Source organism: Marmota flaviventris, chromosome 11 (assembly GCF_047511675.1).
Source record: "Marmota flaviventris isolate mMarFla1 chromosome 11, mMarFla1.hap1, whole genome shotgun sequence".
Taxonomy (NCBI): Eukaryota; Metazoa; Chordata; class Mammalia; order Rodentia; family Sciuridae; genus Marmota; species Marmota flaviventris.
Window position 1 is genome coordinate 79,742,834 of NC_092508.1, and position 72,089 is coordinate 79,814,922.

General features: G+C 37.2%; 1 protein-coding gene across 1 annotated transcript; it reads left to right on the forward strand.

Moving 5' to 3' along the window:
- The first annotated feature begins 27,771 nt into the window (after positions 1-27,771).
- Rnd3 (Rho family GTPase 3) lies at positions 27,772-46,454 on the forward strand. Its single transcript, XM_027937986.2, has 5 exons — positions 27,772-28,185; positions 28,657-28,744; positions 40,389-40,498; positions 43,671-43,805; positions 45,265-46,454. The coding sequence occupies exons 1-5, from the start codon at positions 28,036-28,038 to the stop codon at positions 45,514-45,516; spliced, it is 735 nt and encodes a 244-aa protein (XP_027793787.1). The 5' UTR covers positions 27,772-28,035; the 3' UTR covers positions 45,517-46,454.
- Positions 46,455-72,089: the final 25,635 nt, after the last annotated feature.

The following is a 72,089-nucleotide window of genomic DNA, read 5'->3' on the forward strand; positions in this document are numbered from 1 at the left end:
GGATAGTTAATGTGAGGCTCGACAAATACCAAAGTCAAAAGAGGGGAGAGGGCAATCAAAGGACATTCTCAAAGATTAAGAGAAACACTCTAACATGTTTTCCTCAAGGGGTGTTGGGAGGAAGTGTTACTTCTCATAATCACAAGTATTTATAAATTGTTCACATAAATCTGAGTAAAATGGTTCCCAGTTGTTAGATGGTTCACATTTCTGTAAATAAAAAGTTTCAAGTTATTAAAAATGAGGATAGAATATTAGAAGGAGTAATCTAAAAAAAATAGAAACAAAAGAGAATATACTTCTCATATTCCTAAGACTCACTCTTCATTCTTTTTAAAACTATCAAGATTTAATAGCAATAAGATACCTAGATTTTGAGGTTTTATATTAAAATTTTTGAAATTCGATTTTTTTAAAGTCAAGTCTACTTCAGAATTGCAAATTATTCTTGATTCTTACAATATTAATGTATCCTAAAAATTCAACAGCCTAGTTAAATTAAAATGTTACAAAAAAAAGTTAACAACATAGAAACAACAAACTAATTCTTCCTCCTCTGGGTTCTTCACTGATAATCCATAGGTCGTTTTAGATGTTCCTTCTCATTTGTCCCCACTGTATTTTTATGTTAAAAACTTGTCTTACTGGTTTCTTTATAGGTGTTTCTGCTCAATGTACTGTAGGCTATTTTCAAACAGGGATTGTTTTCATCTTAGAATTTTCTCTGATTAATGAACAGTGAGCATTCAGTAAAAATTTGCTCAATAGCTTGGTACTATCTTGATTGATTGATTTTTGGGCCAGGGATTGAACTCAGAAACACTCGACCTCTGAGCCACATCCCCAGTCCCATTTTGTATTTTATTTTGAGACAGGGTGTCACTGAGTTGCTTGGCACCTTGCTTTTGCTGAGGCTGGATTTGAACTTGCTATCCTCTTGCCTCAGCCTCTAGAGTAGTTGGGATCACAGATGTGCAATACCATGCCTGGCTTGATTTTTTTTTTTTTTTTAAATATTTATTTTTTAGCTTTTCGGCCGACACAACATCTTTGTATGTGGTGCTGAGGATTGAACCCAGGCCACACGTATGCCAGGCGAGCGCGCTACCGCTTGAGCCACATCCCAGCCCCTGGCTTGATTTATTTTTAAATGCACATAAAGAGAAAGGTCAAATAAATAAAAATCTTAGCCAATTCTTAAAAATCCTTGATGATAATACTGGGATACTTATAAATAAAAAACTTAGAATAACTATATGGAAGAAAATATTTGCATCATATTTGATAAAAGGATTATTTCTAAAAGACAAAGAATAACACTATAACAAGAAAAATACAAATAGTCAAATGGGAAAATAATAATCATTAAAAGATTTGAATAAAAGTACAAAGGACTAATGAACATATGAAAAGTTATCAGAGAACAAAATATTTTAAAGAATCAGAGAACTTCTAGGTTTGCACAGTTCATGGAGCCAAATTTTAAGTAGTTGATAAGGTCAGTGGTTGAAGGAAGTAGTCACTCTTATTTATTGTTAGTAGGTATGTAAAATGGTGCTGCTCACTTAAGGAAAGGACTTTTCAGTTTCTAACCTATTAAAACTTATAACACATGTGCTTTGAAACAGCAATTTTGTATCTTACAACTTATTTTAGAAAAATACTCACATAAGAAGTGTGTACCAGTTTATAACAACATTTCTATTGCTGTTATATTAGTGAAGAACTGGAGACAATCTAAATATTTATTAATAGGGCTCAGGTTAAATAAATTATGGCTGTCCATGTGTGGAAATCTGTGCAATCACAAAAAGAATTCCTTTATAAGGAATTCATTGGGGCTGAGGCTGTGGCTCAGTGGTAGAGCGCTCACCTAGCATGTGCAAGGTGCTAGGTTCAATCCTCAGCACCACATAAAAATAAGTAAATAAAATAAAAGTATATAAAAAATCACATCAATCTTTAAAAAAAAAAAATCATTGACAAGGAAATATATCCAGGAAATAATGTGTATGAAAAAGAAAGTTGTAGGAAAGTTTATATAGTATGCTCCCATGTTTTGGTAAATATATAATCACAACAAAAACTATGCATGATAGTATCTGAAAATATGCCCAATGTTAAGGTTGACAACCAGAGTGTTTCATGTTATTTTTATATACTTTTGCATTGACTTATATTGCTACTTGATAATTTTTGTTTTGAAACTGAAATTCAAGCCAGGCGCGGTGGTGCATGCCAGCAGCTCGGGGAGGCTGAGACAGGAGGATCACAAGTTCAAAGCCAGCCTCAGTAAAACCGAGGTGCTAAGAAAGTCAGTGAGACCCTGCCTCTAAATAAAATACAAAATAGGGCTGAGAATGTGGCTCAGTCGTCAAGTGTCACTGATTTCAATCCCTGATACCCCACCACCACCAAAATGCAAAAAGCAAAAAACAAAACCTGTGAAATGCAGAGTGAGAACTTTGTATGCTTGAAGTAAAATTTGTAATATTAATCATGTTGTTTAGTTGTAATAGTAAATATATTAAATATGGATTTTTTTTCTCAAAAATATCCGTTCCCCCACCTGGGACCCTTCCTTTGTCATTCATTTGGCCAGATTAGCATCACAGACAAAGGAAATGAGATTGTCCTTGGAATTTTAAGTAGGACTGCCCAGCCCCCAACTTCAGCTCCCTGCATACCAACAAAATCTGGGTTGTTTTTGGAAGGAGGAAGATGCTGGATAGTCAACCAACAATGGAAATTACTGGTTATCATAAGAAGAAATAATCTATTTTTGCCAATGCTGCAGTCTGGCTGGGCACAATTCAGGAACCACTTGTCAAAAGAAACGAACTTTATTTTTAGAACCACACACCACACAGCTCCTCAGGAAAAACCCTCAAAGCCCAACTGCCACCACAAGCCTCTCAACCTCCCCCACTCCTCCTGCTCTTGAGGCAGATTGGCTGGGTCGCGTGGGCGGAGCCAAAAAAAAGTCCCCCAGTGAGCAGCTCCATAGTCTGAAAGGGCGGGGAAACAGCCCAATGAGCAGCCAATCAGCTAGAAGTTGCTGGGGCGCTGTGAGCCAATCATCAGCTGGCAGCTGGAAGTTTGCTGGGGCCCCTTTGGCTGTGGCTCACAACAGCCCCCATCACTTCCTTTCTCAGTTGAGGTATTTATTACCCATCCCCATCACTTCCTACAGATTTTTTTCCCTCTACCAACCCCAAATTTCCATCATCTATCATTTTTATAATGACATGTTCATAGCATTTTATAATGATAGGTAAATTTACCTTCAATAAGCAAAGTTTTGACTATAGGTTACTACTGGAAGATGGAAAATCAGTAATAGGGTCTCTATTACAAAATGATGTCATTATTTGTCATTTTGTGGAAGTTTCTTTTGACATTTTCACTTTTTTGTTCTTGATCCATTTGTCTTCATCATATTCTCAATTGCTATCAGACTCCTTCTTATCATTTATTCTCTCTAGTTTCTTTTCTCCCCTGTCAGAGTGATTCTTCCACGAGCACTTTCCTCCCTCTGTCAGTCCAGTTGCCCTATGAACCTCCTGGGAGCTGACCTTCTGAGAACCCCTTCAACAATTCTCCTGGTTTGGAAATATTATTTACTAGAGTTCTTGTTTTTTTCTTTTCTTTTCTTAGTTTATTTCACCATTTTGTTGAAAATAAAAATATCTTCAAAAACTTCTGAGAATGATTTTTTGGAATGCTGAGTATGTTAAAAGAATTTTATTCTAAACCATGTGTCATGATTTGGATCTTAAATGTCCTCTAAAGGCCCATAGGAAAAAGGCTCAGTTACCAGTCTGTGGCCCTATTGGGGAAAGTGGCAGAACCTTCAAGAAAAAGGAGCCTAATGAAGGGCCATGATCTCACAGGGGATACTGGGACATGTGACACTCCCCCCATCTCTCTTTCTCTCTTTCTGTCTACCATGAAGTGAACAGCTTTAGTCCACCATGAGCTTCCCATCAGAATGTTCTATATCATCACAGAGGTTGCAAGGGAGTCAACTGACCTTGGAATGAAACCTCTGAAACTATGAGAATACACTTTTCCTTTTTAAGTTGTTAATCTCAAGTCTTTTGTCCCAGTAATGGAAAGCTGACTAACATACCATGCTGTATCATAGTTTGGCTGGGTTGGATACCCCATCCAAACTATGGGGTATACAAAATGGCTTTACGCATTCAAAGCGATATACACATGTTTTCTCTGAAAGATTTTAATCACTTCTCTTTATTTTCAATGTTCAGGAATCTGCAACAGATATTCCTTAGGTACATGTTTTCTTCCATTTTGTGTGGATGTTATTGAGTCCCTTCTATCTGAATGTTCATGTCCTTCTTTGTAAGAAATTGGTTTCTGTTTTTTTTTTTTTAAATAAAATATCTTCTCATCTGATTTTACTACTCTTTTGAAACTCGTCATTTGGACAATTCACTTGCTAGATTGATTTTTTAATTTTTTTTTCACTTATTTTTTTCTTTCACACTTAGTCTTTTGACTTTATTTTCTAAAAAATTTTAGCTCCTTTTCTTAGAAACTTTGTGTTGCTATTTGTTTTTTTCATTTCAGCAATGATTTTTAACTTCCAGGAACATTTCCCCCCGCTCTTTTTTTTAACTTCTTTTTCAAGGAAATAGTCTATCTTTTGAATCTATCTACAGATGCTGTTTAGTGATTTTGTTGTTGTTGTTCTCTTCTGTTTTCTGAATTCTCTTATTTTTCTCTGAAGTTAAGATTTTCCAGCTACTTCCTTCTCCTTCATGTTGCAAGTTTTCCACAAATGCTTTTGTTTCCTGGCTGCATTATCATCCTAATGAAAAGATTAACATAAAAGTTCACTCTGAGCTCTGGTGGTGGGGGTGGGGATGATCAACCAACAAGCAGAGGGCCAGCTATCTAAATGGCAGAGTTTGGAGGGTTTTCAGGTGGATTGTCAGCTCCCACACTACCTGCCCTAATTTCCCCTAGATAGTTACTTCAGTTTCTTTATAGTAGAACCTTTTGGTCCATGCGTTTGTGCCATTAATAGTAGTGGTGGTGAGTAGATACTCGATTCCAGGCATTTTGTTAAGAGGGATCAACTGGGTTGTGCCAAAATTTAATTGCTCTGCTGTGGATCTACTAATTTTCTTTATCTGCAAAAGTACTTTTTTTTTTTTTTTTTTTTTTTCTCTTTTGGCTTAATCCTTTTCAGGATTCTTTAGAGGAGATAAACTCTAGTCAGGGACACAGGTCTCTCTGCTTTTAACTCATGCTGTGTTTTCCTCCAGCCAGCTTCATCATCCACTGGTTCATTATCCATGCTTATCTTCCAAAAATCTGTTAGCATGCTTATCTGTTGGTGTCTATCTCCCAACTTCCTCACTCTTGTGGAATTTTATCTTCATTATTCTCTACTACTGTTTTTAGTGGCATTTCATGTGGGGGGGTGTGATGGAGGTAGAAAGGGAATAAACACAGGTTTTCCATTCACTGTGTCAAATCAAAAGTTGCAGAGAAGCTTCTAAAGAAAAATTTTCAACACCAGTTGAGCATATTTTACAGGAAGATTTATCATTTTCAAAGTATCTTGTCATGCAATGATTAAACTTTCCACCACAACTTCATAGACAAAATTATCTCTAATTTACAAATAGCAGAAATCAGATACAGTAAGATTGTCATGCTCCCAGTTAAGACACTAGTTAGAACTCAGCTCTAAGTGCTGCAATTCCCTGATCAGTGCAAGATCACCCAGCAACACATCTACATTAAGAGGTCATGGCCTTAGAGATGCATCTACTTCAGCCACTGGCATTGTTGAAGATGTACGATGGTATCAGGTAAAGAGCCCTTGGCTGAAAGAGTCAGGAGACTTAAAGTCTAATCTTATTTCTCCTATTAACCACACCTCCATAGGCTTTCATTTACTCATCTGTCAAGTGTTAGATGCAATGACATTTCCAAAGTTCTTTTTACCTTTCATGATTTATGTTCCTATAAGCCTAGAGCACATGTCTCTAAATGATATTTATTTGAGACTTAATGAACTTTATTGTGTGTTCTGAGCATGTCTGATTTGTATTTAAGTATACAATGCCCTGCCCTTTAGTGGGATGGGCTTCATCAAGAATTTTCCCAAGGCACCAAATTAAATCTAATGATATTTAATAGGGAGGACTCTTGCCTAATCGGGACAGTCACACTCATTTAATTGAGATGCCTCTAGGTAACTGTGTAGTATATCTACAACTTGGGGTGACAAGAGACTAGTGATGTTTTGGATTTCTTCAAATAAGATTTGCTGCTAGTGCCAATTCAACAGAGCAAGCACAGAGTAAGCAGTCCTTTCGTCAGAAACATAATCTCCTCTAGGTAAGAAGAATCAATTTTCTCAGGAAGAAGATTACTCTCCAGTTCCTTAGTAAAGATCAATTAGTAAATGGCACTCTTAATTCCAGAGGGATGGCTCTTCATTGAGGAGTTGGTCCAAGGTATTGCACATTCAGCCTAAAACAGCAGACATGGTTATATGCTGTCTGCCTAAGAAAATTGTTTAATCTATAGTAAGAGATAATGAGAAAAGAGGCAGGTGATGAATGTGAAGCTCAAAAAAAGACCTTAAACATGCATAAACAAACACACACACACACACACATTTATTACCTAAATAAGACAAAAACTCAGGTTCATAGATTCTTCTTAACAAAGTTCATATCCTCAACAGAAGATATATCATTTAACAACTGGATACTATTAATCCATTAATCTTTCCCCATTTTGATTGGATGAGGTCTCTTGTTTCTTTAATTTCTTAAACTGCCACTATATTGAGGTTTGTTGCCATTATATTATGAACATTTTGACTTTTGAATTTAGTTCACTCTGTCTCCTCTATTTTGCCCATATGACAATATTTTCCTTATCACAATCATACAGGAAATTTTTATATACAGAAATTCATTATTTTAAGAACTAAAAGCATATTTACATTTTTCTCATTTTTCAAAAACACATAGACCTACCAAATGCAGTGAATTGATTCCCCCTTCAGATTTTGGCTTTACCTGGTATATTTTGTAGCATATACAAGTAAACATGTCTTAGAAGAATCACAGTGTTTCCTGTAGGCATAGAGTTGAGCACTCCATACATGCAAATAGTTCTTAATCCAAATACTCCTAAGCTACAAGTTCCATATAATCAGTGCAGTTGCTAAGAGAAGGCTCACACTGCTTAATTTATTTTTTTTTTCCCAAAGGGTGGAGCTTCTTAGATAATTCATTTAACAAAGTCAAAGGTATATGTTTAATTATTGCTTTTCAGCAGTTTGCATGACATTTGGGCTCAGTGATACCAGGAGATTTCTTCCACCCAAAGAAGGAATGTTCCATGCCCTTGATTTAACCCCCTCCGAACCAGGTGAACACCTGCACTGTTATTAACAAAGGTATTTTACAACCCATCCTGAATGCAGAGAGTTATTTTTCTCTACTCATCTCACTTAGGCCCTCAAGCTGACTCCAGAGACCTGTGGAAGTTTAAAGAGTTAATATGCTGAAGTTGTGTGTGGGGGGATTTCAGCACCCCAAAGAGAGACTTCAAAGATTAGCATTTATTTAGGATCCTTTTCCCTTCCTTTTTTGTTCTTCCTCAAACTCTATGACCTGTACTGATGAGCGAAGTAGCAGCTTTCACTACAATGTGACTGTAATATTTTAGACATAATAAAATATTTACTATCTTTATAATACCTATGATTTTTATTTTCAAATTTTAAATACTGAATATTTTTCAGATTAGTTTAAGAGACTTTAAGTACCACTGGAAAGCTCCTGACAGTTTGAAAAACAGAATCATTGTGCCATTTTCTTATTCAGTACTGTCCTCCCAGTAGGTACTGAAAAATGGCAATTGCTGATTAGTAACTGCCATAAATGAATTTCATAAAACACCTTTATAATATTTTACCAATATTCTAGTCTACCTGATGATTGCTAAATATGCCAACAATATTCATTACATTATTTTTCTAAGTAAAGTCACTTTATGACCTATTGAATTCCTACAAATCTCTATTTACTTTGAAATTTTAATTTATTGGATCAATTTTTAAGGTCAAAGGTGAGCTACCACTTACAGTCACCAGATCTCAGCTACAGATTCAGGTTACATCTTGAATGCATTTTGCAGGAGAATTTTATTTTTTATTCTGAATTTTAAAATAATGTGGGTAGGAAGAAGAAAGATCTTTGAATGAAATAATGAGGAAAGCAAAATGAAGTGAGAATAGGAAGGCTCGTGGGTTTGCAGAAGCTCCTCAGCTGCTAATTACCCTGTGGCTTTCTTTGGATGTCCACTTTGTGATTTCACAGTGCAGGCCCTGAACTCAGTGTCTCTGACCTCATAATATGATGCTAATGCTGTCCCACCTCATATAGTTCCTCTGGAGGCATCTTAAAGCTATGGTGACTTTCTGACCTCAGCAGCTGTGAAGAAACAAAGGCTGTTTTCTAGTTTGTGAAATGTATAAATGTATTTTATGTAAAATGTAAAAGTCTAGAAAGTTGAATCAAGTATTTTGCCTAAAAAAAAAAAAAAATCTAGCAAAGCCCAGGCGCTCTGGTACACACCTGTAATCCCAATAGTTTGGGAGGACTAGGCAAGAGGAACCTGAGTTCAAAGCCAGACTCAGAAAAAGCAAGGCACTAAACAACTCAGTGAGACCTGTCTCTACATAAAATACAAAATAGGGCTGGGGATATGGCTCAGTGATTGAGTGCCCCTGAGTTCAATCCCTAGTACCCGCCACCAGAAAAATCTAGCAAAGATATAAAATCACATTTAGTTATACATTTAAACAGTTGTATTTTTCAGAAAAAAAAAAAGATTTAAGTAATTGAAACAATGGCATTAAGAATTCATATTTATTGTTTACTCTGGACTGACTGTGTCCTCTTCTCTAAATTCATATGTTGAAATCCTCAATAAGACTATATTTGGAGATGGTGTTTTCAGGAAGTAATTAAGATTAAATGAGCTTTAAAAAACAAAAACAATAAAACAAGAACAATAGCAAAAAAAGTAGGACCTTGTTCAGATAGGCCTGATGGCCTTATAAAGTGGGGGGAGGGAGAGATGTGTGTGCTCAGAGGAAAGATAGTATTTGGACACCATGACAATGTGGCCATCTACAATCCAGGAAAAAAATTCTCTCAGAAATTAAATCCTCTTACTTTGCAGTCTCCAGAACTGTAAGAAATTATTTTTTATTGTTTAAACCAGACAGTCTGAGGTATTTTGTTATGATCATCTGTGCTAAGATATTCTCCATATGCACTAAAAGTACCAGAAATGACAAAAAAAAAAAAAAAATATTATGAGTGGAAATCCATGGGAGTCCTCAGAATAGCTCTAGTGCAATGCTGTCTGAAATACTTTATAAATTGTGCAATCTAACTCTAAAAATAAAAATTCACTCTACTGTTTTGCAGGAGGGCAGGCCTGACTCTGGCACATTTCTATTATCATAAGCCTTTGTGGGATGACTGGTCAGGTAATGTATCCTCCATATGTAATTTTGAGCATAATAATGGCAAAGTCTATCTACATATAAGCACTGAAAAGGATCTCTTAAGATCTGTGGCAGGGTGTGGCAGCACACACCTGTAATGCCAGTGGCTCCAGAGGCTGAGGCAGGAGGATCTTCAGTTCAAAGCCAGCCTCAGCAACTTAGTGAGGCCCTTAGAAACTCAGTAAGACCCTGTCTCTAAATAAAATACAAAAAAGGGATAGTTAAGTGCCCCTGAGTTCAATCCTTGATACCAAAAAAAAACCAAAACACAAAAATTTGCTTTGTCCAAGATCAAGAGGGTCACGGATGCTCCCTTCTAAGGTGGAAGAATAACTGAGAGTATGGCACAGGGCTACAATATTATTACATCAAACTCCCCTGGACTTGCAGAGGTTGTTCTGCCCTCTGACAGTGAGTTAGTGCCAGGGCAAGCAAAAATATTAGCACAATCAGTCTTGAATGCTACCTACCAAGTTACTTAATCCACAGGATGCAATCAAGCCATCATCCACAAGCAAAAAGAAGCTAATGGTTAAGGGACTCTCCCATAGTGCTCATGCACAAGAAGCAAAGAGTCCAAATTCAAAACCGGGTCTCTCAAATTCCATTGTTCAAGCTTTTATCCAGACCAGGATGCATAGATCCTCTTTCTGTGCATGGAGAATACAGCTGAGCATAAGAAAACTGCCACAGAGCCCAAAGCTTTGGGAAATATTTTTTAACATCCTCTAACATGTACATACTATTCAGTAGGAAAACACCTAAAATATTAGATATTTTTAAAAACACTAAAGCTATTCTAAACAACCAGCTGTTACAGTGTTATTGGTTTTTCTTCCTTTATAAATTACGTGGGATGTGGACAAGTCACACGGTCCCGACATATGTTCGAAAGAAGTAAACAAACTTATTTACTTCCTTGGTTGGTTCTAATTTTGTTATCTCATACAGAGCTGCATTCTCAAAAGAAAAATAATGACTTGGTTGTGTGCACTTTGTCAGAATCATTTGTAAACACTCTTCTATAATGGAAAAGAATCAACCTTGAAATAAACTAAAACACAGTTATTTTTCTTGACTGAAAGTACTTGCCTAAAAAAAGAAATTCAATTCACTTTCAACTTTCAAAGATGCTAAATTAATTGTCTTGTTCATAACATAGAATATTTTGGAGAGAAGATAAATAACAACAAAAGGCAATCTCTGAATTTCTGAAGTCTTTAAGGTTTTCCCTGGTTTATGTTTTTGAAATTATGTAATTCAGATTGTATTGTTATTTACTCTGCCATATAAGCAAAATCTCCCATAGGTAATTATTTTAATTATAGTTTTTAATGTAGTTTCTAGTGTCCAGGATTTTATTTTCCCAATAAACTGGAGAAGGATTATTCTGTAGAGCAATTCACAGCTTGACAGTTTAAATTTTTGCTAGTGTTTATCAAGAATTCCATTTGCTATTGATGCACAGCTTAATACTCTCCAGTGTATCTTGTGAGCACACTTTGGTCAGCCAAGATGAGGGCATAAGTAAATTGTCCCACTAACATCACAAACCCTGTATTTCATAGTAAAAGATAGAAGCAGTGCTCCCACAGTGAGTGAGGAAATCAGCTCACTCCAAACATGGATTTGGATGGTGCTCAGACAGAGAATATTAAATGGGCTTCAAGTTTTGCCTCTTTCTTGGAGTACGTGGTAAGAAAAGAGGCGTGCATGCACACACACACACACACTCTCTCACAGAAGGCAAATAAAAATATCTAGTAGAGAATTTTAAGGATCTTTAACAAATACTTTACTTTCTTCTTCCAACTCGAAATATCACCATCATAGACAGGAGAAACTATAAAAGACCTAGTATATGAGGAGTGTTAACACTAGTATATTGAATTCAGGATGCTAAATAAATAGAATATGACTGCTCTTGACAAATACAAAAAAGGGGATAACTTATGCGAGATGATGAATATGCTAATTTGTTCCAATAGAGTAACCACTTTATATACATATCCTATAAAATCATGTTGTAACAGGGCACAGTGTCCCACACTGGTAGTCCCAGTGACTCCAGGAGTGGAGGCAGGAGAACAAGTTCAAAAATCAGCCTTAGCAACATAGTAAAGCTCTAAGCAATTTAGTGACCCCTTATGCAATTTAGCAAGACATTGTCTCAAAATAAAAAATAAAAAGGGCTGAGGTTGTGGTTTAGCACCCCCTGTCCCTGTATTTTTTAATTTATTTAAAAAATAAATAAAAACACAATGTATACCTTACATATACACCCTAATTTATTTCAAAAAGCCAAACCTCTGGAGAGCAGATATTATAAACCATGAAGCTAATATGTAATAATTGCTATTGGAATAGTACCTTTCTGGGTTTCCTAAATTCCGCCTGTTACATTTAAGTATGTACTTCGTCTTATGGGAATGAAGTCCTTTGTCAAAGAAGCTGGAGAGTATCTAGTGACCATCTTTTTAATTAAAGATTTGCATAGGCTTGATGATGGATATTGTATCTAACCTAGAGTTTGCTTCCTACAGTGAATAATCTCACTTTTCTGCCTCTTTCCTCATCTCCTTTAATTTCAAAATTCCTAGTCTACACTGAGAACTGGAAGCAGCAAAAGACAAGGATTAAAAGTCAAGGTTGTACCCACAATTCGGCCACAAATTAACTGTGTGTTTTTTAATAATTTCAACTTCTCTGAGTTTTATCATCAGTAAAATGTGGAGTTTGGACTGAATTATCTCTAATTATTCTTGAATCTTAAAGTCAAGCTCTGAGTCTACCATGATGTCCATCTAATTCACCCACATTAACCAGTACTCTAGAGCTAGGTGCAGTGCACTGGAGCTGTACAGAGAGGTCATATTGTCAACTGACCTGCATTGCTACTGGGTCTGAATCCTAGTCTCACAACAGTCTTTTAAAATTATTGGACTTCCAGGATGAAAGGATTACTTTATTATCTTTGTTGACCCCAAGATTTTTGGTTGTTTGTTTTTTGCTAATCTTGATCATCCTATTAGCTTTGAATTTTGTTCTGCAGCCTATCAGCTGAAGATATAATTAAATGACATACCTTTAGGTTGTGACTGATTACTCCTCCAACATATCATTTTATAATATGATCCAGACAACCCAAACTGGCCAATCTTTCCATTTAGTAATACATTATTTACTCCCTTAATTATTATTCTCACAAATCACCCAAGAAAATATTTATCATTGCCAGGGCTGGTGCTGGCCCCAAGTAGCACCAGTGTTGACACTGATCTTCTTTGATAAGTCCTGCCTACTGAATGACCTGGAGTTCTGTGATCCACCCTAGAACTTGTGTTCTCTGCTTGCTTATTTTCCACTTCCCTATGGGTTGATTATATTTAGTGCACTATGTCTTCTATTGAACTACTTCCCTTGAGAGACAGAAAGCAGCCCATGCAGAGAGAATGTCACCTAAGAACCAATTTAGATAAGATATGACAAAAGAAACCAGCATGGAAGGAAAAAAAGAAACAATTAAAAAATCAGAGCAAACTGAACTGTGTCAATTGCTATGTTAAATCCAAATGGGTTAAAAACTCCTGTTAAAAACAGATTATCAGAGCTGGGTGTGGTGATCCACACCTATGATACCAGCAGTTTGGAAGGCTGAGGCCAGAGGATCTGGAGGTCAAAGCCAGCCTCAGCAATTTAGTGAGGCCCTAGGCAGATCACTGAGACCCTGTCTCAAAATAAAAGATTAAAAAAAAGGGGGGGGGGGTGGCTAGGGTTGTGGCTCAGTGGTTAAGTGCCCCTGAGTTCAAGTCTTTGGAACCAAAAAAAAAAAAAAAAAAAGAGAGATTATCAAATGGACAACAATATAAGACCTAACTACATGCTATCAAAAAGAAACAAGCTTTAAATATTAGACAAAAATAATTTGAAAGTAAAAAAAAAATAGAAAAAAAAAGTATCATCTAAACACTAATTACAGAAAAGTTAGTATCACTGTATCTATATCAGAGACAGTAGACTTTTATTAGGAAGTATTAAAGACAGGAGAAATATTTTATAATAATAAAAGTCTGAATTCATCCCAAAATGACATTTTGGAATGAGCTATATCTAATAGCTGCTTCAAAGTACATGAAACAAAAATAGATAAAATGAAATAGAAAAATAGACAAATGAACAATCATCTTTAAACACAGTCTATTCTCAGTAATTGATATAAAAAGTAGATAAAAGCCTCAGTAGGAATACATTATATTTGAACAGCACTATCATGTCCTAATAGACTGTAATAGAGCACGAAAATCAAATGATGCAGAATATACATTCCTTTCAAAAACACATGGAATGTTAAGCAACACCAAAACAAAGACAAAAAAATATTAAAAATACTCAATAAACTTCAAAGGACTGAAACCACAGAGTATATAATCCAACCCTAGTAAAATTAGATTAGAAACTAATAACAAAAAAGTTAATAAATTCTTCACATACTTGGAAATTAAGCAACCTCCTTTTAAATGACTCACTGGTAAAGAGGAAGTTGCAAAAGAAATTAGAAAAAAATATTTTGACCTGAACTATAAGGAATTAAAACACTGAACTTTGTAAGATGGACCTAAATCCATGCCTAAAGGGAATTCTATAGTTTTTAAATTTATAGTAGAAAACCATAAAACCTAAAATCAATAATTTTCCCTTTCATCTTAAAAACCTAGAAAAAAGAAATGCAAATTAAGCTTTAAGGAAGTGGAAGGAAGAAAATTAAAAAACAGAATAATTAAATCAATTAAATAAATCTCAAATATTAAGAAATTAAAACAATTCAAAAGTTGGCTCCTTCAGAGATTAATAAAGTTAATAAAACTCCAGCAAGATTGATCATGAAAAAAGAAAGAAATCACAAAACACCAAAATCAAGAATTAAACAGGGGTTATCATCAAAGATCCTATGGACATTAGAAGACTAATAAAAAAAAAATATGCACAACTGTATTTCAACAATTTTGACAACAAAAATGAGAAAATATGCCTCAAAAACTTAATATCCCCAAATGATAATAATCTCTATATAAATGCATATATTTTAAAATTTGGAAAATTTCACACCAAAAAACTCTACACATTTCCATGAGAATAAATTCTGTCCAATATTTAAGAGAAAAAAGAAAGAAACAAACAAACAATTGTGCCCAGTCTTTTTTGGAAAATGTGGAGGGGAGGTAAGATCCCAATAACAACATATGACCCTACTACCAAAATCTGAAAAGAACAATGGAAGAAAATTTATAGGTCAACATCCTTCCTTAATATAGTTAGCATCTATAACAAAACATCACTAACTGTAACCCAACAATATAGAAAAGGATGCTGCATCATGATCAAATAGTATTTATTTTAAAAATGCAGTATTACTTTGAATGCAAATATCAGTTGATGCAGCCAGCACAGTGGCACTCATGCCTTAATTTCAGTAGTTCTTAAGGCTGAGGCAGGAGAATCACAAGTTAAAAACCAACCTCAGCAACTTAGCAAGGCCCTAAGCAACTTAGAAGACCCTGCCTCAAAATTAAAAAAAAAAAAAAAAAAAAATTAACAGGGCTGGGGATGTGGCTCAGTGGTAAAGTGCCCCTGGGTTCAATTTTTGGCAATCAATCAATCAAACAATCAATAAATGTGTGTGTGCCCATGTGTATATATAAACTGATAGAATGAACATTACCACAATTTGCTTATCTATGTTTCCACTGAAAGACTCTTGGATTGATTCCAAATTTTTTATGATCATAAATTAATTTTCTTTTAAAAAAGTGAAAAAAATTCACTTTTTTTTCATAATAAAGGAGAAAATCACATGGACATTTCAATATGGAAAATTGAACAAGTTCCCAAGAAACTGGGAATAGAAAGGAACTTCCTCAATATAAGAGGAATATATGAATAATATACAACTCACATCCTGAACACTTTTCCACTAAGACAAGAAACAGATTAAGTAATGCTTATTTTTGCCTATTTTATTCAACATTCTATGTGTCCTAACCATTGTGGTAAGATGTAAATATTTATTTTAGACAATAGGTCTGTTTGTGAATCCCAAAGAATCTACACAAAAAAAAACAAAAACAAAAGAACCTACTAGATCTACAAGATAAAATAAGCATGATCTGAGGAATTCAGGATCAATATATGAATACTAATTATCTTTCTAAGTACTATCAATGACCAACTGCAAACTAAGTTGCAATAGCCCCAAATTTAAGATATTTAGAGATACATTTAACTAAATACATGTAAGATTCACACTTCAAAAACTACAAAATATTTCTGAAGAAATTGACTCAAATAAGGGATAAATGGCTATTTTACATAAATTAGGAGACTCAGAATTGTTAATGTTACAATTCTGCCCAAATTCTTCTTTATGTATGATCACATACCCAGCAGAATTTTTTTAAACTAAAATTTATATGGAAAGATAAAGGGCCTAAAATAGCTCAAACAGTCCTGTGAAAGAATTGAAGTTGGAAAACTCTTTACAAGATTTAATGCAAAGCTCTTGCAATTAAAATAGTGAGGTATTTGCATAAGGCTAGGTAATAAATAAGTGGTACAATGAATAAAGTCAAGACATAGTCTCCTTCATTTTTACTGAAAAAAAAATTTAAGAAGATGGCAAAAATTTACTGATAAAATAATTTTTGAACAAAAAATGCTAGGGAAGCTGAATATTCTTACCAAGAAAAGTGAGAGATGACTTACTTTGTTGTTGTTGTTGTTGTGTTACCAGGAATTGAACCCAGAGGGACTTAACCTCAGAGCTATATTACTGTTTAGCTCTTTTTATATTTTGTTTTGAGACAGGGTCTCACTAAGTTGCTTAGGGCCTTGCTAAGTTGCTGAGGCTGTCTTTAAACTCAATATCCTCCTGCCTCAGCCTCCAAAGCCACTGGCATTACAAGTGTACACCACTCACTGCACCTGGATAAATTTACTTATTTTTAATATTATACAAAATATTAACCACATAAGTTTTACAGATAAAGGTAAAAGCTAAAATAAACCTATTCAGTAAAGAACTGGAGATGATCTTTGAGACTTTATGGTAGGCAAATATTTATAGACAGAATGCAAAGAACACTGACTATAAAAAGAAAATAGATAAACAGGACTTATCAAAATTCAAAAGACACTAAACTAATTCAAATCACAGACTGAGATAACATATTCACAATGAATATACCTGACAAATAATAGATTAGATTCTGAACACTTTTTTAAAAATTATAAGTCAATAGAAAGAAAAATACCTAGTAAAAATGGCAAGTTTTGGATGGAGACCTCATAAAGGAGAATATAGGAGAGGCAAATAGACACATGAAAATATGGTAAACACATTAGGTAAATGAAAATTGAAAATACAAAGAGAAATCATTATATACTCACTAGATTGGCTAACATGAAAATTACCAAATGCCCAAGAGAATGTAGAGCAATGGAATTGTTTACACATTGCTGGTAGGAAGTATAATAATGTAATCACCTTGACAACTGTTTAACAATGTTTACTCAAATTTAACATATGCATAAACTTTAGCCTATAAATTCCACTCCTACCCCTCAAAAGGAAAAGATGCCCACAAACAGTCACATACAGAAATGCTCAAAGAAAATTAATTTATGATCATAAAAAATTTGGAATCAATCCAAGAGTCTTTCAGTAGAAACATAGATAAGCAAATTGTGGTAATGTTCATACAATGAAATACTACTCGCAATAAAAAGGAGAAACTATGAATATGTGCAATCACATGGATAAATCTAAACACCATTATGTTGATGTTCTGCAATTCTTAAAGTTCGAGAATAAGTAAAATTAATCCACAGAGATAAAATCAGAATAATAGTTGCTCCTAGAGGAAGATAAATTGACTGGAAAGGGAAATGAGAAAATAGTGCAGTGTTCTGTGTTTTGCTTGGGATATTGATGGGAGCATACGTATTTGTCAAAACGCATTCATCTATATACTCAAGATCTATGCTTTTTGCTGTATATAATTATATCTCAATAACACAAGTCTGGCAGGTAAAATATGACATATTTATGCATTTATAGTTGTGTGTTCACATAAAGAAACCACTTTGCTTGACCATATTTCAATCAACTCTTCTGTATTAGATTCGAATGGATTTTTCTCAATGCCATTTAAATGGTATTAGAGTAGGTAGAAATCCTATACCTATTGGCCAGTGACCTAAGCCTGTCACATGGTTGGATTTATAAGTCCATACATAAAACTGCCTGCAGAGGATCTAAGGCCTAGAAAAATGGGACAAATATCCAAAGTCCTCTACTTAGAAGCCTAGAATCTGTGGTTTCTGGGAGGCAGGCAATAGAGGACACAGTTCTTTCTGTTGATCTAAAAACATAATCTGGGTCATGGGCCATAGTGTGCTAGAACCATGCAATACTTTAGTGGTCATCCAGGACAACTCTAACTGTACAGATGGAGAACTTGACATCCAGAGAGGTTAAATATTTGCCCAAGAACACACATCTAGTTAGTGGTAATCTGAGGCTAAACTCAAAATACCCTTATTCCCAACACTTTGAGAGGTCACTATATCTGACTGCTTTTCTCATCTATAATTATTCCTCATTTTCAAAACAAAAGTGAGTGGACCATTAGGGCATTCAGTCTAAACATTGACTTTTGAATGTCTCGGACCCCTTTAAGGCTCCCTTTGATCTGTATTCAAACCAGATTTAGATTTGAAAGGGAAGAGTGTCTAACTGTGCTTGCCTATGCCCCAAACCCTCCAGGGCTGGCTGACTGAGAAAGAACTTTATTTCAAGTTAACTGTATTTCAGTTTCTTGGGGGCAATTGCACTACAGTGGTTTTAAGATCTTCACTGAATTTAAACTGCATTTATTCTGCAAGAGGAACACAAACATTTCATTTGCATGTTAGTTTCAAAGTAGTAAAATAATGGATTTTCACTCTTTGATACTTAAGGATCGTTTATATATTTAAGATATAAACAAAACTTTGCTTTCCAAATTTTAACCTCATTATTTGTTGTCACTGTGTAATTTTAAAACACCTGGAGATCTTGCTTGTGTCCCAGATTTCCTTTGGAGACTGGGTTTGTAGTCTAACGATGTTTACATTTTACTGCCAACTGATTTTCCTTATAGTAGTGAAAGCCTTTGGCAGGCTTCTGTTTAGAAACTGGATATCAGGGATCTGGAATTACCCAAATAATTTGCCCTCCAAAAGGCTTCTGTGCTTGCCCCAAGCCTATGCCTGGTTCTGTGTCCAAGACATTTGGGACTGTCATAGAAACAGATTTACAGGGTTTGAACTGCAGAGCTCAGAGTCTCTATCCTTTTCCCTGAGAATGGTGGGAGCCCTGTGATAAATTCGGTCCATATCAGTCTGTTTGGGAAGACTTGAGAAACCTTGGAGTCCATGAGCTGCCTCGGTGACGTGAGCTCCAGAGAACTGCAAAATTTTCTGATTCTTTTTTTCCACCTGACTTTTCAGGTTCTGTGGGCTAATTTTCTGCTAGCAGGAGATGTGAAGAAGCTGCATGAAAAAGAAGAACCTTGGCAGAGAATACCTGGGAGGGAAGAAGAATGAAAAGCATAGGCTGAGTAGCACTCCAAGAGGATAGGCAGCCATACTGAGAAGTCAGGGGGAAATAAAACCAAGAGTTCAATATATACATATGTATATTATATATTTATATATAAGAAAATAATATATATTTAAAATATAAATAAAATAATAAAGATGTATTTTTTTCCCCAAAAAAAGCATTACATAAACTTTTGAAAAATTTAAAGTATTGTTTTGGAAAATTTCCAAGACCTGTTCATTAGAAAGCCACTTGTTAGCTTTTATGGAAAAGAATCAAAGTTAAATGGTTTTCATTATACTTTTTAATAAACCCATCTTTAATGATACTAGTATTTGACTTTCTAATTCTTATGTTTTTATAAAAGAAAATACATTCACCTTTTCCCTGCTTTTCTTTCCTCATCACGCTATGATTGCCAGTGCACCACAAAATTCGGTTTCACATATTCTGTTCACATACCAGTTTTACATATGTGAACCACTTTAAGTGCCCTCATGCCACCTTAAGAAGCTTTATTGACCTCACATGATATTAACCTAGAATTCTATATATGGAACTCAATGATACACAGGACACTTCTGAAAGCAGTGTCACCATTGTGACAATGTGGAACCAGAACGGTGCATCTTCGGAGGCGGCGTGGACACTATAAGAAAGAGCAAAGGACACTACAATAAATCCTCAGCAAAGATTTATTAAGCTCAATGGTTACATACTATGTGCTGATGGGAGCTTTTATTTCTGAGTGGGAATTAAGATGAATGATATCATGGATGTATTAGAACCTCCTCTTTGCTTTTAAAACACAGGACAGTTCCTCCCCCCAGTCCCCCATACAATTGACCAATCTTTCTAGTCACAAGACATTGCATCATAATGCTTCATATTCATTTAACCTATGATCAGTCTGCCCTACTTTGGTGACAATGATGTGACCTACAGGAGAGTCTTGCATAAAGGCCAGAATCAGATTGTGATGAGTCATTTGTCCTTGACTTACATGGCCACTTCTAAGGCACTAGCCGTTCATAATCACATTCCACAGTGCTCAGTGAATGAGTAATACTTCAGCTCGAATTAGAGAAAACAGTGACTTTCAGGGTGGCCTTCTAGAAGCTGTGGTGGAAAAGGGCAGAGAGGATCCTCAGGACTAGAAGATACTTACAGAAGGCAAAATTCTTGTTGGTTACATAAAAGGATACTTCTCTCTTTCAAATCTTTTTTTTTAAAAATAGTGTTTTCCAGACTTTATTTGAACCTACGCTACCTTAGATATTTTTGAGTGCTATTTTAAGCAATTGGGCATATTCTCTATGATGCTTTCTTTTCCGCAACCAGTACCCTTCAATGGAATGAATAAGATTTGGGGTTTCAATTTACAACCTGGACATAAGAAAAACTTAACTGAAAGGATCTTTTAGGATAAGAACAAAAAAGTCTTTTGAATAATTAAGTGAAAGGAAAATGAAATAATAATGCTCCCATTTCTATGACAAAAATTTAGAAAGCAATAATGCATTTTGACATATTGTACACAAATGGAGCACAATTTCTCCTTCCTCTGACTGAACATGGTGAAGAGTCATACTGATAGTGTAATCATACATGTATATAGGGTAATAATGTCCTTCTCATTCTACCATCCTGCCCATCCCCACACACCTGCCCCTCCCCTCGACCCCTCTGCACAATCCAAAGTTCCTTCATTCTTCACCCTGAGCCCCCACCCCATTATGGATTAGCATCCACTTATCAGAGGAAAACATTCACTTTTGTTTTTTGGGGTTTGGCTTATTTCAATCTGATATTCTCCAGCTTCATCCATTTGCCTGCAAATGCCATGATTTCATTCTTTATATGGCTGAGTAATATGCCATTGTGTATATATACTACATTTTCTATATCCATTCATCTGTTGAAGGGCATCTAGGTTGGTACCATAGTTTAGCTATTGTGAATCAAGCTGCTCTAAACATTGATCTGGCTATGTCACTGTAGTATGCTGACTTTAAGTCTTAGTGTTTAAACCAAAAAGTGGGATAGCTGGGTCAAATGGTAGTACCATTCCAAGTTTTCTGAGGAATCCCCCCTACTGCTATCCATAGTGGATGCACCAATTTGCAGTCTGGTGGTTTGATTTTGTTTGTCAAAATAATAGCCAAAGCCCAAACATATTCTAGAGCTATTTATCTGAAGAGTAAGTTGGGATTCAATGCCTTAAGCTCTCCTCTGCCTTTGCCTAAGATAATGATTCATTACCAGTTATCCAAGCCAATTGTTTTCTGTTTCTTTACTTTGAGTTCAGAAATGATAAAATAGTGCTTAGTGTTTGTGTTATTGTTTATAAATCTGATCTAACAATTATTGCCTTTTCATTAAGTATGCATGGACTTCAACTAAGTTTTTATATATTCTTTTGTTGAATATTTCAACATTAGGATAAGAATTTCCAAAAAGGACTTTTCATAAACTTAATAGGACATCTCTGATTCCATCTTTTAAGTCTTAAGATTAAAATATTAATAATTACATACCTGTAATTCCAATGTCACTTGACAATGCACATAGCCATAAATAATCAGCTCAGTATATCTCATCAGATTGGCATTGAAGCTCAGACAGTCTCCAAAAGATAGCTTGCCTTGTGCTCAGTAACAATCATGCTTTCCTTGGAATACTCCTAAAACACTAGAAAAGCTATATCTCTGGAATATACTATATGTTTTTCAAAGAGAACAATCTATTTTAAAAATAAACATTCTTTGAACTTTTTCCTAGAAAAGTTCCTAAAGTATTTTTCATATTATGTTAATTAGTTGATATAAAATATATTTGGATATTTAATATATTAAGATAATTTGGTATTAATCTGTTTTTTATGTAATTTTATCAAGAATTGAAGACATTCGGGCTGGGGATGTGGCTCAAGCGGTAGCGCGCTCGCCTGGCATGCGTGCAGCCCAGGTTCGATCCTCAGCACCACATACAAACAAAGATGTTGTGTCCGCCCAGAACTAAAAAATAAATATTAAGAAAAATTCTCTCTCTCTCTCTCTCTCTTTAAAAAAAAAAAAAATTATTAAAAAAAAAAAAAAGAATTGAAGACATTCAAATTTGGGGAAGGTGATTGGAAAGGTTCCTGCATGCCCTGTAATATACACAACTAAAATTGTATGGTCCAGGTCTTTAAAGAATGCAACAAAGGCTTGGGCAGTGACACATACCTGTAATTCCAACAACTTGGGAGGCCAAGGCAGGAGGATTGCAAGTTCAAGGCCAGCCTCAACAAGTTAACAAGTTCCTATCCATAAAAATGAATAAATAAATAAATACAACAAATTCTTTGTCAAATTTGTTATGAACTGAGATAGGGATAGATGATTGAGTAATGACTTACTATTCAACATTCACACAGCTGTGTTATTTCCTGTTGGCTAAAATGTAAAGGCTATGTCCACACCGCAGCATAAATCACTCTAGTAGTCACCATTAATGAGAAAAACAAGACGAAATACTTCAACTGGAAGACTCTTACATATAGGCTAGACAACTGATCAATGCCCTCAGCAGGAGACACTGGCCTAATTTTAAGAGAAAATGAAAGATTCCCTTCCAAGAGAACAAATTCTTCCCAAATAGCGAGTTCAAGCTATTGAATTTTATGAACCTCCTTTTTTCATTTCTTCTTTCTTAGGTGCAGAGGGGAGAAGTACCCTCTTGTTTTACAGGTGTTGTATAAGGCTAGTTAATGTATCACCCTCTTCTGATCATGCCCCCCAAAAAGTAAACTGTGAAAATGCCACCATTAAGTACAGAGTTTGTTTTATACCCTTGTCCTTACTCTTCATGCTTTTAAAACTATCCAATATCAATCATCTTACTAAATTCTCAGAGAAAGCCCATGACTCACATCCACATTTTCTGACATAATGTCTACAAAGGCATCCAGATTTCTTGTTTTTGCATCAGTTTTCTCTCTGCTTTGCTGATGTTGTCTGTAAGTGACCTGTGCCTTCTCCTCATTGTGTAATTGCTTCTTCAAACACTTGTGCTAGAATATGAGGAGAGGCAGGCAATCAAGAACAGTCAGATTATGCCTTATAGTATTCCACTGTGAGCTGAGATCTCCGTGAAGACACTGACTTTGAAAAGAAAGGTGTCTGTAGTGTCCATCTAAAGAGGATGGGGCATGGATTTCTAAGCTGCCTTATTGTGCAATTTAAGGAGGCAGATAGAATCCCCCCACCCAAAGGATGAAACAAAGGAAGAGAATTCTGGGCTTTCCCAAGGTCAGGCAGTGTGTTGGTTCAACCTGTACTAACCCACTTCCTGACTTGTAGTCCAGTGCTCAAAGAGAGAACACAGAGCTGTTGTTTATGAGTCCTCTGCCATCTCTGTGTGGGGGATCTTTCAGTTAGCCTTTCCTCCAGGACTGGGATCAGCCCTCTTTGTGTCAGAGAGAATGAATTTTCCATAAGAGGATGATTTCCCCTAATAATTAAAGGGTTCATTGCAAAGAATAATTTTTAAGCTCATGTCTTTTGGGGAAACTGATTATGCAATATTAAAAAAAAATATAGAAATGTTTGCTGTTGGTTTTCTCTTCGGTTAGTCTTAGGGTAAATCAAAGAAAGGAGAGAGTAATAAGAAGACAAAAAACAAATAGGAGGACTAACAAAAGGAAGACCATTAGGCAACACATGATCCCCCAGATGGGGCTTTATATCTTACAAATAAATGAGTTTCTTAGGGGAAATTTTTCAATGCAGTCTGAAATTTCAGTCTTCTCTAGGACTTTTGGCATATTTGGATCTCGTAGCCTCATTGAAGATGAGCAGTTTCATTAAGATGGCTCAGCTAGTAAGTGACCGATGCAGACCTAGAACTTTAGCCATTCATTCATTCACTCATTTGTTCATGTGATCATGCTGCTACCCTGCTCCAGGCCTTCCAGCGTCTGGCTTCCCATTGCCCTGAGAATCAAGTCCAGATCCTATGATCAGTCATTCAGCCACTGCTCATCCTTCTGTCCCCACCTCCGCTCCCCTCCTTCAGTGGACCTCAGCCATTCTGGCCTTCCTTCTGTTCCTCAATGCTGCCAACTCTTCCTTCCACATAACCTTTCCACGGTCTGTTTCCTGCCTGAGTATCCTCCTGCTGGGCCTTCTCATGGCTGATTTGTCCCCATCATTAAAGACTCAACTTCATATAGAGGCACTGCCAGGCTTTAGGATCCAACTGCCACACTAGTGTACTTTATCATTCCACCCTGGTTTTTTTTTTTTTTTTTTTCCTTCACAGAGCTTAGCACGCTCCTTGTTATTTATATGCTTGCTTCCTCATATATTGTTTATCTTCTGTCTGGAATGTATGTTCTCTGAGAGCAGAAACAGGTCTGGCATGTTTACTGCTATATCTGTAGTTCCTGGAACAGTACCTAGCATGTAGCAAATACTTGGTAAATAACTGAAAAACTGAATGTTAAATTCTTCAAAAATATGTATTAAATATACATCACACATTGAGTGCTAGAGAATAAAAAAAAAAAAAAAAAAAAAAAAAAAAAACTAAAGAAAGAATTCCTACCCTAGAAAGACTCAAAGCTGGGGACTTTAGGCCATTGGTTTTCTACTCTATAATGCATTCATCAAATTTCACTCAGCAACTGGCAGATTCCTAGAGATTCAGGTCACCTGATTGCCAAGTGCAGTCATCCACTATTATTTGGGATCATTCACCAGTGAGGCGGTTATGCTTCTGGTCTTGCCTGGGACAGACCCTTTTACATCTGTGTTCCTGCTGTAACCATTGGTAGTGCCCCATTTGCTTGCCAAAGTAAGCCAGCTTAGATAATAAATTATGTGGTTACCGTATTCACCTATCATTCAATTCAAAACAAATAACTATTAATGCTAGTCAGAGTGGCTTAACCACACAGGCCACAACAGTAAAGGAATATGAAAGGTCAAGTCCTATCTCTGGAAAGAAGCAACTTCACAAGTCAAAAATGTGAGAGAAAATGAGGTGGGGCCAATTCCAATGACTAAATCCACGAATGAAAATAGGATTCCCCAAGATGTGTTCAGCGGTTCTGGGAAAAGCAAGTAAGAGTGACAGGGAAATATAAGTGCAGAGCTCTTTATTGAGCCAGAAACTGTTATGCAAGCCTCATTTGCATTTCCTCATAAATACTATTATAACTCCTATTTTCAAGATGATGAAATTGAGGCTTCCAGAAGTTAAATAATTCACCCAATGTCACATAACCAGAATATGTGAATCTCAAGATCCAACTACACTTCCTTGTGATTGCCTGCCCCAATCTTTATGCCCACTACTTCTCAAATGAACATGTAAATAACTTGATAAAAGTTTCCTGTGCTTAAGTAGGTTTGGGAAGTGCTAGGTTCTGAAACTATGCTCACTGGCCACTTTTTAAAAAAATTATTCTAATTTGTTATATATGATAGAAGAATGTATTACAATTCATAATACACATACAGAGCACAATTTTTTATATCTCTGGTTGTATACAAAGTATATTCACACCATTTGTGTCTTCATACATGTACTTAGGGTACATCATTTTTATCCCCTGGCTCCCACCCCACCTCTCCTTCCCCTTTGCCCTATCTAGAGTTCATCTAAACTTTGCATGCTCCCCCTCCCAACCCCACTATGTATCAGCCTCCTTATATCAGAGAAAACATTCGGCATTTGGTCTTTTGGGATTGGCTAACTTCAGTCATTTAGCATTATATTCTCCAATTCCATCCATTTACCTGCAAATGCCATAATTTTATTATCTTCTATTGCTGAGTAATATTCCATTTGTGTATATATATATATATATATATATATATATATATATATATCACATTTTCTTTACCCATTCATCTACTGAAGGGCATCTAGGTTGGTTCCACAGTTTAGCTATTGTGAATTTTGCTGCAATAAACATTGATGTGGCTGTGTCCCTGTAGTATGCTGTTTTTAAGTCCTTTGGGTATAGACTGAGGAATGGGATAGCTAGGTCAAAAGGTGGTTACATTCTCACTGGGCCACTTTTCTATAGGATGTTTTCATGACCCTAACAAATCTAAGTGCCTGGTAAGTCTTCATGGGAGATATGGGCAGTTTTTCCTCACAAACTGCCTAGGGGACCATTTGTGTGAGGAGAGGGCTAAAGCTCTTCAAAGCAACTCCAGCAAATGATGCTATAGAAAACCCCAGAAGTGCCAGCTACTTCCTTCTCCGTGGGTTTACACCTGTGTAAAACAAACCCATCAATCCAGTTAAAGTCAGGACTGTCTTTTCAGGGGAGACTCCAATGTTCTCAGCTCTGAGTGGAAGGGAGAGACCATTCCAGGATGCCCTACACTTCTTGGTCCTAGCTGTTCCTATTCACATCAGGGTTTTAACTACCCTTCATTGTGTCTTTCAACTACCCACACTGAACATTTTTCTTCCATCTTACCTTATCATTTAGAAGCCCAGAAATTCCCATAGGAGGATCTACAAATTAGTTTGGGCCAATATCCTTATTACAATTTAATAACTGAAACCTCCTGACCATGTGGGGTACAAGAGATGAAGATGAGTTTTCACAGAGAGAAAAAAAGAGAACAAAATCTGTGGGCTATTTTGGTCCCTCTGAGGCTCTTGCTGGGAGGGAGAGTTTGGAAGGCTAGAGGTATGGATGTGGAGGAGAGGTGGAGAGGGCTGGAGCGTTGTACTTGAGTTTTTCATCTAAGGGTATGTGGGCCTTCTGAATCTATCTGAGAGTGCTTTGATTCCAAGGCAGATGGTGGCTACAGATGAACGAATGAAAGGCAGAGAGGTCCAAGGGCAGGAGTGGGCAGAAGGCTAACACTGTGTATTTGGTCCCTAGTGCAGTAAGGCTGCTTCCAGTAGCTTCAGTTATAAGCATCTTCTGCTTCTCTTTCTTCTCCCCTCCCACTCCCTCTTCCCACTCCTCCAAACCTTTCTGCTTCCTCTTGAATGACTGAAATTGCCAGGTTTCAGAAGCCAACCTGATACTGTGACCCAGCAAACTAATTCTTGCATCTGAAACAGCTTGGCTTAGCTATTGTTCCATGGCCTACGTACCTGACACTGACCTTTAATTTTCTTTGTAATACAACCATTTAACCCTTTGGCACCCAAAATTTGCTTCCTATGTTTTGTAACTATGCCTTGACTTAAATGGGAAATACTTACGTTCTCACAAAAAAGTTCATGAGGCTTCTGGAGAAGATCACTTATGAAAACATCTTTAAAGGAATTCTAGTACAAATCGATGTGCACAGATATCCATTTTCTGCCTCCTTCTGTACTTGTTCAGTTCCATCCATCAGAAAATCTTACTTGGGGTCTTCTAGTTGTCCGAGAGCTTTGCTCTGAAATCCATTCTGTACAGCCACCCTAGAGGGCGCGCTGCTTACATTTTCCGCAAGCAACGCTACAGCGCTCGCTCCCAGGCTCCATAAAAGGGGAGGAGGCGGATCAGTTTCCTTCTCTCATTGAGAAAGAAGAGGATTGGAAGGCTGGGCGTATAAAGCCGCGCAGAGAGCGTGAAACAAAGCAGTCAGATCGGAATTGGACTTGGGAGGCGCGGTGTGGAGTCAGGCATAAAACTTGTTGGAGGGGAGTAACGAGCCGGCTCTTCTCGTTCTCCTCCTCGTCTGCGTTGCGCTTCAGGGGTTCCCACCAGCCTTGCGATTTATTTTTATATATGCTTTTTATAGAGAGAGAAATATATATTTTTTCTTCTTAAGAGAAAATTCCTGTTCCAAGAGAAAATAAGGCAACATCAATGAAGGAGAGAAGAGCCAGCCAGAAACTATCCAGTAAATCTATCATGGATCCTAACCAGAACGTGAAATGCAAGATAGTAGTGGTGGGAGACAGTCAGTGTGGGAAAACTGCGCTGCTGCACGTCTTCGCCAAGGACTGCTTCCCCGAGGTGAGTGAGGCAAGCCTTGGCTTTTAGGGAGGCAACCCATGAGATACCCCTTCTCGAGGTTCTTCCCCCTGCTTCTCACCCTTTCCCACTTTCCCCACTGCTCACACTGCTCGGAATGGGAAAGTGCACTGGAAGCGTTTCAGGGGTTGGGACGCGCCTGCACACGGGGTTTTTTAGCTCCTGAAACTTGTTCATTTCTGTGTGCAGAGCCCGAGGTAGGAAGATTTGGGTCAGCTTGTCTCCGAGAGCCGGCTGGGCCGACAGGGTTTCGGACAGAGTCCACGTGTTTAGTGTGTAGTCTGATGTGTGGGTTTTTTTTTTTCTGTGTGTGTGTGCGTGCGCGCTGCGTGTTTTCTTTTTTCCATTGGGAACTAGGGGAGGAGATATTTTCAGTGTTCGATGGTGTCGTGTATTTTAAAAATAACCTCTTTGCCCCCTTTCCTTCCTCTTCTGTCCATTTTGTTTGTCCAGAATTACGTCCCTACAGTGTTTGAGAATTATACGGCCAGTTTTGAAATCGACACACAAAGAATAGAGTTGAGCCTTTGGGACACTTCGGGTAAGAGTCATCGGACCGCGTGGCGCTTGGGGCGGGTTTCTAGTCGCTGCGGGGTGCGCGGCGGGCTGGTTCCACCAGCTCTCTGCGCCTTTCCATTAATTTTGCCCCTGTGAGGGATTCCCACGGCCCCTGCTGGGTGAAAATTTTATCCTTTCTGCGTGGGGGCGGGGTACAATATGGGGAGAGGGGTGGCAGTAGGGAGAGGAGAGCGCTGTGTGCCCTCAGGGTGACCCCGAGGTTGGAGTCACCCCAGGCTGGGTGGCCCGGCGCGGTCGGTTCTTGCGGCCTTGCCCGAGTGGTCTCCGGGCTGCCAAGGTGGCTCGGTCCAGGGGGAGTGCGCGCGCCCCTGTGGAACCATTGGCACTAGGCGGGCGCCCCTACTGAATGTGACCTGATGTTTGGCTGGGAGGCGGAAAGCTCTGGCGGTGGGGTGGGGTGGGGTGTGGGGGAGGTGGAAGAAAATCCCCGGAGCTATGCGGTTACAAGCGGATTCCGCGCTTGGGGCAGAGTAACGTGCAAAACGGCTGCCGGCGCGCATGACGCCTACTGCCAGGAATGCGCTGGCGGCTAGGGCAGCGCGGGAGCCCGGTACTAGACTGGCCTTTTGCAAGCGCCGCCGGCCCTTTCCTTAGCGCCCACCTGCACGCAATCTCCTCTTAGCCCTCCCAGTGATCACGCAGCTCACCTCTACCACGCCAGTCCCTCGCTACCCCTATTGCATCACCTTCCGTTTGCCAGCCGAGCTGCAGCTAGCACTATTCCCCTTTGACCTTCCTGTCTACTTGAATTATTGGCTTCGTGGTGGGTTATTTTCAAAGGTCTGGGGTTCAAGGTCGGGTTATTGCCTTCCCCTGTGCCCATCCACCTACCTGTCTCGTGGTGGCAGAAAGGGTCAAATACCCGCCAGTGGGAAGGCTTCCAGCCCTCTACCTTACGGGTTTGCACCGGGTCAAGGTCGGTGGGGGCGGGGGCACCACCTGAGTATCTGGGGCTAGGATCCTCTACCCCTGGTCAGCAGTGCTCCGCTGTGAGGGATTACTGTTTGCTGAAAGGGTGTCTTTAGGGGAGCAAAGCCACCAGGCAAGGCAAGGGAAAGGCCTCTGCGCATAGGGAACTGATCTGCTGGTGCACTGATCTGCCAAATCCTACTCGAAACTAGCGAGGAGGAGCGCACAAGTGCCAACAAGCAGGTTTTGCCGTCTGGCGGGGAGGCTCTGAGGTGGAGCCGGGCTCAGCTGGGAGTGGCTTCGTGGAGGTGCTTCTGTGAGCTTCCCACAACTCTGGGCTTGAATCTCTGTAACTCCCCAAAGACGTGGGGCATTAGAGAGCAAGAGGAAAAGGCCAGACTGACAGGGTCGCCAGAGGCAGTCCTTGCACAAAGGCAAGCGAGAAGTCTCGCACGAGCGCCTCTCACGGTGGGTGCCAGATGCTCCGACTGCTGCAGTGAGGAGGGCCGGTTTACTTTCCCCCTGGAGAGTCAGGCTCTTCCTTGAACTGCGCCAAGGGCAGCAGAACAAGGACCTTGTCATATTTAGTGTTGTGTATTGGGGGTTGCCCACACAGACTCGATACTATCAAAAAGGTGTTGATGGACGAAATTCCAGTGGTTTTTTATTTCAATATTACTATCATCAGAATTATTCACAGCCTAGCACTAATGGGCTCCAATTCCAAGACATATCATGGAAATCGGTTGCCTAGTGGGCAGGACAGCTGGTATGGTACCAGTAATTAACACCAGTACTCTCTCTCCCACCCAATCCTGTTTGGACCTAATGCTTGATAAGAATTATTTAGGCATGGGGTGGGGCAGTGGATCTGATCCAGTCCTTGATACAAAGCTGTGTTTAGATTTAGCTCCTGGTTACCAGGATTTCTGTGTGCAAATCCTCTACCTCCCCGGGTCTCATTTTCATCTTTTGTAAAAAGAGGACACTGAGCTAGATAATGTGCAGAGTCTGTCCCAGCTATGCGCTTCTTGGCTTTAGTACACTGGACAGGCAAGTCTTTTTGTTTCCCAGGATGTTGGTTGGCTTCAGCTCTTAGTCCCAGTGGATCTGGCATCCTATGATGGAGTTCTCACAGCCTACAAAGCAAGCCAGGTTTTGCGCAGAGCCAGGCTTCCTGGTGAATTTAGGAATGAGACTTATTTGGATAGGGAGAAGGAATGGGTGGGCTTATAGGAATGCTGGGTTATGCATCCCTGTCTCAAGCTTCAGGAGTCACAAGACCACCAACAGAGATTTTAGATTAGGTGCCCAAAGGGGGGGAAAATGACTTTATTTTGGGAGAGAAGAGGCCCTTTTTTTAAAGGCTAGAAAATAAATAGAATAGGCACAGTTTATAATTGGAGCTGTTCTTCAAGCATACAGATAAATATCACTTTAGATATTTTCAGGCATAAACAAAACTTTACAGTTCATAGTCTATACATATAACAGAATGCCTTGTACAAACAGTAGTCACCCAATAAAATCTGATGAATGAGCAGAGGAATAATGATATGCATGGTTTCCAAGGAGATGAGGCTTTTCTGACATTTCTGACACTGAATTACCTGTGCTTTAAGAATGGTAACTTTATAAATATTGCCTTTCATCAAGTTAAAGATTATCACCTGAAATGAAGTCAGTAGTGGAATAATCATTTGTATTTTTATTTAGAGAAACAAAAACCTACGAATGCTTAACAAAATGTAAAGGTTTTACAACTGTGGTTACAAAATAATTAAAATGCAAAATTTTCCAGTATGAAATCTTAATTAGAACTTAGACATATACAGTTGGAAACAGAGGCATAAGAGAATTATTTAGAAGTCTATTGCAGTATTTTGTGAGCTGTTAGTTAATTAAACAGTCACCAAGCACTGCTTGTATTTGAAGAACAGCCTGTTTACACTAAAAGGGGTTTGTCATTCATGAATAAAATACATTTAGCAGGAACCATTGCATTAACAACTAACCATTTCAACTTTCAGAATTTATCCACTTTATCCCAAGCTTTACATCACAATTTTCTGAACAGGATTAATTTTTTTTTTGTCAAAAGTTTGGCATTTTCTTTGCCCTTGAAGACATTTGTATAGTTCAAGTTGTGAAAATATTTGCATATACCTTATGTCTCTTGATATATTTATTTTTTACAACTGCTATCAACTCTGGAGAAAAGACTAAAGACTAATCTGTAAAGTCCTAAATGTCAATTTTTTTTATTCTCAGAACTTTGTGAGAAAGGCTTTATATTGGAAAAATTGAGTGCACTTTATTTCTCTTACATATACAGATACCACAAAGTTTGTTCTTTGCATGGTATTCTATTTTGTTCAGCCTCCTACCAGAGGGGCAATCATTTAGGAGACAGAAGCAGTTTTTTTTTTCTTATCTGGTCTTTATAATTGCTCAGCATCTCATAACTCATGGCAACTATGTGATCATTTATATACAAAACTCTGCCAATATAAATACGGGGGGAAAGATCAAATGAAAGTAGGATAATGTGGGATGTCTTTGCATCAAGAAAAAAAGGAAAAATTTTAAGACCTTTTTAAGACGTAATATTTCCTTCCTTTATCCCTCTCTTCTTCTTCTTCTTCTTTTTTTTTTTTTTTTTTTTCTGCATCTGCTATCAGCAGGCCCTCTGTCAGGCTATAGGATGCATTGTTAATTAAAACATGGTCCTGCTCTACTGCCTGTTCAGCCAGTGGGGCATTGGGGAGAAGGAGACTCCCCACTTGGCATAGCTCATGGTCAACCTATAAGGAGCCCAATATTGTTGAGATTTTGAGCTCTAGTGCCCTATTCCACCTGCTTGCCAATGTATTTCCCTTATCAGCTTCCTAGGGCTTTATAGATCCTCTAGATCATCTTTGGGTAGGAAAACCCACCCACCCCCGCCCCCAGGCACATGCCAGTTAAAGCAACCACAAATGGCACTTTGCCAGTTGGAGTCACTCCAGCCTTCCCAAAAGTAAACAAAAAGGTGCCACAGGAATTATCTAAAACAGGAGATTCATAAAGATAGTCTTTGATCCATATTTTCTTCATTTTGCTAACAAATGTTACTATAAACATTTTTATTAATCATTGCAGAAGTGCTCTGCATGATTTTCAGATTCATCCAATGAGTGTCTACAAGACAGTGGGCAATGATTTCAACATTTTAAAGTGATAAGTGAGACTAAAGTAATTCTAGTATCTTGTGCTTCAAAATCTGCCACATTTGCCAAGCATAAAAGCAATTTGTAGTATGAAGCCAGATCCCTACTAATAATAGAAACTTAGTCATTTAAGGATCACCATATCTTTTTCTAGGAGGTTTGATTGCAGTGTAATTTCAGCACATATGATTTAGGGAGTAATAACCATTCGAGCCAGCTTTTAACCAAGGCAAGTTAGTGCACATATTATTTAAGGCATACTATTAGTTTTAAAATATTCAATTCAGCTACTAGAACTATGCCTCATGAATACTCTTTTGAATCTTGTCATGTTATGAGCTTCTTTTAGGCCCTGAGGGCTAAAGTTAGCACTTTCTGTAATATTTTTTAGCATCATTAACAGAGAATGTGGTATTCTTTAAATTTTATACTTATAGAAACAGGGAGGATAGAAAAATCGTAATAGCTTAATGACTTTACTTTGAGGACAAACCTCTCTATAAACATAAATTTATCTCTATTATTAAATTTATAGCTTATCAAGTTTGAAGAAGGGTCTTGGTGACAGGTGTTCTAGTGAAATATTTCTTAACAAGAATGGAAGTATATCAGCAACTGTGGAGATAAGTACATAATTAATCCAGAAAAGTGGCTTGCAAGAAGATCACTGGTCGCACCCCTCCCCCCCATATACTTTTTGTGATTTAACATACAAATGAACACATCTTGGCACCAATTACAGACTTATACAAAGCCAGTCAACCTGGTTGTTTGACTATGCGCATACACTGCTGCTGTTGTTGGGACCAGGAGTTGTTACCCACCTGAGAAAGGGTGGCTTCTGCCCACAAGATGCTTACAGTCTGGTTAGAGTGAGAAGACAAATTAGAGAGGTAGAAGAATGGGTGACTATAAAATAACAAATACTCAGGTTCTTCCAAGGTAATGTAAGAAACCAGATAAGGAGTCCAGATTAGGTGTAAGGAGTTTAGATGGAAAGAAATGTTAGTGAACTGGAGCTTAACAGGGTAAGGAATTCTTGACTTGGCATCCTTCTGAGAATATGCACAGGACAAATGGAGGTCATGGAAACATTAAGAGTGAGCCTAAAGTTTTGAGAGCTGGATTCACTAAGTAGCAACAAGAACCAAAGGATTGCTGAAGGCCGGGGGACCAGCCCAGGCCCCCTGACTCAGGTCTCGAGTCTTTACACCCCACTTGAAAACATACTTACAATAATGGCTACCAAGGAAAACAAGATTTGTAAGTTTGGAATTCCAACTGAAGTTAACCTTTGTAGAGAAAGGGAGAGAGTAAGATTTACAGAGAAACCATAGAAGCATGGGTGCTGATGATGTGGATATCCAGGATAAAATTGCAGAAAATCAGGTTTTTCTTTAAGTGGTAATGATCACTGGGAGCTTAGGATTTCAAAACCAGGTTCAGTTTTTAAATTGGGTGTTCACATTCTGAAGAGATGTAGGATAAGGCAAAACAGCTTGGGTGGTGGTTTCCAATAAGCAATACAGAATGCTGCATTTTGGAGATTTGTTTGTAACAATTTCCACTTAGACCATGGACCCTCCCCAAGAGAGAGGAGGAGGTGTGAATTCCTAAGTCTTCGTCTGTCATTAGATTTTTTTTAAAAACCCCAGTTTGTACTAGTTTTTCCAATCTGTTTTCTTGCTAACTTGAACATTTCAGTGAGCTGTCCAGATTGGTCATTCTGATGCCATATGAAATAACCATGTTTCCTTATTAGTTTACTTCTTTTGCATGTAAATATGACACCAACGACCAGTGCTGTCTCCATTTAGTTCATGATGCCTAGTGGGCTGTGATACCAAATGAATTAACTGTACCTCAGTCCTTTTCTGGTGTCCTTGAAATATCTTTTCAATTACTCCACATTGGCAAATTTCTCAGAGTCCCCTTTGGCAAAAACAGAAATTTTTACTGACATGGAATGTGAGTTGCCTCCAGAGTTTGACCAGGTGTTGTGCACATTGGTTTTGAAAAATGAGCCTGATGACATAGTATGTGGAAAGGGGAATTCACTCATGGGACTTCACTCTAAGGAATCTGACTCATATGAAACATAAAAGCTTCAATCTGTTACTGAATGATAATGTAATTTTCAAAAAATTATGCCTACATACTTTTATCCATAAAGTTATGTGACTCACCATGATTCCACCACTAGTAAAATATTTTGATTCTTCTATATTTTTAAGTATCTTAATATGATTAGGAGTTTAAAGCTAATGTTTTATTTAAAGCCCCAAAATAGCAATTTTATTTCAACCTTTCTATTCAACTGTGTGTATTCATTGTTGCCAGAAGTAGAACATATTGTGTCAATTTTTATAGCATTACATAAATGCCCACAAGTTTTCAGAACATAAGTTTGATTCTATAGAAGAAACAAATAATATATCCTTCTTGGGAATGTTTGTGGCATACTTTAGGCATGGAATTTGAAGTGTCAACAGTTGGCAAAAGAGGAAAAAAGAGTCTTCTACTGGGCCAGATATAAAAGTTCTGCCCAGACTTGATTCACATTCTTTTTTTTTTTTTTTAATATTTATTTATTTATTTTAGTTTTTTTCGGCAGACACAACATCTTTGTTTGTACGTGGTGCTGAGGATCGAACCTGGGCCGCACGCATGCCAGGCGGGCGTGCTACCGCTTGAGCCACATCCCCAGCCCTTGATTCACATTCTTGAACTGCTGCTCATTTGAAGTTTTTACTGTGCGTAGAGATGGCATGAGGAAGCACAGTCTTGTAATAAATGGGCAGATCATGCAGTGTCACGCTAGCTGCTATTTGGTACAGATGTGCTCTTTGGTAGTCGCTAAAAATAACAAAAGTTAATATATATTCTCTGCCAAAAACTTTCAGTATCCCTAACTTGCTGTTCCTGTTAGGAATTTCTAATGGAGAAAAGGGATGCTTTTCAAATTAAGGTTCAAGCCTTAGAAGCTAGACTTATGAAATATTCAACAAGAAGAGTCCTCTGTTCTTAGATTCATCTAAAGCCTCCCAGTGTTTGAACCTGTTTTGCAAAGGTCCATAAAGCCTCCCTTTTGGGCATGAATCTTCTGACATATACATTTAATTATGTACATATATGGTGTGTTCTATCTCTGTAAAAGGATGACTTCAACAGGTAGGTATGTGTCTGAAGAATTAGTTTCTGGGCGAGGCACTTTGTGACTATTCTTGGTCTGGAAATTTTGCTCTCACCTGAAATTAATGATCTTGAAGACAAAGATGGGTAGAACTGCAATTTCAAAAGCCTTTTAGGACTTTGCTGATGTTTGCAAACTTGAGCAACTAAGAATCCCCAAAGCATACATACTTAGTCTGTGCCAGAACAAAACCCTTCAACTTTTTGCTGGGGGAGGGGGAGATATAATTTGAATATGCAGTGTGGTTTTTCTTTTAATAATAATGTATTTTCCTGTAGTTTTCCCTTTGATGGTCTGGTAGGTTACTTAGAAAGGACCATGAAACAGTGCTGTGGGCTTAAAGTTTCACAGAGTACAAGAGAGATGCTGGCATCTGAGAATTTCCATATGCATGAAGCCTGTTCCAAATGCTGAGAAAAAGTTTTATTTGACGAGCAAAGCTCAGTGCCCAGATTTATTAGACCTTAACTGTAGTGCATTCTTAGGTCCTTGAGTACAGACTGTGTGCTCACCAGTACCTACTATGTAGTGCAGTTAAAGTTTAATACTTGGCTGCATAGTAAAATATGTTCAGCTCTCTTTCCCGTGTTGTGTTTATACAGTTAGCACCTTGAAAGCTTTTCATGTGCACCTTTAAAAAAATAATCTATAGAAGCTTTGTTACTTGGCTTCAGGTGGTGTTGGACTACTTTTCCTGGAGGAATGTAGGAATCAGGGCAGGTGTGGTTCCTGCTTTCTTGGCTTACTTTTGCCCCCTTCCTTGGATGTCATTTCTGCTTCATTGTGGTGCTTCTCACTTACACGGGCATTCCTGGGATTCCTCTTCCTCTTCTCTTGGCTTAGGAGGGAGCCTGCACAGGCCTGGGACTACAAGGCCCTCTACAGCTTTGCTTTACATTCTTTGTGCAGTAGCTTGGGCTTCATAAGAGAGAATTCAAAGTGGTTAAGCTCAGAGTAAACACTGTAAAGTTACACAAGACTTTTTTTCCCCTGAAGTTCCTCTTTAGCTGATGAATTGTAAAATCTTTCCTGGTAGGATGATTCTTTTATAATTCTGTATCCATTTTGTTGCTATGAAAAAAAAAAAAAAAAATAGAGGCAATAGTTTTCTCTATCCCCCAAAAACAAAACCTTAACTTTTCAAAAACTAAAATGAAAAGTTTTTTATTTTATTATTATTATTATTATTATTATTATTATTATTAACATTTATTTTTTAGTTTTCGGCGGACACAACATCTTTGTTTGTATGTGGTGCTGAGGATCGAACCCGGGCGGCACGCATGCCAGGCGAGCATGCTACCGCTTGAGCCACACCCCCAGCCCTATTTTATTATTTTTTATGTCAAGTGAGTCTTTTTGTCCGTGGTCAGACAAATTATACTTAAACTAATAAATGCAGGGATCACTTTTATTAGTACCCTTGGACACTCTTGATGATCCAAAAGCAGCACATTTATTAACAAAAGTAATAGTACCAGATCAAAGTGTCATTGCTAATTAGATCTTGTGAAAGCCTTTAAAATTACCTGTTCATGCCCACAAGCCCCGAGGTTTATTTCTCATGAACCTTTACACTACATATGTATTGTCATTCAGACTGTTAAACCAAATAAAAACAAAAGCAAAAACCAATTTCCATGAGAATTTGGCTTAGCTTAAGAAATCTGTTTCATTTAAAAATCATGCTTGAGTCTAAACTTTACAGATATTTGTACACGCTCACTAAGCACAGAAGCTGGCTCACTTGATTTCTACAAGCAAAGTCTCCAGCCTGCCTGTGACAGAGGGCTGAACACAAAGCCAGATCTCCTTTGTGGCCATAAAATGGGTGGGGGAGGGGAATTAGCCTACAGAGGGTGGGCTGTTCTCTGCAGCCAGCCATGTGGTGACCTGGATGTTCAAATCATTTCACTGGGTTTTTCTGGTAGTCCCAATTTTTATTAAATGACTTTTGTCCCCTTTGGATTTTTTCTACCACCTTTCCTAATTTTTGCATTTGGAAAAGGTGGTCTACAATATCATATAGTCTTAAGATGCCAGATTAAGGGGGAGTATGCTCATATCTTACAACATCCTGTCTTGAAGAAGTGAGGCACCCGTAGAGAGTTGTCCTCAAGTTCAGGTCCCTTTGAGACTGGAAAGTATCCAGAGAGTTATCTTTCCTTATGTGAATAACTTCCAAGAAAAGGAGATTCCTGAAGTCTGGTTAGGTTTTGGACAGCCCTGTCCACAGTTTCGACTATGGGTCTAGGGTCAGGTCATCTTTTGCTAACTCTCAAAAGCAGTGGAAACCCTCCTAAGACATGGCCTGTGTTTACATTTCCACTCTGTGATCTGGAATTTTCTGACTGTTTGGAAAGACATGCCCTGATGCTTACAGCAGGAGCTGTGTTAAAGTTCGACTTTGGACACAGAAACAAGGAAAGTTACAACAGAGACCATCTGCATTTCAGCATTAATATAGAGATACCAATATATCCATAAATACTGTTAAGCTAACTCATTTCTGCTGTGTCTCAAAAATGGGTGAACTGTTTGTGAATTATTCTTATAACCTCACATTTCTTTATGTGGCAGCCACAGGTTGTCATTTTCAGGGATGGCCTCATTTTGATTATTTTAATATTTAAATGCTTCTACTTTTTAAACTTTAAAGCTTATACTCTGTAAGCTTTGAGGAAATATCTTTCAGTTGTCAGGCTCAGCTACACCAGTTGCTGAGGCTCCTGAAAAATTCTGGCTTATTCTCACTTTTCTTCCTGATTCCTGGGACACTCTTCCTTGGTGGAAGACACACCTAGTTCAAGTTACTACTCTGTACCCCTAAAAGCAGCTGGTGAGAAAGCCACTTTTGCCTGGGTTTCCATAGTCAATGTCTGGGACCCAGATACTGTGGGCATGGAATGGGGTGTCTTAACACGGTGACTTCTAGGTAACAAGAACAAGCTTGTGAAAATTTTAATAGAAGTATAAAAGATGATTTTAAAGCTTTTTTCCCTTCTCCTGTCTTTGTTGAGATTTTGATTTATCAGGGGACAACATGTCATGTTTTTCTTCTAGAAATGGAAAATAATGTCAAAATGAAAGAGAGTTTCAAAAAGACTTTGGATGCTTTCAGTTTTTTTTCTTTGCTCTGAAGTGAAATATGTATGTGCATATGTGTTTGCTTGGTGAGCTGGTTTTCATGTGAGGTTTGTGAAATGTCAGTATACTGAAAGCAGTTTCTTTAAAAGTAGCAATCGGCAAGCTGTATTTAATTTTATAGCCACACCACTTTGTAATTACCGGCCTCGTTTAATTACCCATCCTTCAGAATTCTTAAAGGAGTAAAAGAAACTTCTTAAACGACCAGAGAGTTCTGTGGTTAAATTAAACTGTTTGGTGGCATGAACTTTTCCTGTACCCTGGATTTTACTCAAGCCAGGATCCTTGTATTGTGCCTCAGCATCACTCTTGGAGGTGGATCTGTGTGGGAAAATGATGTGATCCAGCATGGAATTTATTGCATTCCTTGTTATAACAGGAAGAAAGCCTGTATAGGGTCTGGGAATAAGTTTAAGTCAGTAACCTCAAAGGTCAAAGACCTAACCAAACTTGTAACTTAGAGATAAGAGGCCACTGGATTACTGTGGTTCTCTTTGCACGGTTGAACCTACCCCCCTTCTCCCCCCTCTTGCCCCTGTCTGAATATCAGGCAAATCTTGAGTTTTGGACTCCTTTCCAGGAAGCAGGCTCTATTTAAGATGCCTGCTAGCACTCAAGATTTTAACAAAATTGACACCACCACCACAGTAATCCCAGTCAGTATTTCCTGATCCTTTATTAAATGCCAGGCATTGCCTGGGTGTTTTTTTAAGTCCCAGATAGACATATTGTCATCATCTTCATTTTATGAGTGACGAATCAGAGCACAGACACCTGAGGCTACCTGACTCCCTCCCACTTTCATGGTGGAGGTGGATTTGCACATAAGGACACCTGGCTCCAGGTGCCACCCCACTTCATCCAGGTGCCTTCAGCTTCTAGTCTTTGAACTGTGTAGATTTCACTTTAAGATCCTGGTCCTACTCTCTGATTCAGGTCAGATACATGTGAATTGCCATTCATCTTCTGATAGAAATGAATGTATTACTTACAGGGCTTTTGTATATTTGTTTGCCTTTCTTTCCCAAGAATTAGGAGTGGTGCTTCAAAGTGACAGTTGAGGGATTTAGGTCAAAAGCAGAGAGTTAATGTATGACAAACACAGGGGACTTTAACCTGAAACTTGTGTGTCTTTTGTTTCTTCTCAGGTTCTCCTTACTATGACAACGTCCGCCCCCTCTCTTACCCAGATTCGGATGCCGTGCTGATTTGCTTTGATATCAGTAGACCAGAGACCCTGGACAGTGTCCTTAAAAAGGCAAGTGCTGGGTGTGGGTGACACAGTTCTGTGCTAAGCAATCCTAAGGCAGAAACCTGTGCTTGGCTGGGGAGCTCCAAGATTCTAATTAGTTCCTTACCTTATATTTTGTAATTAAAACACCAGAAAAGATACACCAAAACAGGCTTCCCACATGTATGCATCACTATTTTTGATAATAAATCTGCTTGAATTTTTTTCTCATAAAGTTCTGAGACAAAATATCCTTTAAAACCTTTCCATGTTAGTTAGGTTTCCCTCCCTTCCTTCCTTCCTTCCTTCCTTCCTTCCTTCCTTCCTTCCTTCCTTCCTTCCGGTGCATCTCAAAATAGTTACAATTGAGTACTATCATTTATCTTCCTTTCTTCTCTTTTTTTCATTTACCAGACAGATTAAGCCTTAGTTTATAGATTTATATTTTACCTCAGTTTAGGTATTGAACTGAATGCAATAGTAGATACTTTAATAAAGAAGCCATGTTTCAGTCATGATTTTATTTATTAGAAACAAAAACGGACTGGTATAGGAGAAATAGGGGTATGTCTCCAGACACGGGACAATGTGAGTTATGATTAGTTGTGTCAGATACTAATCAAGACAATAGTTGTAAACACATTGTACATTATCACATTTCCCAGTTTCTGGAGGCAGAGATAAGGCAGATTCTGTAGTGGAGGAGGAACCTGAGGCAGCTTCATACCAAAGGGACCAGGGGGAGGTCAAAAGGAAAGCAACCAGTTGAGGATGCACCAGAGGTCATAGGGAGGCTAACAGAAGGAAGAGATGTTCCTTGGCCTCTACCAGCCTGGGACTCAGCCCTCAAGTGGGTGTTAGAGGGGTGTGAGCATTAATGGGGCAGCATTGACTAGCCACAACCTCTTTTCTCAACTTTGGATTAAGTGCTGTGGGGATTCAGGGTTAGAACCTTGGTAGAGCACGCCGCCTCCATGCACTGTGGCTTAGACACAGGATGTTGAGAGCAAGGTGGTGTCAGCCAAGTGGTCACCACGTGTCCCAATCAGAGTGAGCATGGAAGGGGTTGAGGAAGATAGACACCGGAGTTTATTTATTTATTTTGTTTTGTTTGGATTGGATTCTTTTCTTTTTCTTTTTTTTTTTTTTACCTTTAGTGGGATTTGAAATTTTTGTGCTTTTATGAATTTATACTTTTCTGTGGTATTTCATGGCTTGGCTTCTGTGCCATTAAAAAATGAGGGTTTGAAGTTCTCATCCCTCTATCTTTACTAAACATTGCAAACATAGCTCAAGGAAATGTGGAAATGTGACTTTCTGAATAGATCAAAGGTTTTTTTTTTTTTTTTTTTTTAACTTAACTCCTCTCAATTTTAAGTAGTGTATATCAAACACAAATAGGACTGATGTTTTGTCAGATTCAGGCAGGAATACACCTTTCCTGTCTTTAATGCTTGTAAACAATTGCTAGACATGCAGAGGGAGGCCAGAGTCATTACGGTAGCTGAAGATCAACATCACGGCATGTCTGGGTCTGTCTGTAGATAAAAGAGGTTGCTTATTTACTGGGTTTTTTACTTGATGTAGTATCAGGTTATGCATAATTTATAATGAAAAGCCTTTCTCCTGGCTTTTTTTTTGGTTTTTTTTTTTTTTTGCTTTTGTCTTCTAAGACCAAATGAACAGTGGCTTTGGACTTAGTGATATTACTGAGTGCATTTTAGATTTGTGTTAGGGTTGAGACTTAGGATAACTCTTGCTGTGGTTCATCTTGATTGAGTCCTTGAAGTCTATGAATATCAGAGAGATTAGTGTGAATTGAAGCAAGATAGATTTCTTATTCTTATTTTCAATTCATCATTATGAATTTATACTTCTCTTTGGTATTTGATGGCTTGGCTTCTGTACCATTAAAAAATGAGGGTTTGAAGTTTTAAATTTTACTACTTTTAAAAGTGGATCCATTAGGGAATATCTAAGTCTATTATCATCCATTCCCTCTCTGTTTCTAATGTCAGTGCTACCTAGCCATGGTAGATTCTCCTAAACAATTTCTGGAAAGAAATCATGGGAAAAAAATCATCAGGGCATAAACTGGTTGTTGAACTAGAGTCCACTGCCCAAAGCACATCTTTAAACCTGGGGTTGCCTCGTGGTGGTCTCTCCAGTTACTCTTGCAGGAGGTCCCTCTTATCTAGTATCACATGCATTACTTCATCAGCCCAGCTATTCTGTGAATTCCTTTCTGGGAGAAACAGCTATGTCTTAGGAATCTTTGTCATCTCCACAATCGTTCCTAGAGTGCTTAAGACAGATATGTGAATGTGATTTGGAAGAGCCTAAGCCCCTTTTAACCCGTCATCTCTGAGAGCCAGAGATATCTTGTGGACACACTTAGAATCCCTGACTTCTGTCCTGATGGCAGAGAGCAAAAGCCCCAGGAAATGAAACCACAGCCTGCTTTTAAAGTGTACAATTAACATTCCCTGCCAGACATTTCTGGAGGTTCTAATAATTTTGTTTAGGTCATGAACCAACTAGTCAAACTGAACTATATTAAAATATTTACAGTTTGTGTACCTTAAAAACTAACTCAAAGGCAAATGAGCTATAGGACCAGCCTTGTTGATAGCCCAAGAAATGGACTTGCTGTCATCTGTTCATTCAGCCACATGAATAGAAGCTTCTTGAAGGCAGGAGGTTATTTTACTAATTCCAGCTCAGGATCCTGACACCTGTGGCATGTGTCAGTCTTCCCTGACCAGCTTAGTGAGTGCATGCTGGTGTTTGATTTCCAGCCTTCTACCTAGAAGATTCCCACTCAATACATCTGAGGACACGGTCACTCATTGTAATTATTCTTAAGTTACTTTTAAGATACCCCCAAATTAAGAAATTGTTGAGGCTACCTTTAGACAACACCCCATAAGCCTCTTATTGTAGGAGCACATGAGTCACAGAGAGGGAATGGATGATAATAGACTTAGACATTCCCTCATGGATCCACTTTTAAAAGTAGTAAAACTTAATATCTACTTAGGAAATAAATGCAAGTTTGCTTCTTTATCTGAGGTGTCATTCATTTTAATGTCCTTTGAAAGTCCCGTTTCCAATGTCTGCCAGTAGAAAAGTTGTTCTCACTCTGTGAATAGAGGTGCTCTGTTAATTTTCTGTCTTTTTTTGTTTTTCCCCCTTACAGTGGAAAGGTGAAATCCAAGAATTTTGTCCCAATACTAAAATGCTCTTGGTCGGCTGCAAGTCTGATCTGCGGACGGATGTTAGTACACTGGTAGAGCTCTCAAATCACAGGCAAACACCAGTGTCATATGACCAGGTATGTATGTTGTCAGTGTGTAAAAGTAGATTTCAGAAAGAGTGAAAGAAATGGAATATCACTCATAATAAATAAAATAAAAAAGACTGTTTTTCTAAAGACTCAGCCAGTGGTCAACTATGGTATGTAAAATGCCCTGTCATTCAGTAGACTAATTACATGATATCTGAGTACATAAATGGTTGATCATATGCTACCCTTGTATATCTCTGCAATCCCCTTGGTTTTTAAGTTTAGTAGTTTTAGAGGGAATGTAGTCAAAATCAATAGTTCTCTTTAAGAGAGGTACTCTTTTTTACACGTAGCAGCCCAATAGAATACTAAAACAGGCAGTTGCAGGTAAAGTAGACCAACTCCATAAAACAGTCTTTTAGAGATGCGTCATTTTTACAGGGGTTTCCCATAAGTATTTAGAAAGGAAAACCAGTTCCAGAAGTTCATTCTCTAAAGCCCACAGTCAGATTCTAAAGAGAATTTGTGTTGAAATAGCTAGAATGACATTTAGTACTCATCACTTAAAATACTACAACATAGGACTGTGGATGTAGCTCACTGGAAGAGCACTTGCCCAGCATACCCGAGGCCCTGGGTTTGATCTTCAACACCACAAAAGAGTGAAAAGAAAAAAAAAAACCTCTCATCTTCTTCATGTATCATTTTGATTATGTATCCATGCTTATTATTGTGTATATTGCTAGAATCAACCACATTAAACTAGCTATTTTACGTTTCATAAAGTAACTGATGTCAAAGTACTACAAATCCTTTTCTCAACTTATTTTGGCCCTAAAATCCAAACACAAACTTACTCTATTTGAAATTGATTTTAAATTCATTCATTGTCCTTGTGTTTTGTACAACCTGTTGACTAGCTTCAGTTGCCACTTATAGTCAGGAAGAGTTTTAGAAAGCAAGTCCCCATGAGGGGCTAAACAGGCTTTAGAGGCTATGTTGCCCCTGCCAGAGCTGTGTGGAAAGTGCAAAGTTTGGGTTCGTGATCTTGGGCTGACTTGTTCTAGTAGTAAGCTTCTATGCTTTTCTGTAAACCCTGGAAGAACCTATGAACCAGTGACTCTTAACTACATTTGATAGGATGACTCGTCCCCTTAGCTCCTCTCCTGCTTCACCATTAAATATTTGCTGATCAGGGCCTTCATCTCTTAGTGACCCAGTGATGTTGGATTGGCCTTTGGCACCATGGGGAGCCACAGCAGTATCTATTGAGTAATGACAGTTGAGTATCTCAGAATTGGATCTTGACTGCAAATATTTATGAAGTAATAAAGTCGTTCAGTTTTTAAAAAAGCATTTTTATTTTTCTGTAATGACAGTTGGAAAATTCCATTGACTTGTTAGAAAATGTTTGACGATGCAGGAGTGTTGTGTGTTCTCAGAAGATACTTTGTAAGTTTCCTCCAAAGTCTTATTGCTGATTAAAATCCCTTCTTTTGCTTCTCAGGGGGCAAATATGGCCAAACAGATTGGAGCGGCTACTTACATTGAATGCTCAGCTTTACAGTCAGAAAATAGCGTCAGAGACATTTTTCACGTTGCCACCTTGGCCTGTGTAAATAAGACAAATAAAAACGTTAAGCGGAACAAATCACAGAGGGCCACAAAGCGGATTTCACACATGCCTAGCAGACCAGAACTCTCGGCAGTTGCTACGGACTTACGAAAGGACAAAGCGAAGAGCTGCAGTGTGATGTGAAACTTGCGTTATCTTTAACGAGGACAAAGGAATCTAGTGTAAAAAAAACAACGTGAGCAAAACAAAAAAGCTGAAGTCGAGTGAAGTGCACAGCCAAAGTCACGTGTCCCACAGGCTAGAGGCCCCTGCAAGGGTGCCCGTCTTTTTGGAATCCTGTCCTTAGGTTTGGCATGTAGACCGAGTGGTGAGAAGTGAATACATTGAAGAGTTTTGAAGTGTGACTTGAAAAATATGCCAAAAAAAGTGAGATTCAAATGCTCTAGAGGTAGAGGAGGAGGAATGCGAGTACCACCAAGAAGAAAAATCACACTCTGAATGGTGCTTGCAGTTTTTTTGTTTTGTTTTGTTTTTGTTGTTTTGTTTTTTGGCTTTTTTTTTTTTTGGTTGTTGTTGTTGTTGTTGTTGTTGTTGTTCCAATCTATTCATGGATCTCTATTTTGATTTAATTTTTAAACGTTTTAATCTCCTTTACAAAAGTATATCTTAATATACCGTCCTCGTTGGGGAACTGGCACTGTGACCTTAGCGTTTAGTTTTCTAGAGGATGTGATCTAATTTCCTCTTAGCTCATCATTAAAATGGAAATTGTATCGGGACCCGTGGGATTCCAGAGGAAAACTTCATGAGGCTTTGAAATCTTGCCTTTCTGAAGATGGCTGATGAGCGAGATGGTTCTAAAGAAAGGCTTTCGCAGCCTTGCAAGATGTGTAGACCGGCACTGCACAGATCGCATAGATCAAATAGAAAAAAGTGTTGATTTTTTATTCAGTCAGATGGTTCTGTTCATCTTTGTGATTGTCATTAACAAGTGGTAAATTGCTCAATGTAATATTTTTGTGTGCTGTTTAGAAAAGAGGGTGTGTGATTTTTTTGTTTTGTTTTGTTTTTTGCCAACTTTGATAAAAATGCAAAGTCAAATAAAAGTTGTCTTGGTTTGATGTCATAGAATGATCCAAGGGGGAAGTATAGGTACTATTTTCACCAGGAGAGATAATGAAGGAATAGTAACAGAAAGCACAGTTTGTGAGTAAAGCTGTCTGGAACAAGTTACCAAATATACAAAGCAAAAGGACAATTTGGGGATGAAGCTCCAAAATTGGGCAACCTCTAATGATCTGCATTTTCTTTCACTTTCTTTGAATGAACCTCAGTTTGAGAAGGACCCAAAATGAACCTCAGTTTGAGAAGGACCCACTTACCCAAGCTTTAGAGAATCCCTAGTAGAAAATTATATAATATCAGTCCTGACGTAACACTATGCTGTTTCTAGACCGTGATGGCTAAACCTCACTTAACCAGATTCAGCCAGGGTCCATATTCAAAACTTGATTGTTGATACATAAAATAATAAGCATTTAAACCAGTTTACAGATATTTTCTTGACCAGTTCCTTTTAGAGATTCTTTCAGAGAATAAACCTGATTGAACCTGTTTGTTGTTGGCGCTTGTTGAAAACAAGCTTTCCTTCCAATGATATAATGCTTCATTTTTGAAGTGTTGAAGCTGTGCTCCCATTAAGTTGTGGCAGGAGAGGAGATTAAGGTAATTACAACACTCAGTTCTATGTCTTACAAGCACTTTGTTTTGTCTCTGCAAGAAAATACCATTCCAGTCATTTCCCACGAAATACAGACATTTTACCAACATAATATATGCTTTGATTGGTGCAGCATTATGCTTTGGGCAGTATTACAAAATAGCTGGCAAGTGCTTTCTGTATTTAAATATTGTAAAAAGAGAATAAGTTATAACTGCTATAAAGCAGAACTTGCGTTGCATTTTTTTTTTTTTAATGTTGAAGTCACTTTGTACGTTTGTTTGGTCAATGTTTTCGCAGTATTTATTAAAACATACTTTTTTTTTCCTTCAAATAAAAAAGTAACCATGTCTTTGTCTAAATGTGATCTGTCTTTTCTTAATACACTTCCTGATTTTGTAGTTTAGCTTTGTTCTTTAGTCTAGAGATGATTACAGAATCTGTCCTAACTTTTCCTGAATTAGTTGGATTTGGGGACAGTAGTCCTTTCTCAGAGAACAATAAATCTTCATGTATAAGAGATTTTCATTATAATTTCAAATGACAAGAAGTAAACAGGGCTAATGCTTAGACTTAGCAATTTGATCAACAGAACAAGCCATGATGCTGCCTAGAATTGTACTTTCTTGAAGAAAGTACAGAAATTCAATGAAGTTCAGAATAAAACAGTATGACATGGTCTCAGGTCACAGGTTGAATTCTAATGTGTGAGCCTGATTGCTGTTCTCTCCTCTGGGGTCCAAAGTCTTGGTCCTTCACCCAGCCATCTGCCTTGCAAGGTATTCTCTTGTTCACAACAGCCAGATGCACACATGACCCAAGACCCTGCTATTGTGACAAATAAGTTGAAGGGAAGAAAAAAGCAAAACAAAAACTATCCTGTTTATGGTGGTAGCATTTTTTAAAAGCACAGAACAACATACAGTCTTCCCCACTGACCCCAAAAGTGGAAAGTAAGCATGGAAAAGCTTGGGATAGAGGGAAGCCAGGGTCCCCACAAGCCCAGTTGATGCTCAGTCTTCAGCTAAAATTCTTGCCTATAAATTTTAAATAAATGTACAAATTAGTCCATGTGGGACTTTAAAACTTTGATTCTACACAACTAAGACACTTCATATAAAAACTGCATCCTTGTGGCTTTTTTTTTTTTTTTTTTTTTTTTTTAGTGGCTTTAGAAATCTTTGAGAGATAGTTACTTGCTTGGAAATAATTCCCAGAAGCACAAAACAAAGGGAAAACCAGAGCATCCAGGATGAATGAACAATTAAAAGAGCACTGGCATTAAGGAATAGCCCTGTTAAAAAAAAAAAAAAATTTAAAGCAAGGATTTACTGGATATATTTTTAACTTATTCCCATCATCAACTAGTAAAGGAAATAAAAGTACTTTCCAAATCCTTGGTGTTGGGTAACTTCTAAACATGACATCTAAGTTACTTAACAATCGTTACCACAAAAAAAAAAAAAAAAGAAAAAAGAAAAGAAAGAAAGAAAAGAAAAGAAAAGGAAAGGAAAAAAAAAATAAGCTAAGGTTCTGCTGACCTTGGCAGTATTTTATAGATTATGCAGTAATGTTACCCTCTGGTCAATTGTTGTTTCTCAGCAGCTTTAATTTGTTAAAAAAGAAAAAAAAAAAAAAAAAAAAAGCCTTCAGCCCTGGGCATGTATGCCTTCCTTTGCTCTGACTTTTTGCCTTTGCAAGCATTTCTTCTATGTATTCTGTGAACATTCCTTTCTGTTGATAAATGATCATGATTAATGCCTTTTTAAATACTAAAAGGTGGTTTTCATACTCTTGAGTAAGACTTCAGCTGTATCTCTTTCACCTCTATTAATCTTTTCCAGGAATAGTTGCTTGAGAAGATTCTAGTCTTAGAGGGAATGTGTCTTAAGTGTAAACTTAGAAATAACCAGGGACTTTTATTTTATCAAAAGGAATTTTTTTTAATGACCTCATTCTCTAAGGCTCCTGAAACTAAAAGCTGCTTACCCTCCTTCTGACAGATGGACATCAGCATTCAGTTCTAAACCATTCAATTCTTATTATTTTTCCATTCACCAAATATTTATTAATTGCCTATTACCTGTCTAGCACTGTTCTAGATTTGGCATTTAATCTTGACTTAAGCATAATCTCTGAGCGAGGGACATTTCATAATCTAGGACAGTTACAAACCACAGTGCATCCTGTCAGGTTTTGATTTCCATTGGCATTAAATGAGTCATGGATATTGAGTTGGTAGCAAATATTTCAATGTGGAAGGAACAAAAGCAATAGCCACATTAAACATATTTATAATTCAAAAACAGTATTGTATATTTTAGTAAATCCTAAAGGCTAGAGTCCAGAGTTGCCAGTCATCATTGCAGTATTTGTACAATGATCACAGGTTTCCAAGGCTAGTTTGGTAGGAGAAAAAAAAATGTGTCACAACTGAGTACAAGCAGCCCTTTCAAATGGGTGTTTGTTACATGTGCTGTACTTGCTATATAGATCTGTACTTTCTCAACTACTGAATAAACTGGAAAAGAGAAATTGAAATAAAGTTTGGTATAAGTAAAATAAAATTCTATTATAAAGTTGAAATTCTAATTCTCAGAAAATGACAAAAAAAATCAAAAGAAATTATAAATATTTTAGTCAAAGGTAGAGAAACCATTGTTTATATAACATTGGAAATATTTATTTTGTAACAGTAAAACATCTTTTAAAAACAATCCATTCACAGTGAAGTCTAAGGCTGTTACATGTCTCTTCAACCTGGAAATACAGGATACAACATCTAATGAATCCCAAAATGAAAATTTACAGGACTTTCAAGCCAAATCCTCTTTGAGACTTTACTTTCAGATTTTGTTTCTTTGAAGGAAACTGTTAATACCTGTCTTCTGTGGACACCCAGTGAGCCTCTGTTTTAAAAAAGCTAAATGAAAAAAAAAAATAGTCCACAATGAGAAATTTAAACTAGATGGATATATGGTCAATCCTACTGCCAAAGTAATAGCTAACATTTAAATATGCACAAATATGTTCTAAGCACTGTTCTAAATGGTTCACATGACTCCTTGGTCTCCCACCACAAACATATGCAGCAAGTTAAGTACCAACAAGCTCCCTGTATTGCACATGGGAATTCAGACTTCTCCAGATCATGTTGGAAGACCCAGGATTAGAACACAGGCATGCTGTTTGGGTTGGTAATTCCATGCTCTACCACACCATCTTGTCACGGACAAACCCTTCCTGAGTATGTTGTGGTATCCCAGGCACAGGTCAGCTGTACACCAGGCTCAATGTTGCTTTCTGAGCTGCAATTTGGCCAAATCCATCCTGACCTCCCAAAGTCTTCACCAGCATGAGTCCTCTTGATTCCGACTAGGTTCTGACTTCTGGCCCCTGTGCCCACTCTTCCTTCACCTTCTGTTTTCCCTGATTATGGGGCAGTGAAAGCATTATGAGGTGATAATGAAAGGACACAAGAATGGTGGACACTTGTGTCCGTCCATAATCCAGGGCTTCTTGAACTCTACTAGAACCAAAGTTTCCACAGCAATAGCCTAGAATCCTTCAACTCGAAATGAATGCTGTGGAGGCCAGAATTAGATGAATAATAGAAAAGAAAAAGATTTGACAGACAGCTGGGCAACTGCTAAGTTGGGTCTAATTTTTTATGAGTAAGATGAATAAATTGTAGTATAAATGAAGGTGATGGGCTATCAGCTGCATTAACCAACCACCTTCTCCTGTTGCAGGTCCCTTATTTGAGGAATCCAATTGGAGAGAGATCTACTTTGCTCACTTTTGGTTTCCCAGAGTTTCATTCTCAGTCAATAGTTATTTACATGCTGAAAAGTAGCTAAGAGTGAGTTACTTTTGACTGGGGCTGACATAGTCCCTTAAAACTGAAAATATGACTCAATTCAAACAATGCAGTAGTTTTCATTTGACCATAGTCATCAGGGTGATTTAACTGTCAACAGAACTCACAGAGGTGCCACATGCCACCTGTCATCCAAATGGTGTGGTGTTTTCTCTTCCTAAGGTGCCATTATATACTTCTGGAAAATAAATTTGTTTCATTGCTCTCGCTTATCCAGAACCCAACCTGTTCAGCTCTCGCCCTGCATCCACTCTCTGTCCTACCGAACCAAAAAATCATTGTAATTCTTTACCCATCTTTCTTCAGTCATATTCCATGAAAATAGGACCAAAAGCCAACAGCCAATATGACTTTCATGTTCTTTTTAACATCATCCAAAAAGCAACAAAAGACCTAGACTTTCTTGGTGACTTGGCTTTGACTATATTTCCCCAATCAAGAGGGTGGACAGCTAGGTCTCTTCCTCCTAAGTAGCAGGATCTCTGAAACATCTTGAAATGTTCCAATTATTAAATTCATAAGAAAGGGACTATAATGTGCCCATGTGGTCATTTGGTATATATTTGCTCCACCACCACCCTCCCTCTACCCTTTGCAGACTTCTGCACAGCACACCTCTCTGTATCCAGAGAAATATCATTTTTTATTGTTGGAGTACGTTCTTGAGAATTCATACATTGGAAACTTGATCCCTGTGTGGCAGTGTTAAGTGGTGGGCCTTTGGGAGATGTTGAAGTCATGAGGTAGAGCTGTCATGAATGGATCATCATTGTTTTAACAAAAAAAGGTGGGGGGCTTGAAGGGAAGGTTCACTTTCTTCTGCTTTTCTGCCATGTAAGGACATAGAATTTCTCTCTCCATTGCCCTTTCTGCCTTCTGCCATGTAAGAATGCAGGAAAAATACCCTCACCAGATGCTGACACTTTGATTTTGAACTACCCAGCCTCTACAACAAAATAAAATAAATTTCTGTTCTTAATAAACTATCCAGTTTCAGGTATCCTGTTCTAGCAGAACAATCGGACTCATAAACCAGAAATGAGAACGTTACAGAATACTCTCATTTCATTGAGCACTAATTCACATCTATTGGATCATTATATGATTATAGCAAATAATTATATTATAATGTTATTATTTTTAGAACCTTCCCAATTTCTCAGTCTTCCACATGAATACTACTTTAGAAATGGAAGATGTGCTAAATTGTTAGTGAGAAGAGACTTCTGTTCTTTACATTCCCCAGAGATAAATGGTGACTTGTTAAAAACTCCGAATTCCCTTAGCTTCTGGCACAGTCTGTCCTCTTTTCTGACCACTTATTCATATACTTAGCCAAACACATTCTCTTCGTGCTTTTTCCTTTTCTGCACATAATATCTATGAACATAACTGTTCCCACAAAACTATGACATAATAAATAAATACAAGTAAGTAAACGTAAGGTATTGTGGTGGGCTGAATCATGACCCACCCCCAAAGGATGTCCACCTCCTAACTGCATTAACTGAAGGTGGCCTTCTATTATAGAAGAGACTGCAGAACTGATCCACTGAAGACCTGGAGATAGGGAGATCATTGTGGCTTCTCCAATGGGGCCCTGTGTAGTCACAAATCCTCATGAAAGCTACAGAGGTACAGCAGAGTCAAGACAGTGGTAATGTGATGACAGAGGCTAAGGAGAAGGACAGGCAGGAGATTCAAGGCTTCCATGCTGCTGGCTCTGAAGAGGGAACCAGAGGGATCATAAGCCAAAGGATGTAGTTGGCTTCTGGAACCCGGGAAGGTTGAGGGAAAGGATTCTCCCCCGAGGCTCCAGAAAGACTGCAAACATACATAATCTAAAACCTATGTCAAACTCTGACCTCAAAAACTGTAAGATAATAAATTTGCAATATTTTTATTGGTAATTTGTAATAGGCAACTAACATACGTATGCTAAATCAACTCCTCCTTCTTTACTCTTTAAGTTTGACTTCCTCAGAGCATGAGGTGATAGCCTTTGCTCATGGAATTTCTACACAGACCCAGGCCATGCCTTTTAAGAATGACCTACCCATCATTCCTGAGTGTCACAAATCTTCAAAATCTTGTCAATCTGTATCCCCAAATTTCCTGAACTCTCATCTTATCCTGTTGCCCCCTTTGTGGACATTCTTAGCAAACCTTCCCTCTACTTTCCACCCTCTGAGCTTCATTTGAATAGGTGGTATGTATGGCCCTGCTCCTGAGAGGCCTAGAGTATTCAAGGCAATACAACCAATGTTCTAGGTAAGGTAAATCTACAAAATAACATTTCCACCTTTACTATGGGAATAACTAATAATTCATATATGGAATTTGGAGAAGTGAAAGGTCTAGGTCCGGGTTTGGATATATGGATGAAGTTTAACATAGACAAACCTATTTAAAGTGCCATGAAATGGCAAAGGATCACACAGAAAGCCAACTATCAGAGTAAAAAGAAAATATTGTGGGCTGATGCAGTTTTAGAAATTTTTATAAAGATGTAGAAATTTTATAAGTGAAAGGATATGAAAATGTAGCTATTCAAGATTTTCTCAGCTTTTTGTAAAGATAGTTTTATTTAAAAAAAAAACACAGAAAGCTGTAATCTCCTTTTCTTAAAAAATTACAAAAACATACTCATACAGCCGTAATATACACACTTCAGGAAGCTGATAGACTTTTCCTGATCTTCATTCATAAATCTATGGTTTCCAGGTTAGGAGTCCCCTGTCCATCTCCTCTACTTTATACAGAAGAAAATGGAAACCAGTTATATTCAGGGTCTTGCCCAAGGTCACTAAGGTAATAAGAGAGACCAAATCTCAGCCTTCAAATTCATGTATAGCTATTCTCCCAGACCTGAGCCAAAGAGCAAGCTATTGTATGAAAGACTCAGTCACCATGTGTCTGCCATTTGATGGAATCAGAATGCATAGTTTCTTTCAAGCCAGATGTAACTCCACTGGCAGTGGAATTTTTCTGAATGGAAAATATCACGATGGAAATAGTTGTTTGGAGGATGCCTTTGCTTTTATAGACCCAGTCCTTGACGTAGTCAACAAATGATTTCTGAATACTTTCTATGCCTCAGACACTGAGTTCTGTGCTAGGCATAAAGAAAGACAAATTTTTTCCTGTTCTTGCCCTTATAAAGGACTGTCTAATTGGTGAGAAATACAAATATAATTAAAATTAAAATTTTAATTTTAATAATGAGGGGTATATAAAGAGAGAGTTCTTTTCCTCTCTTTGTTATTATTATTGTTTATATCCTCTATCCATGTCCTAAATCTCAAAGATTCTTTGCAGCATTATAGGACAACTGAGATCAGATTCCACTCTCGTGATATAGAGTTTTCTCTGAAATTCTATGGAGAATAATAAATACAGTAGTCCCTTTTTATCTAGAGATCCCCAGTTGATGCCTGAAACCATAGATATTGCTGAACTACACACACACACACACAATGATATGTACATTACGAGCCTATGATAACATTATAAATTAAGCAGAGTAAGAGATTAACAACAATAATAAAAGAGAATAATTATAACAATATGGCTTGGTAAAATTGCTAGCATCACTACTCCAGTACTCTGGGGATATTGTCAGGTAAAACAAGTATTAGATGGACACAAGTACTGCAATACCTACACAGTCAATCTGAAAACCAAGATGGCTACCAAGGGAGGTGGTACATCCAGGGCACATGTACTGTACACAGGAATAATTCACATTCCTTTTGGAGTGAAGCAAGACAGGACAAGATTTCATCATATTATTCAGAATGACATGTAAGGCTAATTATTTCTAGAAATTTCTGTTTAATATTAAATTCTAGCTGGTCACAGATAATTGAAATGGCAGAAAGTAAGATTGAATAAGGGGACGTTACTAAAGTCTGATTCTGTCCACTAAGAAATGTGTTTCTTTGTCCTTCAAATGCAAATTCATATTTTCCTGGAACTAAAAAGGACAAGGCTCAGATGTTCTCCCAATGCCATGAATGGAAGCCGGAAGGTATTAATTTTCATAATCAATAAGAAAAGGAGTTGCCATGCTTTTTCAATAAAGACACAAAAGCTACAACCTGAGTATATGCTGATGCAAAAAAGAGGAGATTGATTTATAAAATAGGAATAATTAATTTTAAAAGCAAAATAGAAATAACAGCTGAGTTGTCCTAAGGAACAGAATCCAGACATTTAATTTCAAATCCTCAATTCTATGGCAAGAAACCATGTGAATGTCATCTTTCTTTCCAACTCATTCTGAGCCATTTTTTGCTTGGAGACTTTATTAGTGCTCACCCCATGGCCTGTTAAACCAACTTCAGTCAAGAGCTAGTCATCCTCTCTGAAGCTTTAGATAGAAGATGGTGGGGACCTTTAATGCTGATTTAATTATACTAAATGGTATCTTGCTACCCTCTATTCTTAAAGATACATCTGGATTTTTTGAAGTCTATCTTCTAGCTACATAGATCTAGATGTGGTTGGCAAAGCAAGGTCCTGAAAGGAAACTGTGAAACAAGAAAAACCATAACCTCTCAGTCATCTCTTTCATATCAAGGCAATCTTGTCATTTCTTTGAGGTCCTGGCAAGGTGAAAGACAATTTTAGGCTAGAACGTTGCAACACCTTCTTTTGCATCTCTTGACATCAATCAAAAGGAAAACTGGGCTAGATTTCCAGTTCCCTAATGAGAAAGAACAGGTTGGGGAAAGTTAGAGGAATGATAGCAATTTGTGGGAGACCACAGGCAAAACAGTAAGTGATGAGTTCCCAGACAGTGCACCCTGATGGCTCCGAGTTTTGTGCTTACTCTTAAGTGCATTCCACAATTAGATGCTGAGAAAATCTTTCTTATGATAATTTAAATATAGCTTTGCTCTAATCAAATCATTCTGGAATTATCAATGAAGTTGTTTCTCATACACCTGGGATTGGACAAAGCATCAATTCATTTTTATTGCTGTTTAACAGAGAAAGAAAAGGATGTGTTTGGAGAAGGGATGGAGGAATAAAATCCCTGCTACTTTTTCAGGTGAAGCAACAGGGATTTGGTTTAAGACTGTGGCTTCCCATTGCTCTTACAATCATGTTTGAACATCTTCACAGGGTTTGCAATGTCTGGCCCATCTGCTCCTTGTTTACCAGCTCAGCCTTCTCTCTTTTCACATTCTTCCTTTTCCTCCTGGTAGATTCCCTTCTTCTCCTTGTGGTTTCTGCTCCATCTGTAGGAACATCTTGAAATTCTCTTATGATTTCCAAGGCTCATGGATCACTAGTTCATCCAAATGAAGCTTCCAAATGGATCATCATCTGATCCCTAGCCTTATAGAATTTATTCCATGAAAAATGATATTTATGTAATATTATATTTATAAGACATATGCTTTTTTTTTACTCCAAAGTAACATGGTAAAATATGAATGTATGTTCTTCCACCTTCCTTAAGTTTAAATGAAAATTAAGACTACAGAGACAAAGCAAGATCCTCTCACTGTACTCTCTCACTTCTGATCTTCAGGTATGCTGTGTCTTCTGCCAAAAACACTTCTCTTCTCATGGTTGGCCACGGTTACCTAACAAACTCATCCTGACACATCAAATGTCAACTTGGGTCTTGCTAATTCAGATATTTATCCCACTGACACTACAAGTTGTATTAGATATCCCTCTTATCTGGATCTATGGGGTTTCCCATGCCATGGGCCATGCCACAGTGCAACAAGGAAAAATCTGTTTTTGTTTTTTTTTTTTTAACCAGTATAGCCAAGTATCTGGCCTGGTTCTAGGACATATCAGGCCCTCAATAATAATACGGGCTTGTTAAGTGAACAGCAAAACACTCTCATTCTCCCTACTAATATTAGCTTGCTTCAGCAGAAAGGGAAAGATCAAACCATGGCTGTGCTTATCTGAAGTCAAGATCTGAAAACTCAGTAAGAACATGTGCTAGTTACACATAGGACTTGGGAAGGGAGGAGCATGAAAAACTATAAATAGAGAATATAGAACATAATTAACTATACTTGAGAAAATAAGAAAAGAATCTAGGACATTTTTAATATGACCCCAAGTGAATACATGAAAAAAGCAAGCAATTATGTTTAAGAAAATATATTCAGTCCTGGGGTTGGGTGGTAGTGAGGGGAGAGGTGTTCAGGCGAGCAGGACCTTGCATTCCACAAACTCTTCAGAGGGTTTATCAGCACAAAGCCTGACACAGAATCAGACGTGTCATATAAAAGAGGAACTGGAAGGATCTGGATTGTACCTTATAATAGAACTAGCTCTAGCCAAATGAGAATATTCAAAATAAAAGGAGTATCCTCATTATTGCCTTCAGGGAATCCGTTTGATTTCAGGGTAAGAAAATAAAGTAACAAGTTGTCATTATTCAGCTCTGAGAGAGTATGGGCAATGCTTTTGCTGAGTAAATAAATAATAAAGGCTAACAGAAAATATAAAATACATTTGCTCTAAAGAAAAACATGCCAATGAGGAAGACTGAGAGTCAGTCTTTGAGGGAACTTCTTTGATGGAAGTGTTGGAGTCTAAGAACAGGCTCCCCCATGTTGGGAAGTGAGGCTAGGGAAGCTACTCAAAGCAAGGTGCCTTCCAGCCCAGGGAGAAGCCACATCCTTCGCTGGGAGCATTGTCCCATTGTTCTCCTGGGAAAATATCACCAGGACTTTCTCTTTCTGTTTGTGGGCTTGTTTCTTCATAATTGTGTATAACTTCTACAGCTGCCAACAAGAGAGTCCAAAAGATAATGGGGAGCATTAGGAACTGGAAGACTTAACAATTCAGTTCAGTCCACAAATGTTCCCAAAGGAGGTTTATCTTTCTTTGTCCTCTCATCACCACCTACAACCCCAGCCAACCCTCAGACAAACATGCCTTGAACAAGTCTACCCGAAACCACAAGGACCACATCCTTAAGTAACAGATAATTACACAGTAGTGACTTTTCTTCTGGCTAGCTTATCTATAATTTTTATCCTCCCTGCTTTTTTTTTCACTGTCTCATGGCTCTGTTCTTTTAACCCAATGTAGCTGCTTCTGTTTCTATGCATAACCCATCATACTTTTCCTTCTCCTGGTAACATTCCCATAGTGGGCTGCTGAGGCAAACATCATAGAAATGAAAACTGTTTTATTTAAAGGACTAAAATTAAATTCTTATGCATTCAGTTTCTACGTCTGAATTCCTTTAACTCCTTTGTGAAATCTTCCAAAATATGTGGATTATAATAAAGGTGGCCTAATTGTAAAATCGATGAGCCTCAGTGTTGTATTCTACTATCTAATACAGAATTAGTGTATAATGATTACCCAATATGTATTTGTTCAATAAAAAATGAAAAATTAGGGTCTGGGGTTGTAGTTCAGTGGTAAAGTGCTTGCGTAGCACATGTGAGGCCCTGGGTTCGATCCTCAGCACCACATATAAATAAATAAAAAATAAAGGTATTGTGTCCAACTACAACTAAAAAATACATTAAAAAATGAAAAATTATTGTACACTGAAAGCATCAGCTTTCTTTATTTAAAAAATGTGTTTTAACAATGAATGAAGTACATTTGGATAAAAATTGAAATAAAAGCATTTATTCTCTATGTGATTAACACTCATTGAGCTATACTGTAGTATAGTATTGTATAGCAGTGTACTGTATAATATAGTATAGTATTTCAGAGATAGAAATGAATTCTGAGGATTTCTGATACTGTCATCTCATGGTGATCAAAGTAAAGAGTAACGAGACATGCAAAACATTGTATTAAAATTATTCAAGTCATTTCTAAAATTAAACCATACAATGCTGATTGACAGTATCCTTACTTCACATTGCTGGCTGTATTCTTCTTTGTTTTCCTCTACAGCATATTTCACACATGTTCACTAAATATTGTTCTACCAGTGGATAAATAAATATTGTAGAGAAATTTTCTTGAGTTGATTTATCTACCTCTTCTTTTTCTACCTCCCTTGCCCTTTTGGTTTTATGAGCAACTTGATTTGGGGGAGACCATCAACTGACATTTTCCCTTTTGAAGGGGATGATTCTGAATGTTCCTTTTAATGAATCAAGATTAATCTTCCATGAGGTATGGATTGTTTGCTCACATACCTATATAAAGTACCTTTAAAGAAGGTGCTCTTTTTCTTCCAATCAGACATCCATATCTCTGTATAAAACTAGATAATGAAATTAGCCCAGAAGAATTATTTGCACAAAACTCAAATTTTATTCTCTTCCAACTAATTAAGATGCTCTCTGGTTTTTGAGTTATTCTAAGAGAATTCCTTTGTGTTAACAACACACATTCATTTAAATCTTCCTATTGTTCAGGAGTGCAACAAAATCTAGCATCAGTTTCAGAAAACCAACTCTCTAAAATCAGGTGTTTGGCTTTATACCTAGTTGACTATAGTGCAAGATGGTGGGTTCATGCAGTTTTGAAAACTGGTGATTTTCAGATTTAAATCTGCCTAGAGATTTTTAAGGACAATAAGTTTTGGACTCTCATTACACAGCTATTTATGTAATAACACAGCAGCAAGCAAATTTCTGAGATGTAGAAATTTTACTCAAAAAACTTGCTTTATAGACATTGAATATAGAAATTAATTGATTAGACACAGTTCATTCTACTTTTAGGAAAATAAGATATAGAAAGCAAAGTCCCACATGACACCAGCCTCATGAAATGTCTACCCTCTCTCTCACTCCCCCTTGCCAAGAATTTCAGCTTGGCCTCTTTTTTTTTTTTTTCCATTTCACTTTTCTTATTCACTAGTCATAATATCCATATATGTCATTTTATATTACCTTTATTTACCCACTCAATTTTAGCACTTGGTAGTGAATCAGGAACCAGATGACAGAACCATTTACTCTTGGGACAAAGGTCCCATACACTACATCCTCACAATTATCCCAGAACCAACCTCATTACCACCACCACCATCAACATCAAGATCCAACCATTAACTGTGTGGACTGCTCCTGCTCCTTACATCCCCTTCCACTCTCCTTCTCTCTTTGTATTTTCTTCCAAAAAGTAGTTCTTAAACATTTTCCAATAAGAAAATTAAAATTTAAAAAATAGAATGATAACAAACTATTTTTATGACAGTTCAGTTCTCTAAATCTAAATTTCTTTGAAAGGTCTTCTAAGATATTATTTATTCTTTTATATCTCTCTTTATTCCAAAAAAATATGAGAAGTGACTTTTAAGTCATATACAAAGCAAGATAATAAAATAAATACATGAATAAAATAAAGGGAAATAAATTGAAACAAGGTCTATGTCTTATAGAAATGTAATTGCTTTAAAATAAGACTAAATTTTGACTTTTTTTCTGAGCCAATCAAAGATGGGAGGCTATTGGTCACAAAGGTCATTTTTAAAGAATAATACAAATTTAAGTGCAATTATAGTTTCAATAAAGTGAATTTGATAGAAATACTTCTATAACTGAGGGAAAAGAAAAGAAACAGCACTGGTTCAAATTTTTGTAAACATTTTAAGGTACAAAAATTCTCCAAATACCCTCCCTCTAAAAATTTTTTTTCAAATTAACAAAGTTGTATTGAATATGTAATTTATCATTTAGTCAACTTTTGGATACCAACACTGGAGATGTGTGTCATATAATCTACTGTTTCTTCTCTTTTGGACATTTCAGTTTATTTAGGAAGACACACAACTCCAGCAGAGCAAGAATATGTAACAAGAGGATTCACAGAGTCACTTGTGGTGGTGAATATACGCTGACTTGTAAAAACCACTGGAACACAGCCTCAAATCCTAGCTTGCCCCCTTCTCCATTGCATTTCTGTCTTCTAAGAGGTTGATACGATAATACTTAGGTTTATATGATAATGCACACTCACAGATATCTTAACTTCTTTTAGATCTTAACATGATGAGCACCATCCTGGGAAATCTTTTCTAAGCACTCCATCAGTGCCATTTTGCCATTAGACACTCTCATAACACCTGTGTTCTTCCTTAGCACTCATAGCAGATGTAATCTTATATTTGTACCTGTGATTTTTTTGATAAGCATGTTTTCTTGGTACCTAGTCCAGTGCCTGGAACCTAGTAGATGCTCAATAATTTTTGAATGGATAAAGGGATAATTGAATGAGTGAATGGATAAAGAATTAAGAGCTATGACATAACACATGCTTACTCAGTGTCTGGCTAGGGACATTCTTCCATTGTTCTCACAGAACAATATTCTTATCATTAGGTCTTCTATTGTCTAGAATTTACTAGATAATAATTGTGAAAAATATGTTATGACTGTATCCTAGACTGATTTTTGTCTTACTCCATTTCTTATAGAGCTGATATGGATAAGAAATCCATTTCTATTCCTACTGGTGAGGAAAATAGTTTAAGCATTTGGCATTAGAGTTAGATAATCAAATTAGATAAGACTTTAAAAATTGTACATGATATGAATATGCAACAATAAAACCCTCCACTCTGTACAATAATATGTATCAATTAAAAACAACAAAAAAATGTTGCTTGAGTTGTATTTAATGGTTTATTCTGTGATCTCAGCTATAGTAATGAGATACTTTTTCTCATAAATCACTTAACATAGTAGTGTAAATCTGATCTGTTTACTTCCTGTGTGTTGAATAAATGGCACAAAATGGTAAGCACATATAAATATGTTTATCACAATTATTACTACTATTTGGTTTAGGTCAAATTGATTTCTCAGTTCTCTGGCAGAACATGAAATTAGTCAAAGGTAGGGTTGTCACAATTCACATCATGCCCAATGATGAAAGACCAAAGCTTTTCCCCCAAGAGAAGAAATAGGACACAGATCTTCCCTTCTGTCATTTCTATTCCACACAGTACTAAAAGGTCTAGTCAGAAAAATTAGGGGAAAAAAAATGAAGAAATTCAAAAAGAAGAAGTAAAGTTTGTTTACAAATTTCTGTGTGGTGCTGGCATTTATAAATAACCCTAAAGATTACTTACACACACTGCCCCCCCCACACACACACAAACACACCCATTAGAACTAACAAATAAATTCAGCAAACTTGCAGGATACAAAAATCAATACCTAAAAAACAGATGATATATGTGTAATATGAATTGTAATGCATTCTGCTGTCTTATATAATAAATTAGAATATAAATAATTAAAAAAAAACAGAAGAATCTCTAGTCATTAAAAATGATGATCAGGGCTAGGGATGTGGCTCAAGCGGTAGTGCGCTTGCCTGGCATGTGTGGGGCACTGGGTTCGATCCTCAGCACCACATAAAAATAAAATAAAGATGTTGTGTCCACTGAAAACTAAAAATAAATATTAAAAAAATTTCTCTCTCTCTCTCTCAAAAAAAAAATGATGATCAGAATATGGAAGGAAAAATCCCATTTACAATAGCAACAGAAAGAACAAAATACTTAGGAATATATATTCAAAAATATAAAACATACTTGTCCAAGGGAGTGATAGACTAGTACAGTGAAAAATAAAAAGATTGTTGAAATAAATAAGAGAAAATATAAATAGATGAAAATACATCCACGTTCACAGATTAGAAGACAATATTGTTATGATGTGCACATTTTCTTAAGCAATCTTCAGATTCAATAAACTTACTATCAAAATCCCAAGGTGTCATCTACAGAACTACAAAAATTAATCCTAAAACTCATAAGACATGTGAAGCTGCAAAACAACCTTGGATGGAGGGGGCTAAGTTGGTGGACCTAGTTTCCTGGTTTTAAAATTCATCATAAGCCTCCAGTAACTGAAACACTGTGGCACTAGCATAAGTTCAAACAAATAGACAAGTGGGATAGAATAGAGAGCCCAGAAATAAATCCTTATACATATGGCCAATTGGTTTTTGACAAAAGTGTCAAGACCATTTAATAAGGAAAGGACAGTCTTTTCAATGTATGGTGCTAGAAATACTAGATATTCACATGTTAAACAAAGCAGTTGGACCTTCACATTACACCATATTGAAAATAAACTCAAAATGGGTCTAAGACTTAAACATACCTTTAAATTATAAAAATTTTAGGAAAAACATTGGGTAATATTTTCATAATATTGGATTTTGCAATGATTTCTTAGATATTGCAGCAAGAACAAAAACAATAAAAGGAAAAAAAATGGCTTTACTCCAACTTTAAAACTTTCATCAATCGATGCCATCAAGAAAATGAAAAGAGGGCTGGGGATATAGCTCAGATGGTTGAGTGCTTACCTTGCATGCACAAGGCCTGGGTTCAATCCCCAGTACCACTACCCCACCCCCTCCCCCAAAAAAAGAAAGTGAAAAGACAATCTACAGAATGGGAGAAAGTATTTGCAAATCTCTGATAAGAGATTAATATGTAGAATTAATAACTAGACTATTAAAAACAAAACACAACACAACAAAAACAACCCAGTTGAAATGTTCACCAAGGATCTGAGTAGATAATTCTCTGAAAAAGATGTACAGATGGCCAGTAGAATATAAAAAGATGTTCGACATCACTTACCACTAAGAAAATGGAAATCATAACCATGAGGACAAACCACTTTATGCTCATTAAGATAGTTACTGTTTTAAAAAGACAGGAGAAAAGAAAGGAAGGGAAATGAGGGAGGGGGAGGGCCAGAGAGAAGAAAAAAAGGGAAAAGAGTAAGTGTTGATGAAGAAGTAGAAAAATTAGAACCCTTGTGCTGGTGGGAATGTAAAGTGGTGCAGCCTCTGTGGAAAACAGTTTGCTGGTTCCTAAGAAAGTAAAACAGAATTCCCATAGGACCCAGCCATTCTAGTTATATGCCTAAAGAAAATGAAAGCAGGAACTCAGATATTGCACACTGTCCATAGCAGCATTATTATTTCTACCTAGAGCAAAAGGTAAACATAATTAAAATGTCTAACATATGAAGAAACAGAAAAATGACATATCCATAAAATGGAATATTATTCAACCTTAAAAAGGAATGAAATTCTGATATAAACTACATAGTGAATATGGAAATCATTATGCCAGTTGGCATAAGTTAAATATAAAAGTCCAAGTATTATATGAGTCTACTTGTATGGGGTACCTAAAATAGTCAATTTATAAAGAGTGGACCAGAGTTTACCAGTGGCTGGGGGACAATGGGGAGCTATTGCTTCATGTATACAAGAGATTTGGAATGATGTAAAAGTTCTAGAAACGGTATTGGTCATGGTTATTGTGAATTCATATTATTTTGAATATTGAATAGTATATTTAAAAATTGTTGAAATGGAAAAGTTAAGTTTTATGTTTGTATATTTTGCAACAATTAAAAAAAAAATGCTTAGGTTGCTTTCACAGGGAAGGAAGAGGAATACATTTTGGAACAAGACATAGCATAATACCTTAACACTGAAATGGCTACTCAGGAGTTTGGTGTATTTAAAGACACAAGACAAGTAAGGACAAAGAAAAGACATTATAAGTGTCAATTACTTTGTATTTTGATTTGTTAAGACTGAATTTTAGAAATTAGATTGCATAAAATTATGATACATAGAAAACTGAAATTTCTGTTTTTACAAAAATTACCCAAATACATTTACTGCTTATGAAAGTAGTACAAACTATTTTCTGGGTTTCTCTTTCTTACACATAAAATGCTGTAGACAATTCTAGACTTATACATAAAATTTGTCATGTCTTATTTTAAAATATGACTTCAAAGATAACTATATTTTTCATGACTCCATATTGCTTTTGATTAGGTAAGTGGTGAATACTATTGAAAAATTTCTTTATTCTTAAAAATTAGAATACTGAAAATTTTATTCATTTTTTTATATTTTAAATCTTTTGTTATAAAAGATCAATTGACTCACCCAAAGATAATATCTTTCTTCGTTACATTTTTTTTTTTTAATCATCCATCACATCCTGTCAGGGATGTTAGTGCTTCTTGGCTGGTTCCCAGGACCTCTGACAGGCTTTCATCTTCAGAAACACAATTGCTTCCTGTATGGGTAACCTCCAGAACAAAAAAACCCTGCTCTTCCACCCCTTTGGAGGGGAAACTTGCTGCATAGTTTAAGCCGGCCTTCTTGCTAAAGGCAAGCTTCTCCCTGGAGCTCCTCACACATAAAATTTCCTGGCTTTGCCATCATCTTCTTCAAAGCACACATTGCCAGAAAGAAAGCTCCGCACAATTAGTTTTATTTTAGTCTCTAAAATTACTTTAATTCACTTGTGTGGTCCTCTCCCTTCTTCAGTTTCTGTACAATATTTGTGCTTTTCACTTGAGGAAAAACACACAGGGACACCCACATTCTGTGTATAGTACTGATATTGGCTCTGTGCAGACTCTTCTGAAGTATACCACCAAAAGCAAAATGCTTCTCTGAGTTGTTGCTAAGCTTTTGTCCGCACGGCCACAATCAAGCAGAGATTTGTTCATTTCCTGGTATATTAAACTATTCCTCAAGTTGGGTCTTGATATGAAATTACAAAAATTGGACAATAGTCAAAACTTTACTACATGTTAGGTAGATTGGCCAGAGTTAGCACATATACATGGTTGCATCCTAAAATTCTTTATTATTATTAATTATTATTATTATTTGTATCAGGGATTGAACTTAGTGGTGCTTTACCACTGAGTCATATCCCTAGCCGTTTTTTATATTTTATTTATAGACAGGGTCTTGCTGAGTTCCTCAGAGCCTTGGTAGGTTGTTAAGGCTGGCTTTGAACTCTAGATCCTCCTGCCTCAGCCTTTCTAGCACGTTACTTTGTTTTGGTAGCACACTAACTCTGTTTAGAGTTGAGATCATTTTGTCACATAACTTAAATAAAATACTATTACAGTAGAAATAATTTATTTCCTCTTTAAATATAAAATTATATCTATATAATTCGTGTTCAATTATCAGCTTCATTTAAATTGCTGACACTGTTTAAAATACAATCATAGCCATAGTGCAATTTATTAGCTTAGTACATTAAAGATTAGTTGAACAATTCAACAGTCTATTCAATGGTAAGTTTTTGTAATTCAGGTAGTTTAAATCATAGTTGACAGTGCAAATCTCTACCTATGGAAAGTACATGGCATTTACAAGTTGAATTCAAAAAGTCTAATATAAACCCTGGTGTGGATAACTTGGCTGAGAAATTATTTATCAAACTGGCTCACATTTTCATATCGTTCTAATTTTTTTCTTTTTTATTGTGCAATAAAATCTACTTCTTCGAATTTCAAATGAGAAAAAACAGTGTTAGAAACTCCAAACTAAAAACACCTATTAAAAAATATAGATACTATCAGTAGGTTAGAGGTCGTTCTTTCATCTACATACCTTTTCTTTTTACCATTTGACGAAATTTTGAGCATACTGAAAGGAATAAAAGGTGAAAAAATTCACTTGTTTAAATGTTTTCAAAGCATGTATCATTTTGGCCTTTATAATTTCCTGTGAAACGTCTGGGGCTCATTTGAGTAGGATTAAACAGGAGGCAGCCTGGTGGGATCTCAAACTTGGTTCCAGGTCATCTGGAGCTATTTTGCCAAAGCAGATGTTGATATTGTTCCTTTCTCCAATAATATAGTACCATATACTCCTGTGACGTGCTGGGAAATATATATTTAGTCTCTGCTTCCAGTTTCTGGCACAGAGCTTCTAAGATTCTTGAAATATTTTGAGGGATGGGAGGAAGAGAATCTTTTGTTATTCATAATAAGTCCTTTCCATCATAACTGAGTTTATGCTAATGTGGTAACTCTTTAGGAAGATGGGGGTAGTGCTGGTTGCCAAAGGAGCTAACCATGTTGTAAGAACCTGGAGCTTTCATCCCCACCTCTAGACCTCCTGGGAGGTGGGAAGGAACTGAAGAAGACTGACCTGATCACCATGGCCCGATGATATGACCTATACTGCCCATGCAAAGAGACTCCTTGAAAACACTAAACAACACATTTTGGAAAGTGTGCTGGAAGGGTGGCACACCCTTCACATATCTATTATATGTGAAAAACACACAGGGACACCCACATTCTGTGTATAGTACTGATATTGGCTCTGTGCAGACTCTTCTGAAATATACCACCAAAAGCAAAATGCTTCTCTGAGTTGTTGCTAAGCTTTTGTCCGCACGGCCACAATCAAGCAGAGATCACCAACCCCATACCCAAGTAATGAATCCCTTCCATTTGCCTGTGCTAGTTGTGCCTTTGGAAATAAAAAAAAAAGTACTAGTCAGTAAAGTGCTTTCCTGAGTCATTCTAGCAAATTATCCAACCTGAGTGGGTATGTGGGTACCTGCACCATACAGCCCACTGGTAAGTTTATATCACAACCTAGGACTTTGTGACTTGTGTCTTTCATAGTCCTTAAGCTGTGGGATCTGTGCTACCTCTGGGTAGTTACTGTTCAAACTGAGTTAAATTGCACTGAAGCAGGAGGAGTCCACAGAGAATCTGAGAATTTGTAGGTGCAGAAAATTTACACATTTTGTATGAAAAAAGAGTGTTCTTGTATGAAGAGTAGGAAAAGGTTATTTGAGTCACATAGTTTCAGAAGTCTCAGTTCATAGATGGTGATTCCATTGTTTTGGGCCCAATAGTGTTACAGCTGTTGACCGGTGACGAGTCCTTGCTTCCCCAATGTTGAAGAATAACACCAGAGAGCACATGCCGAGGCAAGGTCAGAGTAGAAATTAGAAGTTTATTAAAGGACAGCAGAAAAGACTTCTCCGGGAGGAAGAAGGGGACCCAAGAGGTGGAATCCGTGGAAGTGCAGTTGTTTCCCCTTTTTATAGTTTTGGTGATGGAATGTAGGTTGGAAGGCCGGAGGGGTGGGACACAGGTGGGCCAAAGAAGTAGTCTGAGCAGGAAGGACTTCATTAACACTTCTTTGGGATGGACTTTGGCCTAGGGCCTTTTCAGGACTTCATTAACATTCCATGAGTAGTCCTGCATTTCCTGGAATCATTCTCAGCATGGCCTCCATTTTAGATTTCACTCGGTATTAGACCCGATTTATCTAACTACACTGACTACCTAACTTTAAATCTGGCTTCAATAGGAGGCAGAACATCACGGTGGAAAAGGCCCAGCAGAAGAAAGCTGCTCGGCTCATGGTGGGCAAAAAAACAAAGAGAAGAGAGGGAGGAAGAGACACAGGCAAGATGCAGTCTTCCAAGGAACACCCCCAATGACCCACCTCTGCCAGTTACCACCCAGTCCATTCAAACTTGGATGGACAGATTGGGTTATGCCTCTCACATTCGGAATCATTTTATCTCCAAAAGTTAATTTATTAATATAGGAGATTTGGAGGAACACCTCATACTCCAAACCATAGCAAAGAGTTTTGGTTTGTTTCTTTTTAGAAACACCCTACCTGGTGTTGCTGCTTCTTTCTTCTTCTTCTTTTCTCTCTTCCTCTTTTTCCTTTTTTTTTTAATAAAATGCCTCCAAAGTTATATATTGTGATATTAGCTTTCATATACTAAGTTTTTCCAGTTTCAGTCTACAAAGATCAATAAATTACTACAAACCCACTTTAGTGGAAACAATTCCAAAGAGTGTCCAAAAAGTACAGGTCAGATTCATTGGCTAATTGGTGAGTTTGGTTAATTCCAAGAAGATCTGAAGATTCCAAAGTTTCTCAATACCTTTCCCTAAAGTACACAGGAAGGCAAAGAAGACCAAACACTCAAAACATCAACAAAAAATACTGACAAAAGATGCACTATTAAGGTTTTAGATACTTGAGTTTAATTACAGAGAAGTAAGAATGGGGGAAAATCCCACCTCCCCCTGCAACTCATAGCAATGATGCAAACAGTTACGTGGTATTTGGCATAGTTCTAAGTAGTTTACTCCCTCTGATCAATTAATGGGCACAACAAAGAAAACAGATAACTATTTTTTCCTGTTGTTCAATTGAGGAGAGCAGAGGCCCAAAGAGATTCAGTTAACTTATATATCTAGCCCATGATGGTGCTAGCATTTAAACTGAGAAAACCTCTATATGTGGTCCCTTGGTTACATTTGTTTAACCTAATGATTTTTTGACTTTCCAAGGTACCAAAGCATCCTTATAACCATCTGTTTTTCATTTCCAGTTCAATATTAAATAAATTACATAAGAATAAAATATTCAACACTTTATTATAAAATAGGCATTGTGTAAGATGATTGTGCTTAACTAAATGCTAGTGTAAGTGCTCTGAGTGCATTTGATGTATGATATTTGGTATAATAGATATGTGAAATGCATTTTCAACCTATGACATTTTCAACTTATTTTGGGTTTATTGGGACATAAATTTATCATCATTGGAGGAGTATCTGTACTCCTGATCATTACAGCATACTATGACATGAGCAAGCAAGGCAAGAATATTGAAAAATATAGTAGCAAAATTAATGTCTAAATTGAAGGCATGAAGGAGTTATTATTCATGGACAAAACTGAGAAACTTTTTTTTTACAGTGAAGAGAAAAAAATAATATGAAGAAAATGAGAGAAAAATGATGATGTCAGTAAATGCGTAAAGGTTCTGGCAGGAAATAAATAGATGATCAAATAGAGTGACTGAGGGTTTAATGAAAGGACTATGTACCAGTACATGGATATGATGAAGGGAAATCAATAGGTTTTGAAGTAACTGGAACTAGTTTTAGAGGAAATGAGTTGCCACTCTCAGGCCAGAAGGGGTGAGAGTAGCCAGTGCTGAAATTTGGAGAAAGCAATAGAAGATTGCCTGCAGAAGCTCTGGCTAGAGGTAGAACAACCAGGCACTGCCAAGCCTTTTCCCAGTAGGGTGGAAACTGAGGAAATAAACATCTAATTTTTTCTATCCTCCAATCATCTCCAATCACCCCTCATTGGCCTTACACAACAAAAGACAGAGAGCCAAGAAAACCGAGTTATATGGCTACAAAGGTCAGACTTTCAAGGCACAGAACATAGTGGAGAAGAATGGAGAAAAGATCAATAGGACAAATGTAGACTACTTGTTTTAGTCAGCATTTTTTGCTGCTATGACTAATAGACTTGACCAGAAAAATCATAAAGAAGGAAAGTTATTTTGAGGGCTCACTAAAAAATTTTTTAGAGAGCTCACTCCATAGACAGCTGGCTTTATTCCTCAGGGCTCAAGGTAAGGATGGAAGAGTGTGGTAGAGGGAAGCAGCTCACGTGATAATCAGGAAGCAGAGAGAGACTCCACTCATCAGATCCAAAATATATACCCCAAAGGCACACCAATAGTGCCCACCTCCTATAGTCACACCCTACCTGACTTCAGTTACCACTCAGTTAATCCCCATCAGAGGATTAATTCACTGACTGCATTAAGGCTTACATAACCCAATCATTTCTCCTCTAAACCTTTTTGCATCGTCTCACACATGAGCTTTGGGTGGACACCTCACATCCAAACTATAACACTATTCAATCCAATGAATAATACAGAATAGGAAAGACAAAAAAACAGCACATGGAAAATTGTGTGTCAAAAGGTCAAATGAAGTAAGATAAACAATTAGAGATATCATAGAAGAAAATTTTTCTTAGCAAGGTGCATGTAGAATGGTATCACCATACTCTTGCTAATGTCAATGAAGAAGATTTACATCTGAATGATTTTGGCCAAAAAATAAATTAAAACCATAGGGATTTCAAGGAAGATAGTTTGTTTGCAAATGTAACAAAATTTAAATAGTCTCAATCTGTGAAACAGAATATTAACACAATAGGGCTGGGGATATAGCTTAGTTGGTAGCATGGCTTGTCTCCCATGCTCAAGGCCTGGGTTCAATCAAAAAGAATATTAAAACAACAATAGTAATAAAGAAACTTTTACAGGACTTTGAAGGCAGACAATTGCAAGTCAAGAATTTCATACTTGGTCCACTTGCCCCTTATGTGTACAGGAATAAAAAATGAATATTCAGATATGAGTAGGCAGAAAGAATATAATACGATATATTTTCTTAAAAAACATTTCCTAAAGGTACTTTTCATTGAAATGTAGTAAACATACAGGATTATCGGTTTCTCTGTGGCATACTTACACATTTATAGAAACATAATTTGATGGATTTCACTTTCCAATTCTTTCTCACTCTTTCTTCCTCCCTCCCCACTGGTTCCCGTCCTCTCCCATAATGGTAGAGACATCCCTTTTGCTCCTATTTGTCTCTAGCTTCCAAATATGACAGAAAACATTTGATAGTTTTCTGAGTCTGACTTATTTCACTTGCAATTATGGTTTCTAGTTTCATCCACACCCCTGTAAATGGCACAATGTAATTCTTCTTTATGATGGAATAAAACTTCATTATGTATATATATTACATTTTCTTTATCCATTCATCTGTTGACAGAGTCCTAGACTGGTTCCCTGGCTTGGCTTTTGTAAATAGTGCTTCATGGATATACATGTATCGCTAAAGTACATTGATTTTTAATTCTTTTGGATAAATACCAAAGAGTGGTATAGCTGGATCATATGGTGGTTCTATTTTTAGCTTTTTGAGGAACTGCCATATACATAGTGGCTGTACTAACTTACATCCTGACTAACTAGTGTATAAGAGGCCCTCCCCCCACCGGCCCTCCACACCCTCACAACATTTATTGTTATTTGAATTCATGATGATTGCCACTCTAACAGGAGTGAGATGGTATCTCCGTGTACTGTTGTTGATTTATATTAAGTATATTCTATGAGGTAAAAAATAATATGAGAAGCTGGACAGATATCATGTTATAAACTAGCTTATTGTTAACATTAAAACGATTTAAACACACACATAACAACTATAACAACACAGAATACAAATGTCTAAATATTCTTATAAAATTAGTAAAATAAACATACCATAATAACAGAACTACAGATGATAAATCTAACCCAATAGAAATGAAGAAAGAATAAAAAACTAATTTTCTCACATCATATGGGAATATGGTTTTTACTTTGTCATCCAGTAATTAGTAATAATAATAACAATACCAATAACATGCTTACTGTATGGAACTTCTTACTGTTAGGAACTTCTGAGTATAATTTACATAATTAATTTCAAACTTCAATTGTATTAGGCAGGCTCCATTATTATT

Bases quoted from the DNA above. Each gene is read 5' to 3' on its own strand.
- Rnd3 (XM_027937986.2), top strand. From the start codon at position 28,036: ATGAAGGAGAGAAGAGCCAGCCAGAAACTATCCAGTAAATCTATCATG. The intron at 28,186-28,656 runs GTGAGTGAGGCA...TTGTTTGTCCAG, and splicing joins CCAAGGACTGCTTCCCCGAG to AATTACGTCCCTACAGTGTT. The intron at 40,499-43,670 runs GCAAGTGCTGGG...TCCCCCTTACAG, and splicing joins TGGACAGTGTCCTTAAAAAG to TGGAAAGGTGAAATCCAAGA.